The 60,948-nt window shown below is 40.1% G+C and overlaps 3 protein-coding genes across 6 annotated transcripts in view; all 3 read right to left on the reverse strand.

Moving 5' to 3' along the window:
- LOC129412308 (C-type mannose receptor 2-like) overlaps positions 1-6,008 on the reverse strand; it is a 13,759-nt gene extending 7,751 nt beyond the window's left edge. Inside the window, exons 1-2 of the mRNA XM_055165679.1 lie at positions 5,501-6,008; positions 5,391-5,395 (exon numbers count right to left, since the gene is read on the reverse strand). Coding sequence (XP_055021654.1) covers positions 5,391-5,395; positions 5,501-5,900 — 405 coding nt within the window. The 5' untranslated portion in view covers positions 5,901-6,008. The remainder of the gene's footprint in view (positions 1-5,390; positions 5,396-5,500) is intronic.
- A 10,400-nt stretch (positions 6,009-16,408) lies between these two features.
- Positions 16,409-18,550, reverse strand: LOC129412309 (putative C-type lectin domain family 20 member A). Its single transcript, XM_055165680.1, has 3 exons — positions 18,514-18,550; positions 17,343-17,738; positions 16,409-16,770 (listed from the first exon to the last, which is right to left on the reverse strand). Exons 1-3 carry the CDS (start codon positions 18,548-18,550, stop codon positions 16,409-16,411), a joined length of 795 nt encoding a protein of 264 aa, XP_055021655.1.
- Positions 18,551-19,289: 739 nt separating this feature from the next.
- Positions 19,290-54,545, reverse strand: LOC129412364 (uncharacterized). 4 transcript variants are annotated; one of them, XM_055165958.1, is made up of 7 exons: positions 40,348-40,453; positions 35,407-35,751; positions 35,220-35,309; positions 33,429-33,524; positions 33,294-33,334; positions 31,711-31,863; positions 21,438-21,612 (listed from the first exon to the last, which is right to left on the reverse strand). In XM_055165958.1, exons 1-7 carry the CDS (start codon positions 40,379-40,381, stop codon positions 21,442-21,444), a joined length of 930 nt encoding a protein of 309 aa, XP_055021933.1. In that variant the 5' UTR covers positions 40,382-40,453; the 3' UTR covers positions 21,438-21,441. The 4 variants fall into 4 exon arrangements, with proteins under 4 accessions (XP_055021934.1, XP_055021933.1, XP_055021932.1 ...); XM_055165957.1 differs by having other exon boundaries at positions 35,106-35,309; XM_055165959.1 differs by lacking the exons at positions 35,407-35,751; positions 40,348-40,453 and adding an exon at positions 54,267-54,535 and having other exon boundaries at positions 19,290-21,612; positions 35,106-35,309.
- Positions 54,546-60,948: the final 6,403 nt, after the last annotated feature.

Genomic DNA, 60,948 nt, shown 5'->3' on the forward strand with positions numbered 1-60,948 from the left:
GGCAAGGCTCTGGGGGTGGATGAGATCCGTCCTGAGTATCTTACGTCTCTGGATGTTGTGGGGCTGTCTTGGCTGACACGCCTCTTCAACATTACGTGGCGGTCGGGTACAGTGCGTCTGGACTGGCACACCGGGGTGGTGGTCCCTCTGTATAAGAAGGGGGACCGGAGGGTGTGTTCCAACTATAGGGGAATCACACTCCTCAGCCTCCCTGGTAAGGTCTATGCCAGGGTACTGGAGAGGAGAATCCGGCCGATAGTTGAACCTTGGATCCAGGAAGAGCAGTGTGGTTTTCGTCCTGGCCGTGGAACACTGGACCAGGTCTATACTCTCCATCAGGTGCTCGAGGGTTCATGGGAGTTTGCCCAACCCGTTCACATGTGTGATATGTGCTCTGGAGAAGGCTTTAGACAGTGTCCCTCGTGGTGTCCTGTGGGGGGTGCTCTGGAAGTATGGGGTCCGGGGCCCTTTGCTAAGGGCTGTCCGGTCCCTGTATGACCGGAGCAGGAGCTGTGTTCGCATTGCCGGCAGTAAGTCAGACCTGTTCGCGGTGCATGTTGGACTCCGCCAGGGCTGCCCTTTGTCACCGGTTCTGTTCATTGTATTTATGGACAGAATTTCTAGGTGCAGTCAAGAGCCGGAGGGGGTCCGGTTTGGGGACCACAGGATTTCATCTCTGCTGTTTGCAGATGATGTTGTTCTGTTGGCTCCATCAAGCCAGGACCTGTAATCTGCACTGGGGCGGTTTGCAGCCGAGTGTGAAGCGGCTGGGATGAGGATCGGCTCATCTAAGACCGAGGCCATGGTTCTCGACCGGAAAAAGGTGGCTTGCCCTCTCCGGGTGGGTGGAGAGTCCTTGCCTCAAGTGGAGGAGTTCAAGTATCTTGGGGTCTTGTTCACGAGTGAGGGGAGGACAGAGCGTGAGATTGAGAGGCGGATCGGTGCAGCGTCAGTAGTGATGCGGTCGCTGTATCGGACAGTTGTGGTGAAGAGGGAGCTGAGCCGAAAGGCGAAGCTCTCAGTTTACCGGTCAATCTTCGTTCCTACCCTCACCTATGGTCATGAACTCTGGGTAATGACCGAAAGGACGAGATTGCGGATACAAGCGCTCGAAATGAGTGTCCTTCACAGGGTGGCTGGGCGCTCCCTTAGAGATAGGGTGAGGAGCTCAGAGTAGAGCCGCTGCTCCTCCACGTTGAGAGGAGCCAGCTGAGGTGGCTCAGGCATCTGTTCTGGATGCCTCCTGGGCGCCTCCTTCGGGAGGTGTTCTGGGCATGTTCCACCAGGAGGAGGCCCCGGGGAAGACCCAGGACACACTGGAGGGACAATGTCTCTCGGCTGGCCTGGGAACGCCTCGGGGTCCCCCGGAGGAGCTGGAGGACGTGTCTGGGGTGAGGGAAGTCTGGGAGTCCCTGCTTAGGCCGCTGCCCCCGCGACTTGGCCCCGGATATGCGGAAGAAAATGATTGGATGAATGCAGTGGTGGCTGTCTCATTGTTGCCATTCTAATGCACCTGTTCATTTCCACTAAAAAAGGTGGCATCCTTTTGTTCCTAGGATGTTGCCCTGTCCAGATTTATAATCTAATAATGACAAGGCGTAGGTTTAGTCCTGGTTTAATCCTGGACAATAGGGCTCACCCCAATTCATCTCGGGCACAGCTGGAATGTTAATGGGTCTGGGCAGGTGCAGATTTAACTTTGACATAATCACGGGTTAACGGGCGGGTGCGGTGCTGTACTGCGCAGGTGGGTGCGGGTCTCCAAACATGGACCTGTGCAGGACTCTGACTCCTTGATCCTCCATCTTTCAACAGTCAATCAAATGTGTCATACTGGTGTCCCGAAGAAAACCACGGAAGGAAAGAGTAAACCCGAGGAAGATTTTGTGAGCACACATCAGATACAAAAATCAGACTTGTCTCAGTGACGAGTTTATATCTTCTTTCTTCTCCCTGTGTCTCCTCTGTGGGCGGGACTTCCTCACCTATTTCCTGCAGAATTGAGGAGAGAAACCAAGGAGAAGGAAGTGAGGAAAGATCAATGAGACGCGGCCAATGCTGCTGTTGAGTAAGAAAGCTCTGTAATAAACCTCAGACTGTACAATTTGTTACATCCATCCATCGGCCATTTGAAAAGCTGCTTGGATGAGCAGCAAAACATATTCACTTGAAAAGCTTTTGACCAGTTGATAGAATAGAATTTTTTCTTTTGCTATTTGTTAGTCTTGTTAAATGACATGTGACTATGTTTTCACTGTTGGTTTTAATAAAGGATGTATCCAGTCCTTGAAATTCTTTACTCTTTTTTTTTGTTTGTTTTGTTTACTTTTTACTTCTGCCTCATTAGTGGGCATCAAGATTAGCTTTTTTTTTTTTTTTTTTTTTTTTTTTTTGTGGTTTTTTGAAGCAATTTTGGAATACTTTTTTTTTTTTTTTTTTATGTCAATATTACATAGAACATCTCTTTACAATTTGCATGTTGTCATATCTCTCTCTCAGAAATGTCATGTTATTTTGTGACTCAAAAGGAAAATAAATCGCAAGATGAAGACATTATATCAGAACTCAAACTTACCTGGCCACTTGTTTGTCTTTGCTTTAGAAACACATTATAATTTGTTTCAAGTTGAAGGTGATGCTTGTAATGTACCATTTTACCAGCAGGTGGTGCCAATGGGACGCCCCCTCTGTCATCAAAGAAGACTCTTTATNGGCATTGGTCCAGGTCATTGAGTAGTGATCAGAATGTAGTCTTTAAGGCCTGATGGTTGAACTGGATTAACAAAGAATGAAAACATAAATAACTTTATTAAAGTCTTTTTACTATTATTATTATTATTATCTTTCATAAGACTCTATATTCCAATGATTTGTATAAAACCCCCTGTGGTGATCGCCCTTTGGATTGTTCCATGTTCCCCCTAGTGACTGCAATAATGGTCCAGTACACTTTGCTAGGGTGTGTTTTGTCTAATACTGCTCAGTGTATGTCAAGAGGTTGTTTCGCGTGCATTGTGTTGGACATGTATTTCTGTTTGTAATATGTGTACCATCATTATGTGTATTTGCTCAGGCATCAAATGTAGCTTTAAGTTCAGTTTGTGCAGTCACGAGGCATCATAACGGCACGTGTTTCCCATAAATATATTCTTGTGTGTAATTTACTGTATGCCTTGTGTTTACCTGTATATTTAGTTATGAGAGTAGAAGCTTATTATTTACCTTTATATCGTTCCCTTATTCTCTTAATTAGTCTGTTTTTTCCTTTGTCCAAACACCTCAGTTACATAATTTGTCAGCACTGTTCAGTCACTTATCACCCTTGTTACAGTCTTGTTAATTACCCATTTATTTTCCTGTATTATACTTGACTTTAATTATTTCCTTTTTGCGTTTTTTTACAGAAACCACACACACCCATACATGTACCAACACATGTAAACACCAGCTGCTACTGTTCAACTGTCACATTCGGATTCATTACAGTTCATTATCAACCTATCAAGTCTCCTGTACTGTACTTTTGTAGTAGCAGTGCAATTTGTGCTTCAAATACAAAAAATATAATGACACAACATAAACACTGCTCTGAAGTGAGGGATATAATTTTATGTGAAACCTGCAGTTTATGTCATATCCAGGGTGCAGTGTTAACAGAATTTGGTTCTATTTTTCCCAAATTGTGTGCTTTGTTTTGAAAAATATCGTTTTTTTTATCAAGAATAGTGTCTAATTCCATCATAAGGACTTAGTTGTTAAGTGTGATGTCACTTTTGGGTCCATCAGATAATGCATGCGTCCAAATTTTGGATTTCCAGTCTCCGCGCAATGCATACTGGGAAAGATCCTCCAAAAACATGAGCATCAAACTGCCATGTTTGAGTGGGATGTCTATTGTCAAAGCCAGTCTTTCCAAGTCTTTTGAACTATATGACAGGTTCTGATATCATCATATTTTAGTTATGGGATTTGGACATCGTAATTGTGTGGTTGTTGAATGTCCTAACAGTGGAAAATGACTCGAGAAACCATCCCGAGTTTGCAGTGAACATTTTGTATGTGGAGCGCCATCAAAGCAAAATCCCGATCCCTCGCTCAACCTTGGTTATGCGTTTAAAAAGTGAACGTCAAAGTGAAATTCACCAGGTGTTCGCCAAGAAACACCTTCCACAGCAAAGCGACCAAGACGTGATGTTGCTGTAAAGCCACAAGAACAAGAAAGTGTGAGCTCAGCCTGTTTGTCTTCTGCACCTCTCGCTTAACAAACGGGATTTTGCTTTGATGGCGCACCACATACAAAATGTCCTCCTCAAACTCGGGATGATTTCTTTTTTGTCCTTCCTGCGTATCAGTCCTGCCCATCGCCTTTGCCTTTCACTATTTTTCAATTCCGTTGGGAAGACAAACAGTTTGAACAGAGGTTTGCATTCACACAGATCTGATTCCCTTTTGCAGTTATGGAGTTCGCAAACTTCGGAAGCCCATTTCTCAAGCCATTTGTTAGGACATCCAACAACCACACAATTACGATGTCCGAATCCCATAACTAAAATATGACAATGTTAGAACCAGAAACAAAAGCGATATGGTTCAAAAGACTAGAAAAGACAGACGCATCCCACTGGGAAATTAAACATGGCGGTTTGATGATCACTTTTTCAGATGACCCGTTCCCAGTATGCATTCCGCGATGACTGGAAGTCTGGAATTTGGGATGCATGTATAGAAGACAATGTTTATAGTTTCCTCTTTTTTTTTTTTTTTTTAGCAACAACACGTTATAACAAGATTGCAGTAATTTAAAGCTAACAAGGTTATAAGGTCATAAGTGAGATATACACACTTGTAATCCTATAGTATTACCTACGTTATTTACATATACGATACAATTGGCAGCTGAACATACTCTTTTGAAAGGTAATTATTATTTTTTTGTTTCTATGTATTTTTGAGCTAGATTTAGAGCAGATAATGATGACACTCGACAATGATGACACTCGACCTGAGTTTGCTTAAGAGGAGGAGAACACAGAGTTGGAGACAAATAGGACCAATAGAGCCTGAATGTGAGCACAGTTACTCTCCTGTGGCCCAAATAATTATTACTATGTATTTATGTATTTATTTATGTTTGTAGTTGAGTTGTTTATATATATTAGAGACCTGGTAAATTTATTTAGCATACAGCATTTGTTGGGCCTACAAAGGCTGCTCAAAATGGCCAAAAACTCTGGCAGGGTAGGTGGTGGTAGGCAGTGCTTTTTACAAGAACAGGGATGAAAGAGTCAAGTCATTACATTTTTAACAACATCATTGCAGTTGTGAGGTTAGCTTATTTAACATAAACATAGACCTTCTAAATGTGATCTGGAGCATTCATTAGCACCAACCTTACCTGTGTAACAAAAGAATTTGTATGAGCTAGTACAGCTCATATCCCTCCATAGACCATTTTGTATGAAAATACACAATTCTTTTCCACCATAATTAGTTGGGTCACCAGGCGCCCAGTTCTGGTAGCCTCCAGGACTGGTGGTCTCAGTGGAAGACCATCTCCAAGAGTTTGAGTCAGACGTCATCACCCCTTTCCATGAAGCAGGGTCATCGAATAATCCGATCCAGGCCTCGGATCCATCAGGTATTTGTAACTTGTTCACATCCTCTTCATTTTCTAATGTGGCTAGATCAGCGTAGTGCTCTCTGCAGTACTGCCGTGCTCCTTCCCAACTCAGTTGTAAGTTGACATATTGGTACTCAATCTGACATTGAACAAGAATGCCTCCTGATATTTTGGAACAAGCAAGAGTAAAATGTAGATTAGAATAGCAGGGATTCAGAACACAGCATTCAGTAAAGCTTTTTTTTCCCTTTAATGATACTAATTCTGTGACTTTAGGCATCTGAAAATATTAACCAATACTAGTTTATGGACTAAGTTGACTCAGAACACAGTCAATTTATAACAGAATTGATCAAACATAACAATGTTGTAAAAGTGTCTTTTAAATGGTCAACTCTTACAGAGATAAAACATGTTTGTGACATTTCAGAGACTGTATTATTTAAATACAACTATATTATGTTGTGTAACTTCAGAAACTTTTGTTCTGTCGACTATATTTCTCACGTTTCATTCATCATTGGTTATTTTCTAAATTACAGTGTAGTTTGCTGTCACAGTCTAAATTTCATATGAATAATGTAATAATTAAGGCTTATAATTATAACTTTATTGTGACAGGATCTTAAGGATGCAACAATACAGTTTCGATACAATTCAGTACATATCACATATACATTTTAACATATCAGAAAAACGAACAAAAACATAACATTCATATCAATCCCCCTGTCTCTTCACTGTTCAGCTATACCAGAGTTAAGCCAAGTTTTTTTATGTGTCCACTGAAGTATGGCACAGTTACTACATGTGGATACTGAACCACATCTATGTATTTTGAGGGTTATATTGAGTTATTTGATTTGTCGTGAGTATTTCTGTATTGTGACCAACTATTGGACCCTAACCCAGTTTGAGAACCACTGCTCTACAGCAGTGTTCACTCTGACTGACTTCTTTTGAAAGTTAGTTGTCTATTACTGATGTAGACAATACATTAAATAAATCAAAAACATGTCCAACCAAGCCACCTACCGCAGATCAAGAGTGCCCAAGTCTCCTTGCGAGGCATTACAGACAACCCTGTCTTCAGTTGAGGAACAAGTTGTGAGACAAGGAGTTGTATGTTACATCTTTTAACGATAATGATTTGAGCAATGTCATGCGACATGGGGCCGCCCTTCCGTGGGTCCACCACCTGTGGGAGGAGCCATATGGGGCCGGTGCAAGTAGATCTGAGTGGCAGTTGAAGGCGGGGACCTCGACAACCGGATCTCTGGACATGGAGACTAGCTCTGCGGACATGGAATGTCACCTCGCTGGGGGGAGGGGGAGCCTGAGCTCGTGCGGGAGGTTGTGCGTTACTGACTAGATATAGTCGGCCTCACCTCCACGCACAGATTGGGCTCTGGAACCCAACTCCTTGAGAGTGTCTGGACTTTCTATCTCTCTGGCGTTGGCCGCGGGGAGCGGAGGTGGTGTGGGCCCCACAGCTCAGCCGCTGTGTGTTAGAACGAGAGGGTCGCATCCCTGCGCCTTCAGGTCGGGGACAGGTCTCTCACTGTGGTGTCGGCCTACGGGCTGAACAGCAGTGCAGAGTACCCGGCCTTCTTGGAGTCCTTGGGAGGATTGCTAGTCAGTGCACCGACCGGGGACTCCGTTGTTCTCCTGGGGGACTTAAATGCCCATGTGGGCAACGACTGTACCCGAGTGGTGTTCTGTTGGACATCTGTGCTAGTCACAGTTTGTCCATAACAAACACTGTGTTCAAGCACAAGGGTGTCCATAAGTGCAGGAGGCACCAGGATGTCCTAGTCGATGATCGACTTGTCATGTCATGTCATCTGACCTCCTCTTGAACACTCAGGTGAAGAGAGGGGCAGAGCTGTCAACTGATCACCACCTGGTTGTGAGTTCAGTTCGCTGGTGGAGGAGGAAGCCGGAAAGACCTGGCAGGCCCAAGTGTGTAGTGAGGGTCTGTTGGGAACGTCTGGCAGAGCCCTCGGTTAGAGGGACATTCAAATCGCACAGCCCTCCCAGATTCCGGGGGAGGCTGGGGACATGGAGTCCGAGTGGGCTTTGTTCTTGGCCTCTATTTTCAGTGCTGCCGCTCGTAGCTGTGGTCGTAAGGTCTGTGGTGCCTGTCGCGGCAGCAATCCCCGAACCCGGTGGTGGACACTGGAAGTAAGGGATGCCATCAGGAGAAGGAGTCTTATCGGACCTTGTTGGCTCATGGGACTCCTGAGGCAGCTGATGGGTACCGACGGGCCAAGCGTGCTGCAGCTTGTGCGGTTGCGGAGGCAAAAATTGGGAAGCTGGGAGGAGTTTGGGGAGGCCATGGGGGAGGACTATCGGAGGGCCCCAAAGAGATTTTGGTAAACTGTCCGGTGCCTCAGGAGGGGGAAGCAGTCCTTCCCCAACACTGTTTACAGTGCGGGGGGTTAGCTGTTGACCTCGACTGGGGATGTTGTCCGGCGGTGGAAGGAATACTTTGAGGATCTCAATCCCACCGTCACGTCTTCCAAGGAGGAAGCCAAGGCTGGGGACTCGGAGGCGGAATAATCCATCACCCTGGCTGAAGTCACTGAGGTGGTTGGCAAGCTCCTTGGTGGCAAGGCTCTGGGGGTGGATGAGATCCGTCCTGAGTATCTTACGTCTCTGGATGTTGTGGGGCTGTCTTGGCTGACACGCCTCTTCAACATTACGTGGCGGTCGGGTACAGTGCGTCTGGACTGGCACACCGGGGGTGGTGGTCCCTCTGTATAAGAAGGGGGACCGGAGGGTGTGTTCCAACTATAGGGGAATCACACTCCTCAGCCTCCCTGGTAAGGTCTATGCCAGGGTACTGGAGAGGAGAATCCGGCCGATAGTTGAACCTTGGATCCAGGAAGAGCAGTGTGGTTTTCGTCCTGGCCGTGGAACACTGGACCAGGTCTATACTCTCCATCAGGTGCTCGAGGGTTCATGGGAGTTTGCCCAACCCGTTCACATGTGTGATATGTGCTCTGGAGAAGGCTTTAGACAGTGTCCCTCGTGGTGTCCTGTGGGGGGTGCTCTGGAAGTATGGGGTCCGGGGCCCTTTGCTAAGGGCTGTCCGGTCCCTGTATGACCGGAGCAGGAGCTGTGTTCGCATTGCCGGTAGTAAGTCAGACCTGTTCCCGGTGCATGTTGGACTCCGCCAGGGCTGCCCTTTATCACCAGTTCTGTTCATTGTATTTATGGACAGAATTTCTAGGTGCAGTCAAGAGCCGGAGGGGGTCCGGTTTGGGGACCACAGGATTTCATCTCTGCTGTTTGCAGATGATGTTGTCCTGTTGGCTCCATCAAGCCAGGACCTGTAATCTGCACTGGGGCGGTTTGCAGCCGAGTGTGAAGCGGCTGGGATGAGGATCGGCTCATCTAAGACCGAGGCCATGGTTCTCGACCGGAAAAAGGTGGCTTGCCCTCTCCGGGTGGGTGGAGAGTCCTTGCCTCAAGTGGAGGAGTTCAAGTATCTTGGGGTCTTGTTCACGAGTGAGGGGAGGACAGAGCGTGAGATTGAGAGGCGGATCGGTGCAGCGTCAGTAGTGATGCGGTCGCTGTATCGGACAGTTGTGGTGAAGAAAGAGCTGAGCTGAAAGGCGAAGCTCTCAGTTTACCGGTCAATCTTCGTTCCTACCCTCACCTATGGTCATGAACTCTAGGGTAATGACCGAAAGGACGAGATCGCGGATACAAGCGCTCGAAATGAGTGTCCTTCACAGGGTGGCTGGGCGCTTCCTTAGAGATAGGGTGAGGAGCTCAGAGTAGAGCCGCTGCTCCTCCACGTTGAGAGGAGCCAGCTGAGGTGGCTCAGGCATCTGTTCTGGATGCCTCCTGGGCGCCTCCTTCGGGAGGTGTTCTGGGCATGTTCCACCAGGAGGAGGCCCCGGGGAAGACCCAGGACACACTGGAGGGACAATGTCTCTCGGCTGGCCTGGGAACGCCTCGGGGTCCCCCGGAGGAGCTGGAGGACGTGTCTGGGGTGAGGGAAGTCTGGGAGTCCCTGCTTAGGCCGCTGCCCCCGCAACTTGGCCCCGGATATGCGGAAGAAAATGATTGGATGAATGCAGTGGTGGCTGTCTCATTGTTGCCATTCTAATGCACCTGTTCATTTCCACTAAAAAAGGTGGCATCCTTTTGTTCCTAAGATGTGCAGTTTGTCTGATATGTAAACAAAGTGTAGCAGTTTTCAAAGAATATAATCTGCGCCGTCAAGGTCATAAAATTCTGTTTTATGACCGACACGACCCTGGCCCCCATCACAGTCAGAAGCGAAAATGTGCCCCCCAGAGAAAAACCGTTTGGTGACTCGTGATGTACAATGTAACTTAAGTTTATTTTTGAAAGCATCCCTATTTGAAACAAGAGAAATGGCAGAACTTTATCATTCTCAGTGTTTAATTACTTCAGTCTACTAAGCTGTAACTCATACCTCTTAGACCCACAATAATTAGCTTTAATCAAAAAATATTAGTTAAAATTACACAAAAAGAACAACACGTTACAGTGACTTAACAGAATTAAGTTAGTAGGACTTTTTCTAAATTTGACTATACACACTAACTAATCTATTTAATTACTTTGAATGTTCGGGTTTACAGTGATAAGTAAAAAGACTAGTGTAGATCGTGAATTGTTTAGTAACAAACCACTTGGGTTGTATCGCTCCAACACGTACCTGATTATGAAAGCTCCTCCATCCTGATGTTGTATTCTCTCAGTTTGTTTGTCGTGTCTCAGAGCACAGTGTGGATGTTATGTTGTAATTTTGTCATCAAAAACATACCCGAAGAATGCCCATGTGGCCGTACATAGGCCGAACAAAGCGCAAAATGAAAAACAGACTGGCTGAACAGAAATAGGCTATAAGGACCTGTAACCCCCTGTATCCTACGGCCATGCATGACAAAGAAGTCAACCGTGGCAGCTGTCAAAGCCTAAAAATCCGTGGAATTGAACATTTTAAAGAAACAATAAGAGGAGGCAATAGACTGAAAAAACTACTACGGAGAGAGTCCTACTGGATCTACACTCTCAAGGCTAAACAGTTTCCAGGACTCAATGGAGAGATAGATTACCATTTGGTTGGTTATATGTTTTTTCTGAGGGGTCCATTCTCCGCACACTTGGCAATTCACAGAGCTTTTCAGGCCGAGGCACCTAACATCACTCCCCGATCCAGCTCCTCTGAGCCCAGCCCGAACCAGAGCTGCTCCTGCTGGGTCAGAACTCTGGTTTGGATCTAGTCTGACTGCAGTATTTCTCACACTACGCTAAATGCAGTTCCTTTTATAAGTTGAATCAATTAAATAGGGCCTATTCAGTTAAGGCATCTACTGTGATGTCTTTATCTTTTTTTTTACATTTGAGTCTGTATTGCTCAACAATTCAGAGATGGGGACTACCTGAATATTGACGGGTATTTCCCACACTGATGGCAGCTTCACTTGTCTTGTCAGTCAGCTTCAACCGGGATCCAATACAACTGAACCCCTGTGTCTTTATCTCTCTGCTGATTACAGCTTTGTGCACAACACTTTTCCGGTATGTGTCTTAATGCGAAAATTAAAGGAACAACTTGAAAATGTGCTAACTTTACAGTGGTGGTCTATTGGTGATCTGGCTCGCCGGACCGCCAGACGTGGATCAGGACAAGGGCGTGACGTCACATGCAGGTTCTCTATAGGAACTTTTTTCCACCAAACACATGCGCTCCATCCATTTTAAAGGTTGTATAGAGGATTTTCCAAGGAACGAGAAATCCAGCGACTGTTTGTCCTTTTTCAAATGTTGCGCATGCGTGAAACCCCCCCCCCCCCCCCCCTCCCCTACAGCTCCCTACGTAGAAACGCCTCCTCCCGCCTCCTCCTTACGCCAGAAACAGGTTTGTTTACAGCCGGTGCGCTGCACATGACTTGTAAACAACTAACTACAGTGTTGGTTAGGCAAGGCAGAGAAGTGAGGAGTGGGGGGAGGGGGTGTGCGGACATTTCATGCGCGGACGAGAAATGAGGAGCAGGGAGAAGAGCGGAGCGGGGAGAGAGGAGCAGGGAGAGGAGAGAGGAGAGAGGGAGCGGTGCGCGGAGATTCCGTGCCCGGAGAAGTGAGGAGCAGCAGGAAGAGCGGAACGGGCAGCGGGGAGAGGAGCAGGAAAGGGGTGCAAAGAAGGGTGCGCGGAGATTCAGTGCGAATGAACTAGCTACAACATGCAGCAGCAAGCGGACTCTTTCTTTGCCTTGAAAATTACGTTTTCAGACATAGGATATCGCTTTCGTGTCCTGAAAAACGTTTGTCTAGCTCTTGGAAATAAAGTACGTTTTCATAATAAGCAGAAGTTACCTGTCCAGGAGTAATTTGGCGACCAAGTGCGTCAGTCTTTAGACCCTGCGTCTGCTTCAGTTGCGCCATCGCTGGAATGAATCTTCAAGAATCACCTTAGTTTGGCTTCGCTGCTTTTCCCCTTGTCTTCTTCTTTCAGCGACCTCAAAAACGGACTTTCTTTTGCGGCTAACTGCTCCTGGATTCTTGTCTGCCATTGCAACAAACTTTGTGCGAACTGCGAGGAAGATATAGGTCAAAAAAAGCTGCTAAGAACTGTTGCGTTTGTGGAGTAAACAGCGTCTGTGCTTCTTGCGTCTGTGGACTGCGTGACAGGCGTACGCAAACCACGTAACGGCAGCGCGCAGGCAAGTCAATTACGCTAGAAACGTAGGGAGTTTGATTGACAGCCTGTCAGCTAACAGATAACGAGGCAATGTCGTTATCTATTGGCAAATGTTTAGCTGGCCCCACCACATCCAGAGTTGATGAATTTTTATTCTCTTTTTTTTGGTCATCATAATTACAAGGCTACTGCACCTCTATAATGCTATCATTGACAATTTGAAACTAAAAAAATCCTCCATACAACCTTTAATTGGGCCAAACTTTGCCAAAGAGTGTAGTGAGTCAAGATGGTCGTTGCTCTGAGCGTCTGTGTTTGTAGCAATTAAAAAATCAGCTCCAAATGCTGTTATCTCTCAAATAAATGGCAAATTACACATCTTGGTCTGTGTAATTGCGCATCCCTTGCTATTTTTATTTGAAAGGTTTATATCAGTCAAAATGTACAAATACAAATGTGATAAACACCATGGAAATGCAGGAAGTGATGTGGCTCTGTGCCCTGGATCTGACACGAGCTGTTTCCATGACTGGAGCCAGATAAGTCATGGGGCCATTGCGCCCTTTTTTTTTTTTTTTTTTTTGAGGGCAATGAGCATATTTTTTTGTTGGCTTGATATTTTGCACTTTTGTAGCTAAGGCTGTAAACTAAACATTTTTTAATGTCCAAAAAGTTTTTTAGGTTTTTTTTTTTGTATTTTTGGTCCTGTCGCTATTATTACAGCCACATGACACAACTCCAGCAAGGAGATGATGAAATAACAGACTGTACTGAAAAAAGGATGTATAACACTTCATTAGGGGGTAAAAGGAGGAGTTTTAGTTGCAAAATTAAGAACAAAAATATAGGTGAGGAAAAATGCACTAAAATTGCCCTTAGGTCTGGAAGGGTTAAAGAGGCAATCGAAATACGGAAACATGCACATAGGATAATAAACTGGGATGAGGGGGCTTTTTTACTCTCACACACCTGGGATATTGTCCTGATGAAGTCGGACTGCAGATGGCGCCGTCGTCCTGCCTCCACTGGTAGGCAGTTAATACCCCATAGACATGTAATACCCCGTTTTAGGAAGATAAAGTGAAAATTTGTGGGAGCACGCGTGTCCCCTTCACAACCTTGTACACACACACATTTATTTGAAAATGCACCAATATTATAATTCACGGTAACAAAATGTACAACAACTATTTATTTCTGAATACCAAATAAAGCCTAGTATATCTATAAACATTTATGAAGATATATTGTGGTGTTTGCATTTCTATCATGGGTCAATGCTCAGTTTGCATTCCAGTGTTGTTTCTTCTTTCTTAACTTGTTTTACAGGTGAAATTTTCCAACTGATTTTTATAGCATGTCGAAGGTCCTGGAAAATTGTGAAGATCTAAAAGAAACAAAGACATGTAGTTTATTAAAGATGTGGTATCAGCAACAAATGCTTAATATGTTTTCTACTTGTTGTGCTATGTTCTGACAAAAGTATAATTTGACTAAAATAGTATATGGTCAAACAAAATCAAGCCTGGTAAGTGATCTATTAGAAGATGCTAATTCTAGATGCTAGATCCCAATTCACACATTCCTAGGACATTTTGTCTTTTTTGTGTTATGGTTAAGGTAGGGCTGGTTGATTTTATATATAAATATATATATATTAGGGCCGGGCACGTTAATGCATTAACTTTGCGTTAACTAATTAAGTCATTAACGCCGACAATTATTTTAACGCCGTTAATGCAATTTGTATTATTTATTTATTTATTTTATTGTAAACGTCTTTTATTTTGAAAAAGTTCACCGCGAGCGTTTCTTTAAGTTTGACGTCTTTTCTTTACACTTTTTTCACTTTTTTCTGACCACGTGAGATGCAACGTGCCCGAGCCTCCGCGAGCCGCGGGCCTGGCCACAGGTTCGGCCGCAGGCTCCAACTACCGTCGAGGCTCTGGCCGCGAGTTCGGCCGCGGGCTCTGGCCGCGGGCTCCGGCTCAGGCCGCGGACTCAGCCGCGGGTTCAACCACGGGCTCCGGCTCTGGCCGGACCAGCCGTGCTGAGCTGAGCTTGCTTCTTTAGTTCAGTGCTGGAGTAACTGATTTACCCAGATACCATTGGAAGAAAAAATGTGATTGGTCCATTTCCATTCCATGATATTAACCCTTTGTTTCCTAAGAAATATCAGTCCAAGTTTATAACACTGATCTAGAAATTATTACTAGTGTAGTGTTCATTACTCACAGCATAAAAAATATTCAATAAATATATTAGTAGTACAAACGTCCATTCAGTATTTTTTCTTGAGCCTTCCCTGAACACCTTGAAGACTCTGAGGGTTCCCCTCTGAAAGAAATGCTGTTTGCACAACAAATGTATGGCTCTTTCATTTACATTTCCAATAAAAGAGCGCTATACTCTACTTTTTAATTCATTAATTGGTTTTGCGTATAACATGCGATTAATCGTGATTAATCGCTCGAACTCATGCGATTAATCACGATTAAAAAAAATATTTTTGCCGAGCCCTAATATATATATATATATATATATATATATATACACACATATATATATATATATATACACATATATATATATATATATATATTATATATATATATATATATATAATTATCATAACTTTTTTGGTCAATACTGAAATCATGATTATTCAAACGATGAGTTGCACGATGCATTTATTCAGCATTTACCTCTCAGAAAAACACTTGGTTATTGATCATTTATGCAAAATTTCAAATTGTAAATAAATATAGGCCACAAATTTGTTTATCACACTCACACCTGCACAACCAAACCGGGCCACGGGCGAGGACGTCATCACACGGCTCTGTTTGTTTACATGTAGCGCAGCAGAGCTAATGCTTTAGTGGAGAAAATAAGTCCAGCGGCGGAAATATCTATTTAATAGTGTGGGAGATATGAGTCCTGCTGCGAAACGTGCTCCTCGGTGAGTTTATGGATTAAAAAAACAGTATGGAGCAGGGAGGAAAAGCCAGAGATGACGCTGCAAAACTTATGTTACTGTCACAGTCCTTATTGAAGATAAGCACAGATTCACTGTGTGTGTGTGGGTGAGTGGACTTAATTCACTGTTTTTATTGTATGACTAACATCAGCGCACACACAGGGATCTTATAGTAAAGTCAAGCGTGTGTGCGTACAAGAGCAACCGGGCCATACTTTAGCCCACCTCCTGAAACCAGGACAAAGTCTCAACCGTGCCGTGCCTGGGCCCAGTTTGATTGTGCTCACACTGGACAAACATACTGTGATCCATGCGTGGGCATGGTTCAAAAGTCCTGGTATGAGTGCACCCTAAATTATTTCAACTTGTCTATATGAGATTGGAGATCGTTTGATACACAAATCAAAATTGCAATCAAAATTCAATTAAATGCAAAGCCTTTAATAGGTTAAGGCTGTTCTACCCTTGGGTAAATTTGGTTTGGTTAAAAATGGTGGTTAAGAGGCATCAAACATACACACATGCACATGAACACAATCAAAAGATTTTCAGCTAAAGATCTATCCTCGTTACAAATAATTTGCCAGATATTTCAGATAGTATTAGTATTTCAGATAGCACAGCAAAAATGTGAGTAAAATGTACCTTCTCTGGGATTTGAGCATTAGTCGCTGGAATGGTCAGGTCAGCAGCAGTCTGAAGTACAACCTTCACCACTGTTATTCCGGGGTTCCAAACTGGATGTAAAGTTTTTACATTAAATAGAGCAAACACGTACTACTAGTGCTTTCATTATACTTGAAAAAACTTGATTTTGTACAAAGGAATATAGTCTTGATAGACAACAGAATGTGATTTTCAACATTAAATACTAGTACTTTCTTTTCTATTACCATGTGGTTCCATGGGCGTATACTAGTCTGTGGGCTCTGATACTGATGCAGCTGAAGATCATTCTAAAACTATTCAAGAAAGGTTCATTTCTGTCATGTAAATGTTTTTTTGTTGTTGTTGTTGTTGTTTTTTAATTATTATTATTATTGATGCCTGCTAAAATGACTATCTAGCTTTAATACTAGTTTTTATCTTGATAGTTATCTGATTGTCAATACTTCTGTGTGTACTACACAGAATTACCTTGTTCACAGATTGCGTGATGCTTCTCTTCACATGGTGCACCAGACCAGTGATGCCCTGTAGCTGAAGACTCAATGACACAGTACTTAATGCTTTGTTCCTTATCCACTCCTCCGTTGATCCAATTTCTGAAGGAGCTGATGGTGTTGTCGGACCATCTGAGGGGCTGTTTGATCAGGCCGATCCACGCCAACGTTTGACCAATCAGGTTTGAGATTCTGGTGACTTCAGACTCATCTTCAATGACGGCAAGGTCTAGATATCGCTCTCTGCAGTACTGCAGTGCAGTAATCCAGTCTTTATTAGACTTAACCCAAGTGAATATTTTTGATCTTGGCTGCAGGGCACCTGTATTTAACACAATAATAAGATTATTAATAGAATTAAAAGTTATTATATTGAATCTACCTTCTTCAGTAAAAGGAGAAGTCTTTATGATTAAAAAGGTAGTTGCATATAGGTGCACTGAATGGAAAAAATCTATTAATTGAGTAAAGCATTATGTTCCAAAGTCGTATAAGATTGTGGATCCTTAGAGAGTATGTTTGTAAGTGCAGTGTGCACAGTAGGAGTAGAGCCTAATCCCTCACTTCCAACCAACATTAGTTAAAAACAAAAAAACAAAACTCCATGCCCTTACTTTTGTAAAGGTCTTAAATATTCATAAATAACCTTGTGCAGTAGACCATATAATCCCTCTTTCAACCCGGCTCAGGGATTTGAAAAGAAAGGCAGTAATGCAGATCAGATGTGTCTGCAGTGATGCGGTCTCTGTATCGGACAGTTGTGGTGAAGAAGGAGCTGAGTTGAAAGGCAAAGCTCTCGAAACTCAATCTACGTTTCTACTTTAATCTTTGGTCATAATCTTTGTAGTAATTAATGTTACTTTGGTCTTGTGCAAAATATAATTGTATTCTTACCTCTGAAACAAACTGTGTGCATAGCAAGGGAACAGTTGGTCCCGGACCACAGTCCATTCTGTGTCATCACACATGAAGTTTCTGCAGTATCAAAGTCTGGCCAACCTGTCTCCCAGCTCCGATATGCGGGGCTGGTGGCTCCTGTGAAGGACCATTTATAGGACTCATTACCCATAATTCCTTTCCATGAGACAGTGTCATTGAAGAGTCCGATCCAAGCATGGAGGTATTCACTCGGTCTCTTGACTCTCTGTATGTCCTCCATGCTGGTGAATGTCGCCAGGTCATCGTAATATAGTCTGCAGTACTGTTGAGCTTCAGACCAAGTCATCAGAGTGTTGACAAACTGGTACTCATACTTCACAGTGTGGAAAGAGGGAAAGACTATGGTAAAACCTGTGCAAGAGAAAAAGTACAGCAGTTGTTTTTTTCTGTAAGAACATGTACCAGAGATTCACAGGTGACTTATCCGCCCACGATTCCTGTAACTGAGGCGCTGTCTTAAAAATGCTGTTGGGCAGGTTGGCATATGTTTGAAATTGGGATAGACCTATATGTTATGTCATGCCTGTATAGTACATCACTTTCACCATATCAATTTTGATAAATCCAGAAAAGCTCCCAGAAGTCGTACACCAGGTATTCACACCAGTTTCTCAGTACAGAAGTTTCATAAGTGAAGGCCAGTAACACATACAACAATATCACAGAAACAATGGCACTGACCGTAAAGTGTACAAGTTAAGGTTTAGTAAAAGTGGAGGAGGATCAATTCCCACTCAGGGTCGATGGCACAGACTGACGGCCTTCAAATATTGAATATTGTATCAAAGTAGGAAAAAAATACCCAAATTAATATGATTAAATCTGACATGTTTTCATCCAGACCAGACTTTGCTTTTTTGGTCTGGATTAGAGCTCATTTGTACATTCACAGTTATTCAAACAAAGTGAACTCTCAGAGCAATTTTTGAAAAGAAAAAAATATCTGCATATATTTATTGAAGTGCGAGAGTTGAATTATGTTGATGCAGAGTTAAACAAATATGATCATTATATTAAAGGAGTGAAAATAATAGCCCTATAAATGTTTCATATATTTTAATCAAACCTAAGGCACATTATCTCAAAGCCAATGGATTAAATAAAAACCAAAAAACTAGCTACCTACCACAGAGCACAATTGCCCAGAGTCCGTTACTCTCCATCATCAGAGATCTTGTTGTTCACTTGATGTTGAAGAACCGTGAGTGTTTTTTGAGGGAGTCACAAGTTCAACTAAGGCAGCTGAGTTAATTAAGTGAGAAAAGTAAGATTTATGCAAAGATAGCATTCAAATGAGAGCCTTTTTACCTATTCAAATACTTAATGTAAAGCTCACTTACAATAAAATACATGGAAAGGGTTACTTAAATATATGTTTCATTCACTTTGCAAAATCTGTAGTGTTTAGATAATTCTGTTGCCAGAGCTGCGTTGGCATAAACACCAGCAACTCTGACCATCGCCACTGACTCGTGCACCACATTCCTGCACAGATAAAATGGATGAAATGTTTTGCTCCAAATTATGCACTGGTCTGTGTGGGGTTTAAACTACTGACCCTTAGGTTGGTGGACGAATGTGAACTGTGAGCTGGTGTCATTAAGATTTCCGTGGCTAAAGCCTCGAAGTGAGGCTTGTGGCTAAGATTTACATCTGATTTGTTTGAGAAGGTTTTGTCCAGGAAAACATTTCCCAGAAATAACACCAAATCAGATGTAAATGTGACATGCAGATGACCCCTGTTTGTGTCCTCAGCCAATGAGAAAAACAGGTTATCTTCTTGACATAGCAGCCCTTGTAAAACAGACAAAATCTGCTGTCTCAAAGTGAAATTGTAGACTTTTTTTTTCTTTAAAGCATTTTTATTGTCCTAAAACATGAAAAAAAAACACCTTTGTTTTAAAAATGTGACATAAAGGGCCTGTACCCAACAAGAAAAACAATCTGACTACCATTAAGCGTTTACTACAATTTTTTCTATGTAATTTGAGTTCTCTATATGATGATCTCTAGGCCTGTGTCTAAATATACAATGCAATGACACAATGTATGTTTATATGTGAACATAATTATTGTCTTTGCCTTGGTGTCTTGTTATGCTTGTATTTCAGTCATCACCAGAGTACAACAAAAAAAAAAAAAAAAAAGACTGCTCTGTTAAAGTCTTGGAAAATTATTTCAAGTAAAGCATGGAGACTCGGAATAAAGGGATTGGTTGTTCTCTGGCACTGATTTTATACGTTTTCAGATTGCACTTGTATTATTCACTAATGAATCCGGTCCGGTCGACATAAATACGTTCGTGTCCCTGTCCAATCAGAACTCTTCTCCACCCTCAGACGTTGAGCAGAAGCCAGTTTAACATGTGTTCCATGTAATCCTTAATTCAGAAACTCGAAAATAATTTAATTCCAAACTAGAGCAATGCCCCCCTCCAAAAAAACCCGCTGTGGTTCAATGCGATTCACGTGAATGACCCAAATGACCAAGAAAAAGCCGATTAGCGACAAGTTTGCATGTCTGATTGTGTTATTGTTGGGTGGTGTTTATATTCCAGGCATTAATGATACAAATGGAAAGCTACTTTTAACAAACTGAAGCGGTGCTAAAATCACATGGACATGTAATCCCTCTTGACCAGATGAGACATTTCTCCTGCATTTAACTGTGGCCTGAAGTCTCAGACACGTGCAGAAAGATGGCCTCTTAAGCCCTGTTGTAAATTTTGGCCCCAAGCCTCCGACATTAGGAAAAATAAGTTTCCCAAAATCACCGATCAGGATAACTTCACATGCCAATTAGTGACATAAAGATGTGTTATTACAATGAATGAATAGAATAGCAGCACGTTTAAATGTTTAAGTAAATGAAAAACAGTCACAACACATCAGTCTTTAGTATCTTCACTATGTCTGTCCATGTTTTTTTCTTCTTTTTTATTGTTGTAATTTTTTTTTTTTTTTTTTTTATGTTAGGGTAAATTAAACTGAATGTGAACATAGGGGACTGAGTGTGTTGAGGGGACAGAGCAAAACTAAAGTAAACTTATGGTATTCGAAGAACTTTGTGTAGCAGAAACGCACATCGTACTGTTCATTTCACAGAAGCAAAATACAACAGAGCCTGATTTCCAGAGCACACAGCTACTGCCAACTACAGTCGCCTCTGCTAAAAACCACAAAAGCCTCTCGCACACAGGATATGACATCCCCCAACAGATTAGACTCGAGGGATTTACACAGAGGAAGTGGGCCGGTGTTGTGCGTCCAAACCCCCTTTCCGTCAACCCGAGAGGAAGTGGTGTGGCTGGTTATTATTAACGCTCTTATAGAATGAAAATTAAACCATGAACCTGGGTAAAAATGACAAAAAGCATAATTTTAAGGTGCTAATAAACTATATAAAACAATATAAGTTACATAACGTGCTGCCATGGTGAACACTATTAAAACCATTCAATATCAGATATGTACCATATTTTCCGGGCTATTAGGCGATCTGGATTAAATATTAAATGGTCTATTTTCAAACTTTTTTCACAAATAAACCGCACCGGACTTTAAACGAAACACAACAGCTGGATGGGTCAGTGGGACTTTGTTTGGCGCGTTCACGGTGACTCTGGGTTTTGTTCAGTTGTGGCATGTAGGGAGGGCGCTGTCTGGGACCGCTGGATTGTCGGCGTGTTCGCAGTGACTCAGTTATTCAGTTGTGGCTCAGAGTGGCACATTCCACTCACTTTTTCGGTTCGTTCCTCCATTCCGTTCCTCATCAGTGTGGAGTGATGAGTGTGGCTGCGGGTGTGTTTGTGTGTTTGTGTGCGCTGTGGGTGGTGCGGCTTTGTAGTTTACCGAAGTCGTGCTGGGACACCCAAGCGGATTCGTGTATAGGGCGCTCTGGATTGTGGGGAGCGCAGTCTTTTTTTGATGGGGTTGGAGGCTTAATGGCGTTCCCTATAGCCCGGAAAATATGTCAATCTTAAAAATATAAATAATTATAAACATTTTCTTGTGCAGCTAACTTGAGATATCTACAGTGAGAAGTACCACCAGTATTAATGCTCTGGTCGAGAAACTGTGGAGTAAAGGGAATCCTCATTTTGGACCTGAACTACAGAGTACAGCACTGCCTCAGCCTGTCTCTGGGGAGCGTCGTTTTCTGACATATTTTTGCTGTTGGGAAAGTCCACTTCAGTGTAGGTGACTTTGTCTATAGAGTCCTCCTCCTGGAACAAAACAAAAGGTAAACATGAGGTAAATTTTGAATTGAATAGAGTGTACGTGTCATTGTCATTGTCGGGTCAAAATGAAAAAAAAAAAGTGTATGACTAAATTTGTTATTAAAGGGCTCATAATACACTATTTTCTGATCTGGTTTATGTGTTTTCTCACGTTTAGGCTGAGTTCTTTTCTCAGACAGAAAATGCTCTTCTCCACTTTGTGACATCGTGTGGTAATACAGGAAGTGCTTCACTGTGTTTTTAAACTCCATACACCTTCACTAGAATCATTTGGATAATTTCAGCTCTGGAATTGCCAATCTAGGGAAACCGGGAGGGCTCATAACAAACACAAACACAGCAACGAATACAAACGTGGCAACACAACAAAAAGTCACAAGAAACCAAAAAAGTCACAGTGGAAGAGATCGCGGGACTCTATTTTAATGCAATTGCCACAACACAAACGCAAACACCACAACAAACCAAAAAGCCGCAACGGAAGTGACCACAGGACTCTGTTTTCCAACGGACCAAGCGAAGTGTTAAGGGATCAAGCGGGAAGTGAATGGGAAAAGTTGAGGAAGAACAAGAATGTGAAAAGTAAAGGAATGGTAGTCTGACCGTCACTTGGTCCGTCGGAAAATGGAATCCCACGGTCACTTCCGTTGTGGCTTTTTCTTGTGTTGTGGCGTTTGCATTTGTTGTGGCATTTCCATTAAAATAGAGTCCCGTGGTCCCTTCCGTTGTGACTTTTTTTGGGTGTGTTGTGGTTTGTTTTTTTTTTGGTTTGTTGTAGCTTTTTGTTGTGTTGTGGCATTTGCATTTGTGTTGTGGCGTTTGTATTTGTTACGGAATTTGCGTTTGTTATGAGCCCTCCTGGTTTCTGTACCAATCTCTATTGAACTAAATGTAAAAAGTCGCTGTTAACTTAAAAACTACCACTTTAAGACATCACAAGGTGGAACAGAGCATTTTAAGCTTGGGCATTAAGTCTAATAATAAAGGGTTAATCAAACATGTGAAGAAAGCATAACTCCAGGTATGTTTTTGAGGAGGTAACATTTATTTATTTAGTTTATAAGAGACGCATTGTGCCAGGTTGTAGCACTTAGAGCTCATTTCCACCTGTAGTCCCTGGTGCATGTTTTTTAGGTTTGACATAATTTCAACATGGTTAAAGGTCACAAGAATCCACTTTGTGTAATACAGGACCTTTAAGTAACTCTCAGTGGTAAAGTCATTGTCTGGAGAGGGGAAGCATCACATTGTTCTTCTGTCTGTTCCTTTTTATTTGTGATTAACTTCCTGACACATTTGACGCCTTGATGATATTTTATGACTTAAATAAATTATTAAAATAAAAAGCAGTAAAATGTAGTTCAGCAACTCCCTGGTCATGTAGCAATAATATGTCAGAGCGATGACCAATGGTGCAATAACACCTGAGTGGTCAAAGTGTGAGGTTTGACAACTTGCGAATAGAAACTGTTTAGTTAATTTCAGTTCAGTTTATCCAAATAAAGGTTCTTTTTGACAGAACAGCATTTTATTTACACATAACTTGACATGTTTTGGATGCCCTTTGCGTCCTTCTTCAGACGGGTTACGTGATGTTACAGTGACGTGTTTGTGCAGCTGAGTTATATCGATTATGGTGACATTCGCCTACTGCCCTAGCCTAATTCATCAGCCGATTTCACTTCACGGAAACCATTTGACCTTGCAGCATTAGGATTCTTTCACTCAGTGGTAGGCGGGTACTTTTTTATTTAACCAGTCGCTGCTATTTGGTTGTGACGTATGTAATGCACCACTAATGGGGCTAACTGGTATATTAAGCTTTTCACAAATCCCGTAGGAAGAAGGGCAATAACGTCTTTCCCCTTGATAAAATTCACCAAACTCTTTTTTTTCCAGCTTTAAATCTTCGATCTTGGGAATCGTTGCCAACACAGAATGTATGGCTTTGTCTACATCCATCTTGGCCACTTTGTTTACTGTTGTGCTGTTCCACAAAAGGGACCCAGTAATGGCTTCACAGCTCTTCGCTGATTGGCCAGTGCACAGTCTACAACTTCCGGGGTTCTTCAAACCGTCTAGTGTACAGGTGTCAAACATAAGGCCCGGGGGCCGGATCCGGCCCTCCAAGACCTTTAATCTGGCCCTCGGCTGATTTTCTACAAAAATATTTTAATTATATTTTCTATTAAAATATTAGTAATTTTCGCGTTGCTTAGCGTAGCAGCGTCTCCAGCGTCTCTGTGCGTGACCCCTCCCACCAGAGCAGCACAAATGAAGACTTGTCTCTTTCCAAACGCTCTTAAAGGACGATCGTTTTGACTGTTGACCTTGACACCCTCATCAGCAAAATGTCAAAAATGAGAAAAGTGGACGCCAATTGCAGGATTTTCCAAGAAAAATTGACTTATTCCTATTTGCATACAAGTTATTGTTAAAATATTGTGTTGAAATTGCATTTTTCTTAAAGTTTCAGGTTGTTCATGATATTAGAATATTTTGTAAAAGAAAGAGTTCATCAATTAAAAAATATTTCTGTAATAGATTTGTGTTTCTCTGCACAAATATTTGAACTTATTGCTATTTTTGGGTATATATGCCATGAGTTTTCTGATCCGGCCCCTTTGGGATCAAAGTAGGTTGGATACGGCCCCCGGACCAAAATTTGTTTGACACCCCTGGTCTAGTGTATTCTGATTCCTGACCTAGTTGCTGGAGAGAAATGAAATTGAGCAGAGGCACTAGATGGCACCAGCCTGGCTATTACTGCCTCCTTCTGGCAGTAAATCCTGTCCTTGTATTGAGAGTATGTTGAACCATAGCCACTGTCATGTCCTCCACTGTTTTTTTATTTATTTATTTATTTATTTTTTGTTTTGTTTTTTTGTTTAGTTTTGTCTGTTTTTTCAGGGTTCTGTCTTTCCTTAGACAGTTCTCTACAACATGTAATGTGACGTCTGTTGGTGTTTTTGAGAATATGGATACTGCATCATGCGAAGTTAGCATGACTCCCAGTTTCTATTCTGTTTCCTTGAGTTCTTGTGTCTATGGTAGGTGTAAACAAAACACTGGTCTGTTAAAAATAACTTTAATTTGGATATAATGTTGAAAAATGAACTTCTTTCAAGTCAGTTTAGTTTAGTTTGGTGTTTTGTTTTTGTTGTTGTTGTTGTTGTTTTTATAGTTAGTGTTGAGGAAAACAACCTTTTCCTTTCCTGTTAATTTCTGGTTAGATAAAAATACACTTGAAACAGAAATAAAGTCCACATAATTTACTTATTCCAATATTAGAAAGTCATACTTGCACAAGGAGTCTGTGCCGACATTCCCATGCAGAGACTCAATGTTTACACCTATACAATGACTTTTATACGCAAACTATAGTGGGGGGATATTGTGGTTTAGACTTAGCACCTCTTGGTTGGTGCATGGACCAGCCAGGCGTCTTGGCACATTGCACATTCCAATCAGACTCCATCCGGGGTGTTATCTGGCTAACAAATCATGACATCATTCCTATCAGTAATTCTTGTCCTATTTAGTTACATAGATTGGAATATCCTGCATTTGTCTTGACATGTATCTATGTCTCCCAGCTGTGATCAGAGGTCTTATCTTCAAATGACCTCGATACAAAAATGAACTATAGAAGTGATTATACAAAATAGCTGAGCCTAGTTCAGGGGTCTCCAACCTGTAGCTACCACTACCACTTTCTGAATCATATGTATTGCTCTGAAAGCTAAAATTTGATTTGATTAAATGCATGTTAACACTGTAAATGTATCTGATGCCTGTCTTTGTACACTAATAAATATAACAGTTGTGTAAATGTTTTATAGGCAACTGTACTTGATCTAAGGCTCTTATATTTACTCTTTAAATGTCTTTAATTTTTTCTAAATCAGTAGCTCTCTGGCATTTTCATTTTGTAAGGGTAGCTCACCAGAGGAAAAACGTTGGAGACTCCTGACCTAGTTATTTATCCTAGCATTAGTTCAGTTTAATTTAGTTTAGTGTAGTTCGTAGTGTAGTGTATTAGTGGAGTTTATAGACCAGTTCATGTGGTGAGGAGGTAGAATGATGTGACCACTGTATGTTGTGTTGAGTTGTATAAGCAAATGAAAATGCATGTTGATCAGCATGAGCAGGGACAGCAGCTCTGATGTGGGTTAGAATGAGTTTTTCAAAACACTTGGTAATGGTGCATAATGGTTCTTCAATCAGCTAGTCTCTTTCTTTCAGTTTGAATGCAGAAGGGCCATAGAGGGTGTAAAACCTCAGTCCAACCACAGCTGCGTATTTGTATCATGTGTCTCTCAAATGCAGAAGACATTGCTAGAACATTCTCAGAACAAAATATATAACTTCTTTTACTTAAAATAAACACGAGTTTAGTGCTTCAGTTGGTGACTGCAGAAATCCTTTGCTGTTTCTCAGTTCTCTGTTATTTTTTATTTCTTTTTTGTATCATGTGTCTCTAAAATGCAGAAGACATCTCTAGAAAATTCTCAGAACAAAATATATAACTTCTTTTACCTAAAATCAATACAAGTTTAGCACTTCAATTGGTGATTCTGCAGAAATCCTTTGCTGTTTCTCAGTTCTCTGTGTTATTTCTTCTTGCTTTTTTAAACCATGTTTATTTTTGCATTACTCTGATTGGTTAATCCACCTGTCAGTCACAGTGAGCTGAAATCGAGGAGACAGGATACAGCTCCAGACCCACTTTGGGAAGGGGCTTAGAAGGAGATCGCGCCGTGTTTGCCTGGTTGGCTCGAAACAGTTCAGTCGAAAGAGTTGAAGTGTTTTGGAGCTGATTAATTATTGTAAATCTGAGGTGCATATGACAGCTTTACAAAAACATAGTCAATGTAATTACATCTAAGAGTTTAATAAAAATCTTGCCTAGTTTTTATTTTTTTTTATTTTGGTTTATAATTTGAATTCCTAGTTGGACATAGTTGGGCAGCAGATACAACATACACACAGAGGTAAATTCTTCCAGCCATAATGTTAACAATGACCAACACTTGTCTAAATTACACAACATTTCTGATTACACTAATACTAATAAATGAAAACACTAAGGTGCACTCTGTAACTTTTCTGGTGGAGGGTCCGTCAAATGCTTTTCTCCATGGAGATATGTTGTGCTTTGTTTGGATTGTTTCACTGTCCTCATGGAGAACAAACCAGACCAAGGCCCCGTCCACACTAGTACGTATTTGAGTCATTTTCGTTGCAGATGCAGTGTTCGTCCACACTAATCCGATATAAAACGGCTTCAGAGATGGAACGATCTGGTGCCGTCAGCTCCCACGAATTCATCTGAGTATGGATCTGATCTGGCACCATAGGTCTATGTGCCAACAAAACGCTAAGAGGCTAGAATATATTCATAAATACGGTCTGTGTGTACGACCTGCAGACGTATAATCTCTGAAAAGTTTCACATGAACCATCTTCAACTTGATAGAAGCACAGAAAAGACTCACCATCAGCAGAACACCCCTCTGTCACAGAAAAAAACATTCATATTTCACTGAGTCGTGTCCTTTACTCCGACAGAAGCTGAACCACATGAGCGCACAATAGTGAGCTGTTTTTTGAGCGGTCAGTATATGCAAATTAGTCATGCGGTTTTAAGTTTTGTTTCTGTAAAACGTAAACAAATATGCTCAAAGTTGTGTGGATAAGGTAGGATTGCGGACACAGAAACAACGTGTGTGGATGCAGATCATTTCCAATACAGTGATACAGTGATACGTGGATTCGTTTCAGTGTAACAGGGGTCCAAGTTGCAGGTCAGGTCTGTGGAGAGGCGACCCTGATCAGTCAGAATGCCTGTTTTTTGTGTTTTTTTTTAAATGTCATACTGTGGAAGATTGATGAAAAAGTTGCATAGTGCACCTTTAAATAAGTATTTAAGCATATATGTTCCCTCTCTTGTGAAAATTGGATTAAATATGTTATCTAGGGATGTAACAATAACTGAAATATCGTGATATCGTATCGTCAAAGTTCACACAGTAATATCATGGACCGTCACAATATATTGAATACAAGTCTCTTTGCTTAAATTAAGAGTTATGGTGCAGCAATAGATTTAAAAAAAAAAGACAGAGGGAACTACATAGACCATGATCCTTTGCTACAAGAAGACAAGAAGAAGACTACAAGAAGAATTAACAGTTTTAAGCACTTTTAAGTCTTAGTTCTCTGGATTAAATCTTGTCAAGGCATTTTACGAAAAAGAAGTGGCATATTAACAGTTTTAGCTGTTTAACCTCCACAAAATATCACAATAAATATCATACCATGAGATATATATATATCGTGAAAATATCATACTGAGAGATTTGGATATCGTTACATTCCTAATCGTGAGCCTCCCCACCATATCGTGAGCTTTCCCACGATGTCGCAATAAATATTGTACCGTGAGGTTCATACGGTGATGATATCGTATCATGAGACTTGGATATTGTTACGTCCTTACTAAATGCTAGTAACCAAACCAACAGTCTACAGTAAGCTTCATATCCCTACATGAAGTTCTAAGAGAAGACAGGTATTTGGCATTTTCTATTTAGTCACTTGCACAATTTTTTGGCAACACACTTCCCCAGTAAACCGGATGCTTGTTGAAGAGAATGAGTGGCTCCTCTTTCCTGTTATAGAAGCATGACTACTTTCAAACTATGAGTCACCTTCCCCTGCATGTCCAAATCATTTGTTTAAAAACTCATCCATATAATAAAGAATGAGATCTTATGCCTTTTTTGTTTAACTTTGGTTTTCTGGTAAGTGAAAGTTGCAAGTAATCTAAAATTCTTCTTAAGTCAGAGTAAGCCAAGACCCAATGTCTGTCTACAAAACAAGCATGTGTTGGAAAATGGCTCATCTCACGGGAATTCATCTTAACCACTAATAAATTTAAAGGTACCACTAAATGACATAACAAAGTGAAAAGAGGCACATTGAGGTTTGGGGATGCAGAGAACCTAATCATTTAGTATTTAAACTTTCAATTTATTTCATTTGCATAAGGAAAATGTAGTGTGTGTAATATACATTTTTCATATTTTAATGTTCTGTGTAAAAATAAGGTGTTGTAGATGCAAAAATGTTCCATGCATTTGGTAGAAAAAATGAATTCCTTAAGTAAAGATGTACACATTTTTTTATTTTTTTTTTTGAAGATGACATTAACGTTTTTAGTGCTTCACTTGGAGATGTATTAGTCACAGTGAGTGAGAAAAGCTGTAGAGTCTTGCTTAATGGAAATTTCATTAATTCTAACCACCCTACCAATAATTTTGATAATTGGTTTATTTAGAAGCTGCCATGTTTTAATTATTTTTTAGTTTTTTTCATGAATAGAGTGTTTAGATAAAGGTCAATTGCATAACTTTTCTGGTGGAGGGTCTGTCAAAACTTTTCTTCATGGAGATGTTATTGTTTTGTCTAAACCTTTCTATCTTCATGGAGACCAAACCAGACCAATTTACAGGTCAGATCTGTGAAGAGGCGACCCCGCTCACAGTCAGAATGTCTGTTTTCTAGGTATTTTTTTGAGCATTGAAATCACCTGTGATTGAATATATGTAAAATAGATTTGTTTAATGTCATACTGTGTAACATTCTAAGCCAAGCAATAGGAACAAGCAGGTGACGGACCCCCAACCAAAAAGTTACACAGTGCATCCACCTTGATCACGCCCATCAGAAATCATGGAGACACTATATACTGTAATTCCGGATGCAAATGTCTTTTTAAAGTTATGTCAAACTTCACGTGATACTACATTATATCCATAGATAGATTGTAAGGGTGTGCAAAAATATCGAAATATCGTATTATTTAATGTGATGATACACTATCGGGTTGCTGTATCGATATATCGCCAAGAGTATTTTTTTGTGTGTGTGTATTTTACAAAATTATTTTGTTACAGCACTACAGTTTTATTGCTTGTTTAGAGGAAGGAAACTCAATTGTGCAACGCATTTGACATTTTCACAATTTTGATGATTAAAATGGGCTTTTTGGCTTAATTTGGCTTAAAATTTGCAGAAGAAGTGGTTTAGCAAAGACTTTTAGTACCACAGCCATAATTTAGAATACATTTTTTATTGAAATGTATCAAATCATTTTGAAATATATCGTATCGAATCGAAAGTGCACCGTATCGAGGTCTGTATCGTATTGGCAACTTCTCCCTGGTAGATTGATGGTAAATTAAGACTTTCCACCCAGCTCCATCTTTTACATTTTTATTTTTATTTTTTTTAACTAATGCATGGTTATTATGTTCAATTTAATGCATTCATAAGGTTTAGGCTGTTATGTAAAATTGACTCTTGTGAGCTTTAAACCATGTTAGAACGCTGTTACCTCCTCCAAAACATAACTGGAGTTGTGTTTTGTTGCATTCACGCATATTTGAGTAACCCTGGTTTATTATTGTCAAAGCTCAAAATGCTCTGTTCCACCTTGTGATGTCATGAACAGCTACTTTTTACCTTTTGTTCAGAAGAGATTGGCAATTCCAGGGCTGAAATGATCCAAATGACGTGTATAAAGTTTGAAAACACGGTGGGGCACTTTTTACCACGTGACATCACAATGTGGAAAAGGGCGATTTCTGTTTGAGAGAAGAACTCAGCCTAAATATGCAGGATTTGTGTGTTAAACATGTGAGAATGAAACAAAACACAACTCCAGATATGTTTTTGATGAACATTACAACGTAGATCAGGAAGTAGCATAATATAAGCCCTTTTGGGGGTTTTTTTTGCCTCTTCCTGCACCTACTTTTTATCTAATGTGCCCTTTTTATTGTTATATGTTGTATGTATAAGTGCAAAAAAATAAATAACAGTCCAATAGACGCATGAAGAATCTCGGACTTCCGGTCATTGCGCAATGCATACTGGGAAGGATTTTCCGAAAAAGTGAGCATCAAACCGCCATGTTTGTTTTCCCAGTGGGATGCGTCTATTGACAAAGCTGAACTTTTCAAGTCTTTTGAACGATATCACTTTTGTTTCTGGTTCTGATATTGTCATATTTTGGTTTTGGGATTCGGACATCGTTAATTGTGTGGTTGTTGGATCGTAACAGTGAAAAATGGCTCGAGAAATTTGTTTGCGAACTCCATAGATACAAAAGTGAATCAGATGTGTGTGACTGCAAACCTCTGTTCAAACTGTTTCCCTTCCCAACGGAATTGAAAAATAGTGAAAGGCGATGGGCAGGATTGATCCACAGAAAGGACGATAAAGGAAACCTTTGACTGCCTAAATCATCCCGAGTTTGCAGCGAACATTTTGTATGTGGATCAAAGCGGGATCCCGTTTGTTAAGCGAGAGGTACAGAAGACAAACAAGCCGAGCTCGCACTTTCTTGTTCTTGTAGTTTTACAGCAACATCATGTCTTGGTCTCTTTGCAGTGGAAGGTGTTTCTTGGTGAACAGCTGGTGCCTTTCGCTTTGGTGTTGACTTTTTAAATTCGTGACCAAGGTTGAGTGAGGGATTGGGATTTTGTTTGATGGCGCTCCACATACAAAATGTCAAAACCCAGGATGATTTCTTTTTTGTCCTTCCTGTGGATCAATACTGCCTATCGCCTTCGCTTTTCACTATTTTTCAATTCCGTTTGAAACAGTTTTAACAAAGATTTACAGTCACACACATCTGATTTCCTTTTGCATCTATGGAGTTTGCAAACAAATTTCTCGAGCCGTTTTCCGCTGTTAGGATCCAACAACCACACAATTAATGATGTCCGAATCCCATAACTAAAATATGACATTATCAGAATTAGAAACAAAAGTGATATGGTTCAAAAGACTGGAAAAAGCTGACTTTGTCAATAGACACATCCCACTGGGAGAACAAACATGGCGGTTTGATGCTCACTTTTTCGGAAAATCCTTCCCAGTATGCACTGCGCAATGACCGGAAGTCCGAGATTCTTGATGTGTGTATTACAGCAACCACATCACACACTACACAGATCTTACGCATATTATATTAACCTTGTTATAAAGTGAAGTTCTGCTTATTTTTCTTACTTGGTGCTGGTCTCCTGGGGTTGTGGCCAGACTGTAGACATCTGAAGTGTGGTCTTCAGGTGGTCCACTGAAGGAGGCTGAAGCATAAACTGTGGACATTTCCACTGGACGAGAAGCTCTGTTGTCTGGGATCTCCTCATAGACTCTGTGGGTCTGAGGGAGAGTCATGGTTGGTGTAAGATGTTATTGCTTCATCTGGAATGTTTCACAGTATGGCATTAAACCTTTCATCCTCATGGAGACCAAACCAGACCAAGTTACAAGTCAGATCTGTGGAGAGGTGACCCTGCTCAGTCAGAATGTCTCCTTTTCTAGCTGTAAAACTACTTGTAATTCAATAAATGTAAGATAGAGCTGTTAAATGCCATACTGTGAAACCGTTCCATGCAGAGGAATGACAGATCCATAGAAACATGAAGGTGATGGAAATATGTTTTTTAATATTTGGATTTGTTGGATAATAATTTCTGTGAACATTTGTGGAGTTTTGCCGTAACATCTCTAGTGTGATGTCATGATTTCCTAGCCTGATTCATCAGCCAGTTTGACTTTGTAGAAACCGTCTGACATCGCAGTGATTCGTTCGCTCAACGGTAGGCAGGTACTTTTTATCATTTAACCAATCGCTGCTATTTGGTCGTGACATACGTAATGTGTCACTAACAGGGCTAACTGGTATATTAAGCTTTTCCCAAATCCCGTAGAAAGAAGGACAATAACGTCTTTCCCCTTGATGAAATTCGCCAAATATTCTCTTTGTTCTGGCTTTAAATCCTCGATCCCGGGAATCGTTGACAGCACTGAACATGTGGCTTTTCGCTGATTGGCTGGTGCCCGAACTCACACTTCTGGGGTTTTTGCGAACCGTCTAGTAAAGTTTGATTCCTGACTTCGTCGCTGGAGAGAAAGGAAATTGAGCGGAGGCACTAGCTGGCTAATGATTTCCACCCAGAAAGTAAAAATCCAAAATGGGAAAACAAGTGTGATTGTTTTTGCTTATCAATCGTAACTATAACGATTTGTGTTTTTGTAAAAAAAAAAAAGAAAAAAAGAAAAATGAGTAGTCTAACCTGACATAAGCACTTAAAGTACATTTGATTTGACATTTCATCGTGAACTTAAAATAAAGTATGATATGAAACAAAGTCAGTCAGGTGCATCTGGATTTGGCGTTATTACTCTGTCTACGGTCAGCACAAGGATTTACCTCTGAAAAGACATCAGCTAAAGGCGTGCTAATGTAAGCAAGCAATTGTTATGAACTTGATTTGACTGTAACAATGCCCAGAATGAGTCTGGCAATGATTGATGAACTTAAAAATAGTGCAAAAGAAGAAAGAGAAGGACTCGACCCGAAACAAACAACAAAAATTTGGGAGCTTCAAAGAACTGCAGTGCGGATCTCTCACTTTCTCTTTCTTTTGCACAACTTTCTTGTCAACGTTTTTGGCCCCAGCATGCACACGCAACTTTTCTTGAACGTGCATGTCTCTGTCTACCAATATTGAACTTAAAAACAGCTCATGAGAACTCCAGATCTCTACCTGTGACCCAGTAATGTGGCTGATGTGGCTTGAACTTACCACAGGAGTTGACCCATATTCCGTAGTTATCACAGGAGATGCTGCGGAAAACAAGACAAGCATCGAAAGCTTTAGTAACATCCAGTTCACCGTGTTTTATTATTATATTATTCTAATTTAGTTTCTCAATCTCACCTTTGGATCTCTTCTTACAGTAGAATATCAGCAGAGCAGCTAGTAACAGGATTAGTATAGCAACGAGAGACAGACTCACGTACAGCGGTGATACTCCTGTCAAAGAAGGTTAACTTTTTTTTTTTTTTTCAGTAGATTTCAATATTTAACATTTTCTGTATTTTTTATAAAACAAAACCAAAATAACACGAAATAAAAAATGCATTTGGGAGTTGGAGTTGCGTTGAAGAGTTGATCGAGCTGGAGGTTTTGGAGTGAGTATTTTCTACGTACTGGTTCACGAGTTGAATTTGCCATGAAAACGTGCTGATAATTAACTTATTTTAGTAAAAAAAAAAAAAAATGTTCAACTGGTAAAATGGTGTTGAAATTACAAAAAAGCACAGTGCAGAACTACAGAACTAGCCTGATTCATCAGCCGGTGTCACTTCGTAGAAACCGCCTGACCTCACAGCGTTGGAATTTGTTCGCTCGACGGTAGGCAGGTACTTTTTTTTTATTTAACCAATTGCTGCTATTTGGTCGTGACATATGTAATGCACTTCCGGGGTTTTTGCGAACCGTCTAGTGCAGGGGTGTCAAACTCATTTTGGTCCGGGGGCCGTATCCAACCTACTTTGATCCCAAAGGGGCCGGATCAGAAAACTCATGGCATATAAACTCAAAAATAACAATAAGTTCAAATATTTGTGTAGAGAAACGCAAATCTATGACAGAAATATTTTTTAACCGATGAACTCTTTCGTTTACAAAATATTATAATATTATGATCAACCTGAAACTTTAAGAAAAATGCAATTTCAACACATTGTTTTAACATTAACTTGTAGGCAAATAGGAATACATCAATTTTTGGGGGGAAAATCCTGCACTCGGCGTCCAGTTTTCTTATTTTGGACATTTTGCTGATGAGGGTGTCACGGCCAACAGTCAAAACGATCGTCCTTTAAGAGCGTTTGGAAAGAGACAAGTCTTCATTTGTGCTGCTCTGGTGGGAGGGGCCACACACAGAGACGCTGGAGATGCTGCTATGCTCAGTGGCGCAGAAAATTACTAATATTTTAATAGAAAATATAGTTGAAATATTTTAGTAGAAAATCAGCCAAGGGTCAAATTAAAGGTCTTGACACCCCTGGTCTAGTGTATTCTGAGCGGAGGCACTAGGTGGCACCAGCCTGGCTACTACAGAACAGCAGGTAGTGTAAAATCTTCTGGTGGTGATTAGAACAAAAACAAAAACTTTCTTGTAAAGCTGTATTTTCTTTCTTTCTTTTTTTTTTTTACCGAAAATTCTACTGGAGAACAGTGATGTAAGATTATATCACAAAAGACTCGTGCCACATGATCTTGCAAGGCAAAACTACCACAAGATTTCACATTTGGCTTGAGCAAAAAATACAAAGTTCCATCTCTTGAGAAGCTGTAGTTCCGAAAGCCAATAATTAAAACGATTAGGGCAAATACACTGTGGACTGACTCTCACAAAATCTGACTTTATCTCTTTCTCGTGAACCCAATCTCATGTCTCATCTCTTCTTGTGAAACCTGTGTCTTGAAAACCCCCATGACTCACGTGATGTAATGTCAGATCACAAAAGATCCACATATGAGGGAACCACAGACGGAGCTAAGATCAATAACACAAGTACAGCCTCCACCTGCATATCTCCACAGTACCTGATGGTTTTGTCTGCTGCTCATGATCAGGTGATGCAGAAGAGTGATTGGACTGTGGCTTCGGAGATAAACTATGTTGTGTTGTAGTCACAGACATGCGTGAAGTCTGGTCACCTGTTTGTACAGTCAGGTCCATATCAGTGGTGGGTTTCACAGTCACATTAGGTTCTGGTTTAAGAGTATAAGTTGGATTTAAAGCTGCATCTGAAAAAAATTTAAAAAGATAACGTTAGAAGGAAAATGTTATAAAACTGCTTTTGTTGCTTTTGAAAATGTTTAGAATTGATTATAAGATACGTACTATTTTTGACGTTAATTGTAAATTCATGTTTTCCATCTATCATGTAGTTTCTATTCACAACACACTGGTATTGTCCGGAGTCGGCACTGGTCACATTGGTGATGTTCACGTACATGATATAACCATTCAATAAACCTTTGTACTCATATTTAATGCAGTATCTTCCTTTACATTGCTCATTTTCTGAAGTCTTGACCAAAATGTTTTTTTCTTCGTCACAGTTATTTTTACAGAAGAGCTTTGTGTGTCCATCCAATTTAAATGGACATCCAACTGTGATGTTTCCTCCTTCAGCCACCTCACGGTCACCCTCTGCTCTGATGAAACCAGGCAGTCCATACAGCACTGTTCAGAAAATACACCCATTAAGTTCATAATTCAGGAAAGAACAAAACTGTGAAAACATTATATTCTGCATTTCAATACAATTTTCAGAATCAGTATCCGTCTCTTCTCCTCAAAACCAATTTCTTACAGACATACATTGTACTGTAACTCAGATCGCTTAATCAAAGACGCTTGACTGCACTATTTTAATTTATGTTATAACGTCGTTTCCTCATCACAAACACACACAGAGTTGTCAGATGAAGAAAAGAAGAAGAAGAAGAGCGCTTCACTGGGTTATAAAAAAAATAAAAAGCAGCAGTACATGTGCTCTACGAGGGTTAAAATTAAAATCTAGACAGAACGTTGCCCTTAGTAAAAATGTAAAAGTGGGTAAGGTACAAACCCAAGACACACCGACTGGACTGAATATAGTAACAATTGAGTTTTGTTTCATTCTGAGATGTTTAACACACAACCCCTGCATATTTAAAGTTCTTCTGACAAAGGGAAAACACTTCATTCCACTTTGTGATGTCATGCACAGTAAATACAGGAAGCGCTTCAGGGTACTGCACACTTCACTAAAATCATTTTGGTAATTTCAGGCCTGCNAACCCAATCTCATGTCTCATCTCTTCTTGTGAAACCTGTGTCTCGAAAACCCCATGATCACGTGATGTAATGTCAGATCACAAAAGATCCACATATAGGGAACCACAACGGAGCTAAGATCAATAACACAAGTACACCCCACCTGAATCTCCACAGTACCTGATGGTTTTCTCTGCTGCTCATGATCAGGTGATCGGAAGAGTGATTGAACTGTGGCTTCGGAGAAAACTATGTTGTGTTGTAGTCACAGACATGAGTGAAGTCTGGTCACCTGTTTGTACAGTCAGGTCCATATAGTGGTGGGTTTCACAGTCACATTAGGTTCTGGTTTAAGAGTATAAGTTGGATTTAAAGCTGCATCTGAAAAAAAATGATATGTTAGAAAAAATGTTATAAAACTGCTTTTGTTGCTTTTGAAAATGTTTTAGAATTGATTTAAGATACGTACTTTTTTGACTTAATTCTAAATTCTGGTTTCCACTATCATGTAAATTCTATTCACAACACACTGGTATTGTCCGGAGTCGCACTGTCACATTGGTGATGTTCACGTACAATGATACCATTCAATAAATCTTTGTACTCATATTTAATGCAGTATCTTCCTTTACATTGCTCATTTTCTGAAGTGACCAAAAGTTTTTTTCTTGTCACAGTTATTTTTACAGAAGACTTTGTGTCCACCCATTAAATGACATGCAACTGTGATTTTCCTCTTCAGCCACCTCACGGTCACCCTCTGCTCTGATGAACCAGGCAGTCCATACAGCACTGTTCAGAAATACACCCATAAGTTATATTCAGGAAAGAACAAAACTGTGAAAACATTATATTCTGCATTTCAATACAATTTTCAGAATCAGTATCCGTCTCTTCTCCTCAAAACCAATTTCTTACAGACATACATTGTACTGTAACTCAGATCGCTTAATCAAAGACGTGTGGTCAGATTGAAGAAAAGAAAAAGAAGAAGAGCGCTTCACTGGGTTATAAAAAAAATAAAAAGCAGCAGTACATGTGCTCTACGAGGGTTAAAATTAAAATCTAGACAGAACGTTGCCCTTAGTAAAAAATGTAAAAGTGGGTAAGGTACAAACCCAAGACACACCGACTGGACTGAATATAGTAAAATTTTTATTGACTGTGAGTATGTTTAACATTCAACCCCTGTTTTAAAGTTCTTCTGACAAAGGGAAAACACTTCCGTTCCACTTTGTGATGTCATGTACAGTAAATACAGGAAGCGCTTCAGGGTACTGCACACTTGACTAAAATCATTTTGGTAATTTCAGGCCTGCATTTGCATTTTAAGTTACAGCTTTTGATTTAGCCTCATCAAATCGTTTCATTCCTCAGTGCACCAGCAGATATGAGAGACTTTGTGTGACAATCTCATCAACACTTAAAGGTAAAATGAAAATATTCAAAAATAAAAGCAAGTTTTTTAAGAGTAATGAAGTAAGTAAAGCTGTTGATTTGGGGCTAGTGACTGAAACAAAACTCAACTCATGACTAAAAGCTCACAAGAGTCAATTCTGTAATATAAATGTAGGTCTTTTAAAAGTGCATCATGAAACTTTTTTTTTTTTGGTGGAGGGTCAGCCACTTGCTAGTCGTTGCTTTGCTGGGATGTTCCACAGTATGTCATTAAACCAGCCTGTGTCCATGGAGATAAGCAGGTGACACCACAAAGTCAAGTTACAGGTCAATTCTGTGGGGAGGTGACCCCAGCAATGCAAGTTTTTCGAGTAACATTTAGCAATAAAACACTTTAAATTGAATGAATGCTAGATAGTTCTGTTTAATGCCATAATGCGGAACATTTCAGGCACTGCAATACATCTCCCTCCAGAAAAACAAAGTGGAATAATAATGAAATAAAGTGAAAAACCTAAAAAAACCTGACAATTAAACGAAACACTAAATTGCACTTTGTTCTTGAATTTGAAGAAGCACATATTAAGAAAATATCTGGGCTACTGTTAAAGGTGCATTACGTAACTTTTTCCGATGGAGATGTCATTGCTTCGTCTGGAATGTTTCACAATATGGTATTGAACATTTCTATTTTCAAGTAAAGGTCAGACTAAGACTGTCAGTACGTGCGGTGACCAAGGGCTGCCCCATCTTGCAGGGCTGGGGCCAGGTATTGGGGTTCAGTGTTTTTGGAACTGTGAGCAGAGAGACTGTGAGGAGAGTGCTCTTGTTGTTGTGTTTTTTAGATCCAGTTCGAGGTTACTTTCATCTTTGGTAGTGTGTGCGTAGTACAAAACGTAAGTAGATGTTCTCTTTGTTTTGTTTAGCTGTTCTATAAACTTTTCCTTATTGTGTTTCAGCCCGTTTTGGCCTAATTTGCATGCGTCATGCATGACAGGTAGCATGACTCTGGGTACGGCACCTCTTAAAGGTGCAGCATAGTCAGAAGAGCGGCTAAATTTATTTAGAGTTTAGAGTTTGTTTAATATATCCATGTGTATTATTATGTATTATCAGTGTTGGGGAGTAACAGATTACATGTACCGGAGTTACGTAATCAGAGTACAAATTATGAGTAACTGTATTCAGTTACAGTTACTGTTTCAGTGAGTGGTATTTGGATTACAGTTACTTAAGAGTTAATAAGAGTTAATACAGTTAAAGTTAATAAATGGATTACACAGCGGTATTTTCCTGTTTTCACATTTTGGGCTATATATATATTTATTTATTTTTTCGGTAATTCCACTCATTGCCGGACTCTAAACCAGATCTAAACCCAGGTCTAAACCAGGTCTAAACCAGGTCTAAAACCAGATCTAAAACCCAGGTCTAAACCAGGTCTAAACCAGGTCTAAACCAGATCTAAACCAGGTCTAAACCAGGTCTAAAACTGGGTCTAAAACCAGGTTTAAAACCAGGTCTAAACCAGGTCTAAAACCAGGTTTAACCAGGTCTAAACCAGGTTTAAACCAGGTCTAAAACCAGGTCTAAACCAGATCTAAATCAGGACTAAAACCAGGTCTAAACCAGGTCTCAAACAAGGTCTAAAACCAGGTCTAAATCAGGACTAAAACCAGGTCTAAACCATGTCTAAGACCAGGTCTAAACCAGATCTAAAACAGGATTTAACAGGACTAAACCATGCCACGTGGATCGTGTCTCTTCCTCTTCTATCAGTAATATTTTTAATCTGGTAATTAGGAAAGTCTGGGCCTTTTATTTTATTTTCTTTTAGTTTTATTCAGATAAAACATCTTATGTGAAGATTTCCTCGTCTTTGCTTCTCTACAGCAAATTAAGTAATCCAAAGTATTCAGATTACATTACTCACTTTAAGTAATTTAATGGATTCTGTTACAAACTACATTTTGGGATATGTAATCTGTAATCTGTAGGGGAATACATTTTAAAAGTAACCTTCCCAACACTGTGTATAGTTGTATAGTTATTTAATAAATTTTTTATGCCTTGTTTTCCACAGAACCACACACACACCATTTTCTGCCAAATACTGGATAATCAATAAAGCACATTTATCAAAGACATCTGGCTGATCCTTCCGAGGGCACCCTGCAGCGGGTCAATACAGACAATGCCAGAGGCAACCACGCTAGGTATATTTGAACAATAAAACCACCTGTATTTGAATAAATGTAAAGTAGAGCTGTAAAATTTGTAGCAGAGTTTTGGACAATGCACACCTGTTCTGACATTCATACAACATTAATAGTATTGGAATCCATCATAATAATTACTGAATTTGATCAATTTAGTCATGATTTCTTAACATTAATTTAATATGTAGCCCATTACACATTATAAAACACCTTAATATTAAATACAAACTCTCTCTCTGTCCATCACGCATTAGTGGTTGCTGTTCCTTCCTTCTTGAAAAACCTATTTTTAGATGCTCTTTACAAACGTACTGAAAAAGTGAATTCCCACTAAAAAGGTCCAAATGCATTTAGTACATATATATTTATTTTAAGTGTCCATCCAAATGCACCAAGTACTCACCATATAAAATGACTGCAACGTGGCAAAGCTTCATTTTTGCGTCTGTAGAGTTTGTCGCACTCGGTTTGTTATGAAGCAGGAACTACGCTGTAACCACTTCTCAAACTAAACGATGACAAATTGTGTCACCTCCCTTTTGGTCAGAGTCATAGAAGTTGCTGCTGCATGTTTCTTCATTTGAGTTTTGTCTGCCTTGAACTGCCTTAATTATGATTATGATTATGGTGATTATTATGTTTCTGTTTCTGATTATTATTATTAGAAAGATGTTGACGCTAGTGACTTTTGTTTCAGCTACACTAACAGTCAAAGGACACATTTTAACTTATGGTTTGTCTTCATTTCCATGGTTATTTACACTACAGTGGTCCCTCGTTTATCGCAGGGGTTACGTTCTAAAAATAACCTGTGACAGGTGAAATCCGCGAAGTAGTCAACTTTATATTTTACAATTTTTACTAATCTGTTTTAAGGCTGTAAAACCTCTCACCACACACTTTATACAATTTTCTTAGACTTAAAAACTTATTGCTGCTGTCGTCCTTATGTTATTTTCCGATGCACGGGTTTTTGGAGACTCACACCCGTGCAGTACAGCACCACACCCACCCGTACTTGCCTGAACCGAGACTAAACCAGGACTAACCTAGGGCTAACCTAGGACTGATTCCAGGACTGAAGAGGAGGACTAAACCAGGACTGAACTAGGACTAAAACAGGACTCATTGTCGGAACGGGATCGAAGGTGACTGCAGGAGAAAGGACCGGCTCAGCTGCGCACCTCCCAAAGGTAAGTGTGGCCGTAGCCGGATTGCGCTTTAAATCCTGATTTCAGCAACTATTTGCGGTACCTGACTTGGTGCAAAACTCTGCTACAGCTGCGTAACTTCTACCTTCCTTCAGCGTGTCCAGAAGTCCAACTTTTTGTGCAAAGGTTTGCATCTTCCTCTGCATTTTGGGTGCGTCTGCAGGAGCCTTTGTCGGTGCAGAAAGTTTCGTCGACATTGTGAGTTTTGTTGGGGAGAAAACTTGCAAACATACAGCACTTCAGAATCATACTGCTAGCGATGAAACATTTATTTACATTTGGCTGAATGCATTCTGTACTGTACAGGAAACAGGAGTCCCTTAGCCAATCAGGACACAGTGGGAGGAACGCAATACACATTCATACACTGTAAAAAAAAAAAAAAAAAAAAAAAGCATACAAATTTGCACACAAAAAATCCACGAAACAGTGAGACCGTGAAAGGTGAACCGCGATATAGCGAGGGACGACTGTATATACTCTCACTGAAGGCATCAAGACTTAGCCAGGCTGGCACCACCTAGTGCCTCCGCTCAATTTCATTTCTCAGCAAAAAGCCATATATTCTGTTTTGTCAACGAGCCCCATTAGCAGCGCATACGTCACGACTAAATAGCAGGAATTGGTTAAACAATAAAAACTACCCTCTGGACAGAAAAGTAGTGACGACAGTAAACAACAGAACAGCACATTAACTTTATAAATATTGGTAGAAATACATGTATGTGTCTTCAGTGTTGAGACGTCACCTGTTTGTACAGTCAGGTCCATATCAGTGGTGGGTTTCACAGTGACATTAGGTTCTGGTTTAAGAGTATAAGTTGGATTTAAAGCTGCATCTTAAATAACTGACAATGTCACACTTTTTGTGAGGTCAATCCTAAATGTCTGGATTCCATATTTTATTATGTAGTATCTTGTCAGAACACACTGGTATTGTCTGGAGTCAACTCTGGTCACACTCGTGATGCTCACGTACATGATATCACTACGCAATAAACCTTTCAGCCACCTTATAAACTCTCTGTGCTCTGATGAACCCAGACAGTTCGTACAGCACTGCTCAGAAAATATAGGCATTTTTTAATGTGATTCAAATAACACAAACATATGTCACATTTACTTTATTTATTTAGTCTAAATTATATAGGATTGATGACATAAAAATACATGTAAAATATTTATAGTTTGTTTTAATAGATTTAGACAGGAATTGTATGGAGCCTCTAACTGTTATAAAATGTTAGTACAATCACATCTGCAACAATAAACAGAAAAACAAAGACAGCCTGTGTGCACCTCCCCCGTTTCACAAAGTTACAGTAAAAAGCTGCTAATCTAAAGGTAAATTTGATCATTTTTCTGAATACAGTTTTGCAAAGATAAAAGTTCAAAGGTATAGGTCAGTATAGTCAGTGTAACTCACCGAGAAACAGGAGAACAGCCACACAGCGCCTCATAGTTGTTTTCTTTTATTTGCAGAGACTTTTATAATGCTGCGGTCTGCTCTAACACATTCTCTAAACAGGAACTACTGGTCATTTTGATATGTAAATCCAATGTTATCTTTCTATCCCACTTCCTTAAAAAGGAGGTATTTTTTTCCCTAGTGGGTGTTAATTGCTAACAAATAACACATTTAGAGCACAAAATTTAGTCTCAGCATGAAAATTGTATTATTTATTGAAACTAACACTTTGATTCTTAAAGGTGCACTATGTCACTTTTTGGTTGGGGGTCTGTCTCTACTTTCTATGGACATGTCGTTTCTCTGTCTGGAAATGTTCCACAGTATGACATTAAACATCTGTTATATTTAGTCAATTACAGGTGGTTTTAAAGCTCAAAATGTCTAGAAAAACAGACATTCTGACTGTGACTGTGACTGGGTCTGGTTTGGTTTCCATGACAATGATAAGGTTTAATGCCATACTGTGAAACATTTAAGACAAAACAATAACATCTTCATGGAGACTTTTTTCTTCAATCTTTTGCACTCAGTTATTTCTCTGTGCAGTTGGAGTCTTGGCCAAGTTGATGATGAAGCAACCCAAACTGTAATTCTGTTTTAATTATGACTCATTTGCAGCCCTAGTGTATTCCGTATATAATAATTCATCTATGTAGGACCAGGGTGAGTGGGTTATGGGTGGGTGCTTGGCTAAACGGGCGATTGGGTCTTCGGGATTGGGACTTTTTCAGGACTTTCTCATTCAGAGTCAGAATCAAATAATGTTTAATGAAATGCTAATGTTTCAGTAGGTCTTGAAAAATGTACAGATTTACAATGAAATGACAAACATTATAAAATACAACAACATTTTAAAAGATTAAAAAAAAATTGTATTCTGTTGTCTCCTCGACAAAACATACCTGGAATTGTATTTTGTAATTGTGTAAGTCGATTATGTAAAATGTAAATATATGTACATGTAAAAATATTCATGACATATTCAGCATCACTTTTGACATGATTGGGTGTAGTCAGAGGCTTTGATCATCAGGGGGCGGTGTTGCTGCTGGGTGGGGGCTGTGGGTTGAGGGAGCTGTAGATGTGGGTGTGGTCTCGTGTGTCTGCACTGAGACTCTGTTAAGTGGAGTCTTCAGGCTCTGAAGGGGGAGCTGGACAGTTCTCGTACATTACAACCTAAAAAATACAAGAGACACATGAGAATAAAAAGTGATATGTGAAGTGCTCAAAGCCTTTACGTCTACTCAACACTGGTTTTCATGTTTAGTGTAAAATGGTTCATGTGATTTTATTCACAAATATAAGAGGTTTTGACTGTAATAATACACAACGTGACACAATTATCAGTTCATTTTCATTCTCAGCCTTTGACATCTTAATCAGATCCAGTGTAAATATGTAAACCTCACCTCATCCTTTGCTCCTTTATCTGCAAATACAAACATGGACAGTGAACAGATTGTGGATTGATCAATTCATATTTCAAATGAGCAAATACATTTCTTCAATGGTGTGCACAGACATTTTAGGGGACAGGGGCTCAGTGAAAAATAAGGGCACTTTGTGTGTATATGGAACTTCCAGCAGCCTTATTACAGATTAAGGTAATAATACAAGATTACTGCAAGTCTTGTAGCATAGAAATAACTATGGTTGGTACAAAATAATAGCTATTATAGCTTAATGCCTGATTTATTACCAAAAGTATGAATAAGACTGCTGGTGACATTACAACAAGAAAGAAGAGTATTTTCTCTGCTGGTAAATGGGAACTGCCTGTTTGTTATGTAGGAAGTAAATGTGTTAATTATGTAGCCTAATGTAAACCTACACAATAGTAAATGTTCAGCTTAAGTATACTGATAGATTCACAAACTCTAGCGACATTAGTTGTGTGGTGGTCATCACATCATCTATTATTGATCTGGGGGAGTTGCTACAGTCAATGAGCAGGTGAGCAGTCGGCTGATTTATCCTCAGCTGTTTGCTGCTGTATGAGACAGACTATTTCACAACAGAGACAAATATATACTGGTTAGGCATAAATTTAGATGAATTTTTTCTTGGTGTTTCGTCTTGTTCTTTTAATCAGGGTATTGAGGAGGGATCCTGTGTGTGCTGTACGCAGGGAGGAGCGACAAAAAAAACGAGGAGCAGCGAGCTGACGTGAGGCAGATGGACAGGTAGGATGTTTTAAAAAGTTTAACCTGTCCTGTGATGCACACGGGTACACAAGGGCACACGCAGTTGCTGACAAGCTGCGTGCTGGGGGCACCTCTAAGTGCCTTCAAGACGGAGACAAGACCGGTACCAAATGCGATTCTTGTGTTACCTGCTGGTGGGGCAGGGGAGGAGGTATATGCGGTACCACACTCAAAGAGCTTGGATACCTGATCTACACTGCTGTGCAGCTGCAACGATCCTCAGTTTTTGCGCGCTCTGTGCATACACGTTGACAAAGACTGAGCTGTGTGCGGAAGGCGCACTGTCAGGGAATTTTACCCTAAGACATCAATTTACATTAAATAAAGACACACCAAAACGAGACGGTTATACTTGCGCAAGGAGAGAGAGCTGTCCGTAACACTGTCTGCCCCTACTCTGACAGCTCTTCCCCAACAGCAGGTTTTATTGAAGTCATTTCACAGATAACAATACAGTACATTATGTTAAACTCATGATGTTTACCATTACGTTGTTTGTCCCGGTACATTATCTTAATGAGTCAGCCGACACATCAGCAAGATCACCTGATACAGCTTGAACACAACAAACAAGACAAAACAAAAAGCCAATGTTGCTTTTTTTTCAGAATGGAAAAACCCAAAAACGCAATTGTTGATAACTTTAATCACACACACAAATTATTATGATTTAAATGATTCATAATATTTAAAATAACACAGAAATTCTTTCACATTTCCCTCCTGTTTATCAATAATGCTTTACCTCAGAGTACTATAACTTCTAAGCAGATTTTCTATAGTCTCGTCATTTCGCATATTCTAAACAGAATTTTCTTCTGGATTGTTGTCCAGATTCAAACTAGCTAAAAAAAATGAAGGATGAAGCATGAAGCATGAAGGATATGATTTCCGACGGCTGCTGCTCCGCAGGCTGGAGTTCGAGGCTTTCCCTGGACCCCAGGCTGATGACGATGAATGCCCACCATGTGACCAGGTGGCTTGCCATGTTGCAGTGCCCAGAGAGCAGAGGTTACAAGCACGTACTCCTTGTAGGAACACTGTTCTGCACACGAAGTCCTGCGTCTCTCTTACTCGTCGAGCTCCCGGGACTTGGAGTGACTCAGATGGATCCACCCGTTCCTCCCCTCGACCTTAACAGTGGTGGGAGTGGTCAGCAACACGCGGTGTGGTCCCTCGTATCGGTCACTGGCCCAATGCTTCTGCTTGATCACCTTGATGAATACCCACGTGGACAGGGCGATGCTGCTGTGAAGAAAGCGGAAGATCCATCAGATTATTGTTTTCTGAGCAGTCTCTAGCCATTAATGTCTCCTTCATGTACTGGGCTAGATCAGGTACAGAGTCAGGTGCATCTCTTGCGTTAATGTCCAGGTCAGGTATTCGGTATGGCCGTCCATACAAAATCTCAAAAGCTGTCAATGTTCTTCCTTCAGCTGGTACAATGTGCATATTCAGCTTTACTAGGTCAATACACTGAGTCCATGGCCTTCCTTTTTCTGCCATAGCCTTGCTCAATTTATTTTTAATTGTTCCACTTGTTCTTTCAACTAGTCCGGCTGGGGGTTGTAGGTACAGTGTCTCTTTAAATCTATTTTAAAGTGTTCTCCCAATCTATCTATTACTTGATTTACGAAATGTGGCCCATTATCATTTCTCATGGTTTCTGGAATACCAAAAGTAGGAATAATATGTTTACATAGGGCTTTTGCTACGGTGAGTGAATCAGATGAAGCTGTAGGAAACATTTCAACCCATCTAGAAAATACATCTATGAGTACTAAACAGTATTCCATGCCTTGTACTTTATTCAATTGGATATAATCCCTGTGTATGGCCTGAAATGGGTACCTGGGTGTGGGAAATTGCCCTCTTTTTGGCCTCAATTGGCCCTGTGCATTCTTTTTCACACAGATTAAACATTGTCTACAAAAAATATTTTGAGTAGGTATTGAAATATTGTTCTACCAGTGCCACCATCCCTCCTGTTGAGACATGACACACTCCATGACTCATTAAAGCTCCCCATCGGAACATTGATTTTGGCAAAAACGGCTTCCCATTTTGCCCCACATAAATCTGATCTTTCAGGACGGCTCTCCTTTTCACCCAAGTAGCCTTTTCAGATGCATGCGCTTGCTCTTTTTGTAGCCTCAGTTACTGTTTCTTGAGCATATATTCCACACGCTTTCTCTTTTGCTTTCATATCTGCAAATCTGTTCCCGTTTGATACAAAATCTGTGCCTTTCGTATGCGCCTCACATTTGCATATTGCCAATTTCTTTGGTAACTGAACTGCATCTAAAAGATTTTGAAGAAGTTGCTTGTGAGTAACCTCCTTTCCTGTGGTTGTTTTAAACCCTCTTTGCTGCCACTGCCGGCAAAAGATATGTACTGCACTGAAAGCATATTGACTGACTGTAAATTGTGACAGGCTGGCCTTTAAACAATTTACACGCTTCCGTTAAGGCTATTAGTTCTGCTGCCTGTGCTGACAAATTTGAAGGTAGTTTTTCAGATTTTAACAACTCCTTGTCTGTAGTAATAGCATAAGATACCAAATTTTTTCCCAACTCGCTCTTTCTAGCTGACCCATCTACAAATATTATGTTTCCTTCAGTGAGAGGAATTTCCTGTATATCTGGTCTGGGTTTGTAGATAGTCTCATATGCGATTACACAATCATGCGGTTCACCGTCTGTTTCAATTGGGAGTAAGGTGGCTGGGTTCAGTGCAGTACATCTCTCTATGTTTAGATGCGGTTGAGACAATAATATTGTCATACATGTTAAATGTCTTGCTGGCGACAAAAATGCCATTTTCGTCTGCAAGAGGAGTGCTGCCACTGCATGTGAAACTTTCAGGGTTAGTGGATGGAACAGCACTACTTCTGCAGAGGCTGTTACTGCAAGAGCGGCCGCCAAGACTGCCTGTACACAGTGGGGCATCGCTCTCGCTACTGGGTCTAACTGCTGAGAATAATAGGCTACTGGCCTATATCTCCCTCCGTGCCCCTGTAACAACACGGACGTCATGAAGCCCTCTTTAACGTCTACTGTTTGAACAAAAGGCTTAGTTTAATCTGGTAATGCCAATACAGTTGATTTTATTAACTCGCTTTTTATTTTATCAAAAGCCAAATTTGCCTCCTCCGTCCAGTTTAATTTCTGATTCATTTCCATTGGTTCAGAAAAAATTTGATCTTGAAGTGGCCTAGCTAGGATTGACTAATACAGTATCCAAGCTCTGCAGTAATTACACAACCCTAGAAAGGCCATCATGTGCTTTTATGTTAGCGGTTTCGGACTCTTTTGCACTGCCAATTTCCTATCAGCACTAACAATTCTCCCTTGAGCGGTTAAGTTATGCCCTAGGTACCTTACTTCTGATTTCCACAGTTGTAATTTAGTTTTGCTCACTTTATTGCCTGTTTCTGATAAGAACTGGAGGAGCGCAAGTGTAACTGTCTGGCACTGCCCTTGGTTTTTGGATGCTGCTTCAGCATCTTCCCTGCTTCAGCATCTTTTTTTTTAGTGGGTATTGTTTCACCTTTGACCTATGTTCATTTTTGCCTTTGATCACTACCGGTTCAACACCCTTCATTAAGCCAACATCTGATGAGCCCTTGCTCCACAGGGTCTCTGGAATATTTTCTAGTGCTCTCTCTTCAATTTCTGTTAGCTGAATGTGTCATACATCATCAGTGTCATATTTAATATGGACTTGAGGATGCAATGTAATTCTCAAGTTTAAGTAGCATCTGGCCCACCCCGTTTGAGTTGAGATTTCCTCCTTCTCTGAGATCTGTTTCCAATCCGTTATCTTGTTCATTTCTATCATGTGTGCTTTAAAATCCTCCCACTCTTCCTCTGGATGTTTTAATAGCGGGAGATGCGCGGTTGCTTTGTTAGACATTAAGTCTCCTACTCGCAACAGGTATTCAGGAGTTTTCCGTGGGTCATTTCGTCCGTCGCCCCTCTCCCTCGGCTCCCTGGGTCTCCTCATCCTCCCCCGGTTTTATAACTGGGCAAGCATTTACCCACTGCCTCTTAGCTACCTCTAACCACACCCTACCTTGGCGGGTCTGATCACCGGGTTTTTTATTTGGGCGACCCTTCTGTTTGTTGTGAATCATTAGCTGAGTTATCAACTCCTCGAGTAAATATTTATCAAGCGTAGGTTTATAACCATAACTTTTCTGCCATTTTTCTAGGTATTTCGTGCTACCTGGAAACTCTTTTTCCATGTGTTTAACCAACTCCTTCTGTTTTTTGAGTACTACTTTTTCATCCATGTTAGTTTCGACTATGTGCCGGCGTGAGTATGATACGGAAAAATGCGAGTGCGCTAATCACAGCGTCAGACCAAGCTTCTACGTGAAAATCTTTTCACGCGGGTAACTGACGAGGTGTTAATTCACCACTGTGATCAGTTTTTAGATTTCTGTTCATAGACACTATGGTGGGTTAGTAAAAGCAAAAAAAAAAAAAGTCCAAAACAAGGTCTGTCAGTCCTCCCTAGGTTTTCCTATCTGCTTGGCCGACCCTTGCTTCATTCAGCTAGAAATCTGCCTTATTCTAACTATGTCCTTTTGACCTGGCCTTCAAACATTTCAACTCTGTTATATAAAATTGACTCTTGTGAGCTTTAAACCATGTTAGAACGCTGTTACCTCCTCCAAAACATAACTGGAGTTGTGTTTTGTTGCATTGACGCATATTTGAGTAACCCTGGTTGATTATCGTCAAAGCTCAAAATGCTCTGTTCCACGTTGTGATGTCATGAACAGCTACTTTTTACCTTTTGTTCAGAAGAGATTGGCAATTCCAGGGCTGAAATGATCCAAATGACGTGTATAAAGTTTGAAAACACAGTGGGGCACTTTTTACCACGTGACATCACAATGTGGAAAAGGGCGATTTCTGTTTGAGAGAAGAACTGAGCCTAAATATGCAGGATTTGTGTGTTAAACATGTGAGAATGAAACAAAACACAACTCCAGATATGTTTTTTGATGAACATTATAACGTAGATCAGGAAGTAGCATAATATAAGCCCTTTTGTTTTTTTGCCTCTTCCTCCACCTACTTTTTATCTAGTGTGCCCTTTTTATTGTTATATGTTGTATGTATAAGTGCAAAAAAAAAAAATAACAGTCCAATAGACGCATGAAGAATCTCGGACTTACTTACTTACTCGGACTACATACTGGGAAGGATTTTCCGGAAAAGTGAGCATCAAACCGCCATGTTTGTTTTCCCAGTGGGATGCGTATATTGACAAAGCCGAACTTTTCAAGTCTTTTGAACCATATCACTTTTGTTTCTGGTTCTGATATTGTCATATTTTAGTTTTGGGATTCGGACATCGTAATTGTCTGGTTGTTGGATGTACTAACCGCGGAAAACGGCTCGAGAAATTTGTTTGCGAACTCCATAGATGCAAAAGTGAATCAGATGTGTGTGACTGCAAACCTCTGTTCAAACTGTTTCCCTTCCCAAACGGAATTGAAAAATAGTGAAAGGCGAAGGCGATGGGCAGGATTGATCCACAGGAAGGACGAAAGTTCATCAGTTAAAAATATTTCTGTGTGTATTACAGCAACCACATCACACACTACACAGATCTTACGCATATTATATTAACCTTGCTATAAAGTGAAGTTCTGCTTATTTTTCTTACTTTGTGCTGGTCTCCTGGGGTTGTGGCCAGACTGTAGACATCTGAAGTGTGGTCTTCAGGTGGTCCACTGAAGGAGGCTGAAGCATAAACTGTGGACATTTCCACTGGACGAGAAGCTCTGTTGTCTGGGATCTCCTCATAGACTCTGTGGGTCTGAGGGAGAGTCATGGTTGGTGTAAGATGTTATTGCTTCATCTGGAATGTTTCACAGTGTGGCATTAAACCTTTCATCCTCATTCAGACCAAACCAGACCAAGTTACAAGTCAAATCAGAATGTCTGTTTTTCTAGCTGTGGAACCACTTGTAATTGAATTAATGTAAGATAGAGCTGTTAAATGCCATACTGTGAAACATTCCAGGCAGAGGAATGACAGATCCATAGAAACATGAAGTTTCGTAGAAACCGTCTGACCTCGCAGTAATTCGTTCGCTCAACGGTAGGCAGGTACTTTTTATCTTTTAACCAATCGCTGCTATTTGGTCGTGACATATGTAATGTGTCACTAACGGGGCTAACTGGTATATTAAGCTTTTCCCAAATCCCGTAGGAAGAAGGACAATAACGTCTTTCCCCTTGATGAAATTCACCAAACATTCTCTTTGTTCCGGCTTTAAATCCTCAGTCTCGGGAATCGCTGACAACACTGAATACATGGCTTTTCGCTGATTGGCTGGTGCCCGAACGTGCACTTCTGAGGTTTTTGCGAACCGTCTAGTAAAGTTTGATTCCTGACTTAGTCGCTGGAGAGTAAATGAAATTGAGCGGAGGCACTAGGTGGTACCAGCCTGGCTAATGATTTCCACCCAGAAAGTAAAATTCCAAAATGGGAAAACGAGTGTGAATGTTTTTGCTTATCAATCGTAACTATAACTATCTGTGTTTTAGTTTAAAAAAAGTCTAACCTGACATAAGCAGTTTTAAGTACATTTAATTTTACATTTCATCGTGAAGTTAAAATAAAGTATGATATGAAACAAAATCAGTCAGGTGCATCTGGATTTGGCATTATTACTCCGTCTATGGTCAGCACGGGGAATCACCTCTGAAAAGACATCAGCTAAAGGTGTGCTAATGTAAGCAAGCAATTGTTATGAACTTGATTTGACTGTAACAATGCCCAGAATGAGTCTGGCAATGATTGATGAACTTAAAAATAGTGCAAAAGAAGAAAGAGAAGGACTCGACCCGAAACAAACAACAAAAATTTGGGAGCTTCAAAGAACTGCAGTGCGGATCTCTCACTTTCTCTTTCTTTTGCACAATTTCTTGTCAACGTTTTTGGCCCCAGCATGCACACGCAACTTTTCTTGAACGTGCATGTCTCTGTCTACCAATATTGAACTTAAAAACAGCTCATGAGAACTCCAGATCTCTACCTGTGACCCAGTAATGTGGCTGATGCGGCTTGAACTTACCACAGGAGTTGACCCATATTCCGTAGTTATCACAGGAGATGCTGCGGAAAACAAGACAAGCATCGAAAGCTTTAGTAACATCCAGTTCACCGTGTTTTATTATTATATTATTCTAATTTAGTTTCTCAATCTCACCTTTGGATCTCTTCTTACAGTAGAATATCAGCAGAGCAGCTAGTAACAGGGTTAGTATAGCAACGAGAGACAGACGCACGTACAGCGGTAATAGTCCTGTCAAAGAAGATTGAAGTTTTTTTTTTTCAATAGATTTCAATATTTTAACGTTTTTAGTATTTTATAAAACAAAACTAAAGTAACACGAAATAAAAAACACATTTGGGAGTTGGAGTTGCGTTGAAGAGTTGATCGGGCTGGAGGTTTTGGAGTGAGTATTTTCTACGTACTGGTTCATGGGTTGAATTTGCCATGAAAACGTGCTGATAATTCACTTCATTTAGTCAAAAATATGTTCAGCCGGTAAAATGGTATTGAAATAGCAAAAAAAGCACAGTGCAGAACTACAGAACTAGCCTGATTCATCAGCTGGTTTCACTTTGTAGAAACTGTCTGACCTTGCAGCGTTGGAAGGTGGGAACTTTTTGTCATTTAAAAAATCACTGCTATTTGTTCGTGACGTATGTAATTTGCCACTAACAGGGCTAACTGGTATATTAAGATTTTCCTTAATCTTGTAGGAAGAAGGACAACAACGTCTTTCCCCTTGATAAAATTCACCAAACATTCTCTTTGTTCCGGCTTTAAATCCTCAATCTCGGGAATGGCTAACAACACTGAATATATGGCTCTTTGCTGATTGGCTGGTGCCTGAACTTGCACTTCCGGGGTTTTTGCGAACCATCTAGTGCAGGGGGCATCAAACTCATTTTGGTCCGGGGGGCCGTATCCAACCTACTTTGATCCCAAAAGGGGCCGGATCAGAAAACTCATGGCATATAAACTCAAAAATAACAATAAGTTCAAATATTTGTGTAGAGAAACGCAAATCTATGACAGAAATATTTTTTAACTTATGAACTCTTTCGTTTACAAAATATTATAATATTATGATCAACCTGAAACTTTAAGAAAAATGCAATTTCAACACACTGTTTAAACAATAACTTGTATGCAAATAGGAATATGTAAATTTTTTTTGGAAAATCCTGCACTCGGCTCCACTTTTCTCATTTTGGACATTTTGCTGATGAGGGTGTCACGGTCAACAGTCAAAACGATCGTCCTTTAAGAGCGTTTGGAAAGAGACAAGTCTTCATTTGTGCTGCTCTGGTGGGAGGGGCCACGTACAGAGATGCTGCTATGCTCAGCACCGCAGAAAATTACTAATATTTTAATAGAAAATATAGTTGAAATATTTTAGTAGAAAATCAGCCAAGGGCCAGATTAAAGGTTTTGACACCCCTGGTCTAGTGTATTCTGATTCCTGACCTATAGTCGTTGGAGAGAAATGAAATTGAGCGGAGGCACTAGGTGGCACCAGCCTGGCTACTACAGAACAGCAGGTAGTGTAAAATCTTCTGGTGGTGATTAGAACAAAAACAAAAACTTTCTTGTAAAGCTGTATTTTCTTTCTTTCTTTTTTTTTTTTTTTTTTACCGAAACCTCTACTGGAGAACAGTGATGTAAGATTATATGACAAAAGACTCGTGCCACAAGATTATATGACAAAAGACTCGTGCCACATGATCTCGCAAGGCAAAAGTACCACAAGATTTCACATTTGGCTTGAGCAAAAAATACAAAGTTCCATCTCTTGAGAAGCTGTAGTTCCGAAAGCCAATAATTAAAATGATTAGGGCAAATACACTGTGGACTGACACTCACAAAATCTGACTTTATCTCTTTCTCGTGAACCCAATCTCATGTCTCATCTCTTCTTGTGAAACCTGTGTCTCGAAAAACCCCATGACTCACGTGATGTAATGTCAGATCACAAAAGATCCACATATGAGGGAACCACAGACGGAGCTAAGATCAATAACACAAGTGTACAGCCTCCACCTGATCATCTCCACAGTACCTGATGGTTTTGTCTGCTGCTCATGATCAGGTGATGCAGAAGAGTGATTGAACTGTGGCTTCGGAGATAAACTATGTTGTGTTGTAGTCACAGACATGCGTGAAGTCTGGTCACCTGTTTGTACAGTCAGGTCCATATCAGTGGTGGGTTTCACAGTGACATTAGGTTCTGGTTTAAGAGTATAAGTTGGATTTAAAGCTGCATCTGAAATAAATGATAATGTTAGAAAGAAAATGTTAGATATTAAAACTGCTTTTGTTACTTTTGAAAATGTTTAGAATTGATTATAAGATACATACTTTTTGTAACTTCAATTCTAAATTCCTGGATTCCATCTCTCAATGGAAATGATCTTTTCACAACACACTGGTATTGTCCGGAGTCAGCTCTGGTCACATTGGTGATGTTCACGTACATGATATGATTCAATAAACCTTTGTCCTCATATTTAATGCAGTATCTTCCTTTACATTGCTCATTTTCTGAAGTTTTAACCAAAATGTTTTCTTCGTTGTCACAGTTATTTTTACAGAAGAGCTTCATGTGTCCATTTCGATAAAACTGATATGCAACTGTGATGTTTCCTTTCTTCAGCCACCTCACGATCATCCTCTGCTCTAATGAAACCAGGTCAGTCCATACAGCACTGTTCAGAAAATACACCCATTAAGTTCATAATTCAGGAAAGAACAAAACTGTGAAAACATTTTGCATTTCAATACATTTTCAGAATCAGTACAGGTCCTCCTCTCCTCAAAACCATTTTCTTACAGACATGCATTGTACTGTAACTCAGATCGCTTAATTAAAGACGTGTTGTCAGATGAAGAAAAGAAAAAGAAGTAGAGCGCTTCACTGGATCGTAAAAAAATAAAAAGCAGCAGTACATGTGCTCTACGAGGGTTAAAATTTAAATCTAGACAGAATGTTGCCCTTACTGAAAAATGTGACGTGGGAATGGGAAAAGTGGGTAAGGTACAAACCCGAGACACACCGACTGGACTGAATATAGTAAAAGTCTTTTATTACATGGAGGGACGTGTGGAGTATTGTTTCATTCACACATGTTTAACACACAAAGTTCTTCTGACAAAGGGAAAACACTCCGTTCCACTTTGTGATGTCGTGTACAGTAAATACAGGAAGCGCTTCAGGGTACTGCACACTTGACTAAAATCATTTTGGTAATTTCAGGCCTGCATTTGCATTTTAAGTTACAGCTTTTGATTTAGCCTCATCAAATCGTTTCATTCCTCAGTGCACCAGCATATATGAGAGACTTTGTGTGACAATCTCATCAACACTAAAGGTAAAATGAAAATATTCAAAAAGTAATGAAGTAAGTAAAGCTGTTGATTTGGGGCTAGTGACTGAAACAAAACTCAACTCATGACTAAAAGCTCACAAGAGTCAATTCTGTAATATAAATATAGGTCTTTTAAAAGTGCATCATGAAACTTTTTTTTTTTGGTGGAGGGTCAGCCACTTGCTAGTCATTGCTTTGCTGGGATGTTCCACAGTATGTCATTAAACCAGCCTGTGTCCATGGAGATAAGGAGGTGACACCACAAAGTCAAGTTACAGGTCAATTCTGTGGGGAGGTGACCCCAGCAATGCAAGTTTTTCGAGTAACATTTAGCAATAAAACACTTTAAATTGAATGAATGCTAGATAGTTCTGTTTAATGCCATAATGCGGAACATTTCAGGCACTGCAATACATCTGCCTCCAGAAAAACATAGTGGAATAATAATGAAATAAAGTGAAAAACTAAAAAAAACCTGACAATTAAACGAAACACTAAATTGCACTTTGTTCTTGAATTTGAAGAAGCACATATTAAGAAAATATCTGGGCTACTGTTAAAGGTGCATTACGTAACTTTTTCCGATGGAGATGTCATTGCTTCGTCTGGAATGTTTCACAATATGGTACTGAACATTTCTATTTTCGTGGGAGACTAAACTAGACCAAGGGCTGCATCTTGCAGGGCTGGGGCCAGGTATTGGGGTTCAGTGTTTTCGGAACTGTGAGCAGAGAGACTGTGAGGAGAGTGCTCTTGTTGTTGTGTTTTTTAGATCCAGTTCGAGGTTACTTTCATCTTTGGTAGTGTGTGCGTAGTACAAAACGTAAGTAGATGTTCTCTTTGTTTTGTTTAGCTGTTCTATAAAACTTTTCCTTATTGTGTTTCAGCCCGTTTTGGCCTAATTTGCATGCGTCATGCATGACAGGTAGCATGACTCTGGGTGCGGCACCTCTTAAAGGTGCAGCATAGTCAGAAGAGCGGCTAAATTTATTTAGAGTTTAGAGTTTGTTTAATATATCCATGTGTATTATTATGTATTATCAGTGTTGGGGAGTAACAGATTACATGTACCGGAGTTACGTAATCAGAGTACAAATTATGAGTAACTGTATTCAGTTACAGTTACTGTTTCAGTGAGTGGTATTTGGATTACAGTTACTTAAGAGTTAATAAGAGTTAATACAGTTAAAGTTAATAAATGGATTACACAGCGGTATTTTCCTGTTTTCACATTTTGGGCTATATATATATTTATTTATTTTTTCGGTAATTCCACTCATTGCCGGACTCTAAACCAGATCTAAACCCAGGTCTAAACCAGGTCTAAACCAGGTCTAAACCAGATCTAAACCCAGGTCTAAACCAGGTCTAAACCAGGTCTAAACCAGATCTAAACCAGGTCTAAACCAGGTCTAAAACTGGGTCTAAACCAGGTTTAAACCAGGTCTAAAACCAGGTCTAAACCAGGTTTAACCAGGTCTAAACCAGGTTTAACCAGGTCTAAAACCAGGTCTAAACCAGATCTAAATCAGGACTAAAAACCAGGTCTAAACCAGGTCTCAAACAAGGTCTAAAACCAGGTCTAAATCAGGACTAAAACCAGGTCTAAACCATGTCTAAGACCAGGTCTAAACCAGATCTAAAACAGGATTTAACAGGACTAAACCATGCCACGTGGATCATGTCTCTTCCTCTTCTATCAGTAATATTTTTAATCTGGTAATTAGGAAAGTCTGGGCCTTTTATTTTCTTTTCTTTTAGTTTTATTCAGATAAAACATCTTATGTGAAGATTTCCTCGTCTTTGCTTCTCTACAGCAAATTAAGTAATCCAAAGTATTCAGATTACATTACTCACTTTAAGTAATTTAATGGATTCTGTTACAAACTACATTTTGGGATATGTAATCTGTAATCTGTAGGGGAATACATTTTAAAAGTAACCTTCCCAACACTGTGTATAGTTGTATAGTTATTTAATAAATTTTTTATGCCTTGTTTTCCACAGAACCACACACACACCATTTTCTGCCAAATACTGGATAATCAATAAAGCACATTTATCAAAGACATCTGGCTGATCCTTCCGAGGGCACCCTGCAGCGGGTCAATACAGACAATGCCAGAGGCAACCACGCTAGGTATATTTGAACAATAAAACCACCTGTATTTGAATAAATGTAAAGTAGAGCTGTAAAATTTGTAGCAGAGTTTTGGACAATGCACACCTGTTCTGACATTCATACAACATTAATAGTATTGGAATCCATCATAATAATTACTGAATTTGATCAATTTAGTCATGATTTCTTAACATTAATTTAATATGTAGCCCATTACACATTATAAAACACCTTAATATTAAATACAAACTCTCTCTCTGTCCATCACGCATTAGTGGTTGCTGTTCCTTCCTTCTTGAAAAACCTATTTTTAGATGCTCTTTACAAACGTACTGAAAAGTGAATTCCCACTAAAAAGGTCCAAATGCATTTAGTACATATATATTTATTTTAAGTGTCCATCCAAATGCACCAAGTACTCACCATATAAAATGACTGCAACGTGGCAAAGCTTCATTTTTGCGTCTGTAGAGTTTGTCGCACTCGGTTTGTTATGAAGCAGGAACTACGCTGTAACCACTTCTCAAACTAAACGATGACAAATTGTGTCACCTCCCTTTTGGTCAGAGTCATAGAAGTTGCTGCTGCATGTTTCTTCATTTGAGTTTTGTCTGCCTTGAACTGCCTTAATTATGATTATGATTATGGTGATTATTATGTTTCTGTTTCTGATTATTATTATTAGAAAGATGTTGACGCTAGTGACTTTTGTTTCAGCTACACTAACAGTCAAAGGACACATTTTAACTTATGGTTTGTCTTCATTTCCATGGTTATTTACACTACAGTGGTCCCTCGTTTATCGCAGGGGTTACGTTCTAAAAATAACCTGTGACAGGTGAAATCCGCGAAGTAGTCAACTTTATATTTTACAATTTTTACTAATCTGTTTTAAGGCTGTAAAACCTCTCACCACACACTTTATACAATTTTCTTAGACTTAAAACTTATTGCTGCTGTCGTCCTTATGTTATTTTCCGATGCACGGGTTTTTGGAGACTCACACCCGTGCAGTACAGCACCACACCCACCCGTACTTGCCTGAACCGAGACTAAACCAGGACTAACCTAGGGCTAACCTAGGACTGATTCCAGGACTGAAGAGGAGGACTAAACCAGGACTGAACTAGGACTAAAACAGGACTCATTGTCGGAACGGGATCGAAGGTGACTGCAGGAGAAAGGACCGGCTCAGCTGCACACCTCCCAAAGGTAAGTGTGGCCGTAGCCGGATTGCGCTTTAAATCCTGATTTCAGCAACTATTTGCGGTACCTGACTTGGTGCAAAACTCTGCTACAGCTGCGTAACTTCTACCTTCCTTCAGCGTGTCCAGAAGTCCAACTTTTTGTGCAAAGGTTTGCATCTTCCTCTGCATTTTGGGTGCGTCTGCAGGAACCTTTGTCGGTGCAGAAAGTTTCGTCGACATTGTGAGTTTTGTTGGGGAGAAAACTTGCAAACATACAGCACTTCAGAATCATACTACTAGCGATGAAACATTTATTTACATTTGGCTGAATGCATTCTGTACTGTACAGGAAACAGGAGTCCCTTAGCCAATCAGGACACAGTGGGAGGAACGCAATACACATTCATACACTATAAAAAAAAAAAATAAAAAAAAAGCATGCAAATTTGCACACAAAAAATCCACGAAACAGTGAGACCGTGAAAGGTGAACCGCGATATAGCGAGGGACGACTGTATATACTCTCACTGAAGGCATCAAGACTTAGCCAGGCTGGCACCACCTAGTGCCTCCGCTCAATTTCATTTCTCAGCAAAAAGCCATATATTCTGTTTTGTCAACGAGCCCCATTAGCAGCGCATACGTCACGACTAAATAGCAGGAATTGGTTAAACAATAAAAACTACCCTCTGGACAGAAAAGTAGTGACGACAGTAAACAACAGAACAGCACATTAACTTTATAAATATTGGTAGAAATACATGTATGTGTCTTCAGTGTTAAGACGTCATCTGTTTGTACAGTCAGGTCCATATCAGTGGTGGGTTTCACAGTGACATTAGGTTCTGGTTTAAGAGTATAAGTTGGATTTAAAGCTGCATCTTAAATAACTGACAATGTCACACTTTTTGTGAGGTCAATCCTAAATGTCTGGATTCCATATTTTATTATGTAGTATCTTGTCAGAACACACTGGTATTGTCTGGAGTCAACTCTGGTCACACTCGTGATGCACACGTACATGATATCACTACGCAATAAACCTTTCAGCCACCTTTATAAACTCTCTGTGCTCTGATGAACCCAGACAGTTCGTACAGCACTGCTCAGAAAATATAGGCATTTTTTTATGTGATTCAAATAACACAAACATATGTCACATTTACTTTATTTATTTAGTCTAAATTATATAGGATTGATGACATAAAAATACATGTAAAATATTTATAGTTTGTTTTAATAGATTTAGACAGGAATTGTATGGAGCCTCTAACTGTTATAAAATGTTAGTACAATCACATCTGCAACAATAAACAGAAAAACAAAGACAGCCTGTGTGCACCTCCCCCGTTTCACAAAGTTACAGTAAAAAGCTGCTAATCTAAAGGTAAATTTGATCATTTTTCTGAATACAGTTTTGCAAAGATAAAAGTTCAAAGGTATAGGTCAGTATAGTCAGTGTAACTCACCGAGAAACAGGAGAACAGCCACACAGCGCCTCATAGTTGTTTTCTTTTATTTGCAGAGACTTTTATAATGCTGCGGTCTGCTCTAACACATTCTCTCATGTAAATCCAATGTTATCTTTCTATCCCACTTCCTTAAAAAGGAGGTATTTTTTTCCCTAGTGGGTGTTAATTGCTAACAAATAACACATTTAGAGCACAAAATTTAGTCTCAGCATGAAAAATTGTATTATTTATTGAAACTAACACTTTGATTCTTAAAGGTGCACTATGTCACTTTTTGGTTGGGGGTCTGTCTCTACTTTCTATGGACATGTCATTTCTCTGTCTGGAAATGTTCCACAGTATGACATTAAACATCTGTTATATTTAGTCAATTACAGGTGGTTTTAAAGCTCAAAATGTCTAGAAAAACAGACATTCTGACTGTGACTGTAACTTGGTCTGGTTTGGTTAAGGTTTAATGCCATACTGTGAAACATTTAAGACAAAACAATAACATCTTCATGGAGACTTTTTTCTTCAATCTTTTGCACTCAGTTATTTCGCTGTACAGTTGGAGTCTTGACCAAGTTGATGATGAAGCAACCCAAACTGTAATTTTGTTTTAATTATGACTCATTTGCAGCCCTAGTGTATTCCGTATATAATAATTCATCTATGTAGGACCAGGGTGAGTGGGTTATGGGTGGGTGCTTTGGCTAAACGGGCGATTGGGTCTTCGGGATTGGGACTTTTTCAGGACTTTCTCATTCAGAGTCAGAATCAAATAATGTTTAATGAAATGCTAATGTTTCAGTAGGTCTTGAAAAATGTACAGATTTACAATGAAATGACAAACATTATAAAATACAACAACATTTTAAAAGATTAAAAAAAAATTGTATTCTGTTGTCTCCT

The sequence above is a fragment of the Boleophthalmus pectinirostris genome, unplaced genomic scaffold (genome assembly GCF_026225935.1).
Source record: "Boleophthalmus pectinirostris isolate CB_2022bp ecotype Guang Dong unplaced genomic scaffold, ASM2622593v1 HiC_scaffold_8, whole genome shotgun sequence".
NCBI classification, from domain to species: domain Eukaryota; kingdom Metazoa; phylum Chordata; class Actinopteri; order Gobiiformes; family Gobiidae; genus Boleophthalmus; species Boleophthalmus pectinirostris.

Excerpts from the sequence above, each read along its gene's own strand:
- LOC129412364 (XM_055165957.1), bottom strand. The coding sequence starts at position 40,381 with ATGAAGCTTTGCCACGTTGCAGTCATTTTATATG. Across the intron at positions 33,335-33,428 it reads CTGTAAGAAGAGATCCAAAG|CATCTCCTGTGATAACTACG; the intron begins GTGAGATTGAGA and ends TGTTTTCCGCAG. Across the intron at positions 31,864-33,293 it reads AATATGGGTCAACTCCTGTG|ACCCACAGAGTCTATGAGGA; the intron begins GTAAGTTCAAGC and ends ACTCTCCCTCAG.
- LOC129412309 (XM_055165680.1), bottom strand. The coding sequence starts at position 18,550 with ATGGAGAGTAACGGACTCTGGGCAATTGTGCTCTGTG. Across the intron at positions 17,739-18,513 it reads CTGGGCAATTGTGCTCTGTG|GTTTTACCATAGTCTTTCCC; the intron begins GTAGGTAGCTAG and ends TCTCTTGCACAG. Across the intron at positions 16,771-17,342 it reads GCACACAGTTTGTTTCAGAG|GTGCCCTGCAGCCAAGATCA; the intron begins GTAAGAATACAA and ends TGTTAAATACAG.